This window comes from Ixodes scapularis, unplaced genomic scaffold (genome assembly GCF_016920785.2).
Source record: "Ixodes scapularis isolate PalLabHiFi unplaced genomic scaffold, ASM1692078v2 PGA_scaffold6__148_contigs__length_123643588, whole genome shotgun sequence".
Classification (NCBI taxonomy): domain Eukaryota; kingdom Metazoa; phylum Arthropoda; class Arachnida; order Ixodida; family Ixodidae; genus Ixodes; species Ixodes scapularis.
In genome coordinates, this window is record NW_024609881.1 from 69,835,821 (window position 1) to 69,907,489 (window position 71,669).

Below are 71,669 nucleotides of genomic sequence, written 5' to 3' on the forward strand. Positions count from 1 at the left end.
TGGCTTCGCATATATTAGGCCACCACGAAAAAGGCATAAAAACAGAGTGGTTTATTCTATACGGAACGAGATCATAGATTGTCCCCTTTCCTCTGGGTGAGGAGAATTCACTCTCGCTTCTCACAAAGAAAACTCGGCGGTCGTATACGGTCTAGGCACTGCTGAACTGTAGCGGCAAAGAGCACGATGGACCGTGATTCTCTTCTGCTTTGCATCGTTTTAACATACTGGACATCAAAATGTGGGAGCCAGTCACTCGTTGCTTTAAAGCCTGACATTAACGTGGCCATCGTCCGCTTGAGGGGAACACACGGCACTGACTGGATCGTTTCCTACTTCCCTAGAAACTTCACGAGTCGAAACTGGCGCGGAAACTGGCCCCAGTACTTCGACCTACTAAACGCAAGTGCGGTCTACGATCACGAAACGTTGGTCGTCTTACCGAGTCACATTCTGAGGCGAGGCTTTCTTCGTCCGATCACTTCGAAGATTTATAACTTTCCTCTGACAACCTGGATCATTTTTCCCAGTCACTAGAATCCTCTCGAGAACGCGGCATCATCGCATGAGCTTTTCTGCGGAGCAGTCGTCGTCCGGCAGCACACCGCCTCCATCGCTAAAGATCGCTTTTGGAACTGCAAGTCACGGAGCACAATTAAGAAGAGGGGAACTTCTGCGGCACCTTTTGCTTAAGAAGAAGCGAACATCCGGATGGACTACATTATCTCCAAGGCCACTGAAAGTAAGATGCACGTCTGACGGTGTTCCGAACGCCACATGTCGATATAATATCCGGACTCTGTTCAGGAAGGGATCCGGTCAAAATGGTCCCAGTCAAAATGGTCCCAGTCAAAATGGTCCCCGACAAAATGGTCCCGGACAAAATGGTCCCGGACAAAATGGTCCCGGACAAAATGGTCCCGGACAAAATGGTCCCGGACAAAATGGTCCCGGACAGAATCGTCCAAAGTGCCAACCCGGACAAAATGGTCCCAGCGTGGCATTATTTATTTGCCTTTTGCAGGTTTTTTTTTTCTATTTTCTACTGTTGATGGATATTAGCGGCGGCTTGTAACTCTCTGCACACAGTACATGCAAGGGCTCCGTCCCTTGAACGACGTTTTCAGGGGTGTGGGTCATATGAATACATTTTCGTATTAGGCCTTCGCTTCAGCAGCGTCGACTTCTTGTCACTTAAGTGGTCTATGTAATAAATTCACTTATAATTGCGAAATCAAGCTTTGATTTCTTTAATATACAATGTTCAGACAAAGCGATGCTGTTTCTGAAGAATAGAACACGCGGTAGTGTGACATATTCATTGAAAAAAACCACGTCAAGAACCTGTAGTACGTGTATGGTAATGATTTTCATTTCAAGTATCGTTTTGAAGCTCGATGGCGCTACTTTGAAAACAGGTTCTAACGATGGAAAGATATTCATTACACTCGTGGAACATATCTGTAGAAATCAAGGACCTTTGAGAAATAGGGCTACATGGTATAGATAGAAGGGATTTAAAATTTGTTTCAAATGAATGTTATGAAAATGTTGATGTTACCCTTGATCGTGTGTCAAAATAGAAGTACCAAACCATTTTGTCCTATTAAGAGCGCTCAAAGTATTAATAAATTAACCTGGCACCCTTTTGCCCGGGAGGGCACTTCGGACCTTTTTGTCCGGGACCGTTGTGTCCGGGACCATTTTGTCCTACACCCGTTCAGGAATCGTCTGGAAGACTTGAACGTCAGCTACGAGATGGTCAAAGTCGGAGATCACAATTGGATGCGTAACCTTTTGCTGAAGCGTATCGACGTCTTCGTGGGCGCTTGCCCCCCCCCCCCCCCCAGTTCTTGGAGTGGGGGGGGGGGGGGGGAAGCACGTATTTTGGCCCCCCCCCCCCCTCCCTGAAACAGCCGCGACTGGGCAGAACAAACATATGCTAGTGGCGCCCAAGGGATGCCAAGGGAACCGCCCCCCCCCCCAATCCTGGGGGAGGGGGGTCTGGGTTGCCCCCCCCCCCCCCTCAAATACAAATTGGTACGCCGCTGGACGTTTTGGACGCGAACATTATCTTCTCGGAGTACCGCGGATCTCACATCTTCTATACTGGCTTCCTGTTCGACGATCATGTGGCGTACTACGTCGGAGGAAAAACCACCTGGCAGAACGACATCCACCTTAATTCCTCTCATGCCGAGTTTCTAGCGTTACTCTCGGCCGCCGCGGTTGTTTGCCTCGTGTGCTTTTGCTTAATCAACTACCGCGACCGCAGGCCCCTTGGATCTGACATCGGAGCTTTCGGTATGGCTTTCGTGACTTCAGTGCTCTCTTTCCCTTACCCCGTTCCAAGTTCATTTGAGAGATCAAATTTTGGTCGCACTGTCCTCTTTTCCTGGATATTGGGTGGCACGTCCTCAGCGATATTCTTCCAGAGACTCTCGGCATCGAGCGCTTGTCACGGTGTGTCTTGGGAAGCAGACGACACGCAAGAAAAGTTGGTCCCGAATCTTGTGGCTGGAACTGTGTCGGTGTGCGTGCAACGGCCCTTCATCCATGGTACCTGCTCGAGCAGAGAGTGAACGACTCGGACTCCTTGTGACACATGGCAAGGGCCTTCAGGCGCAACTCGACCATTGGGGCGACTGTCGAAGAATGCCTTGACGGCGCGGTAGGAAGCACTCACGTGTTTTTCACGCATGTCTGCTGGACCTGTGAGCTACCGAAGTACCGGAGGAAGATCGTTCGTGGAAAAGAGACCATGGTGACTTCTTTCGGCAACACTTCCGTCGGGAAGGACTTCTCGCTGAGACACCAGTTCGCAGCGGTGTATCGTAGGCTCATCGAGCCTTCGGTACACCGCTGCGTCCCAATCAAGGTTTGAGGGATGGAAGCGGACGACAGCCGAAGAGTAATCGGCTCCTTTTGATGTACGACGATTTATCATCTTGTATCTTTCAGGGTGCGTCGCTGTGGCAATGATTCTCGGACTTAAGTGGTTGTCGTTGCTGACCTACTTTTGATGGGATGTTGTCGGATACCATTTATTTGTTTACTTGTTACGTAGACACAGCATCTTTTCGGCATTGCATTACTAAAGAATCTACAAAAAAAATATTGTGATATTCGAGTCGAAATATTGTGAACAAAACACCTCGGGAAGAACTTTCTGTTGCAATGGAAACAAAAGCAGACGCATGTGTGCCCTTTATTGTTGAGCACGTGCACTCTTCCTCTCTTCGGAAGTGTCACTGAAGGATGTGCCCGACATAAGCCACAATGATGGAAACGAAAGTTAACTTAAATTTTAATATTTGTTTTCGGATATAAACCAAGATCTGACTTTTTCACTTAAAAAGTGACGCCCAGATAAACGAGGCTAAAATCATTTGAGAACAAAAAGTAAATATTATAAATCACAAAGAAACATCTCGTGCTAGGTATGCGTTGCTTCGAGCTACTATCACGTGATTTCGTCAGTTGGTGTCACGGCGCTTGTCACGTTCATGCACACCAAAAAACAAAACAAAAACAAATTGTTCAACCAGTAGCAATTTGCTCAGCAAATAGTGCTGGGCAAATTGGTTTCGTAAAACATAAACTGCTAATAGCTAGTCTTGCATATTAGCCCGTGCACGTTGTGAAGTGGTCAACACGCACAGATACATCATTCGGTAACAAAAACGTACAGGTTGCGCGGGGAATACAAGTTTTTGAATGCCGTTGTCTGTGGTATAACATCAAACGAGACTTTTCTCAGCGGGGCTGGGGTGGGTCCGACTTTAAGAGTTGTTTGGAAAGCGTCAACTTTATTTACCTCTTCTTGAAAGGCTTTGCTAAGGCATAAGAAATCTATACACTTTCTCCAGTTGTCAGTTGTCAAGGTTAGTCGAAGGATCCCACATGATGCGTGTAGTATATTTTCAACGGGGCACTCATTTGATCTGCACGACAGTTTCCGGTGACCAGGCTCTTTCATTGTTTGTTGACCGGTTCTCTTGAACGTTTATCTGGTGTGCATGCAAATAAACAAAACATTTTTTCTGTGCAGAGAGAGGTGGAGTGCGTGAAGGAAAGGGGGGGGGGGGGGGGGGAGTGAACGAATTCGAGAAATGTGTCTCTTTATTCATCGTAATAATTGTTGTATTTAAGTTAATTTTACTAATTGATAAAAACATACACATTTGGCGGTAGCCTTTTTGTGAAAGTCAAATGAAGTCAAAATAAATATTCTTATTGATTCTGAGTATTGTTAAACTTGTACTCACTATCACTGTTCATGCTTAAGGAGGCTTCTCGTCACAGAAAGGCGGGGCCTGCAAAGAGTGGCTTTAGCAGTGCAATTGCTCCCAACCCCTATTTTTAGCTATCCTTTTGCGTACTCTATACAAAGTGCACACGTAAATACACTAAAAGGAATGGCGTGAGTCGGTGTATATCACTATAGTATGTTCATGTGTCTTTTGCCAAATATTGCAATAAACAATTTTAGAAAACAAAGGAGAATTTTTTTTTTCATCATAGATTAACAGTTACTACAGCAAAACCTACAAGCACTAGCGAATATGATTGGTAAGTAATCCTCCTTAGCCCCGGTGTGGCACTTGGGTGCTTTGTTATATTACCTCAATGATTATATTTTCTAATCTTCGGCAAAGTGCAATCGCCACGATTCGGCGATGTATTTGTACGTCATCGTGCTATCATGACACGGATTACGCAGAAGTCGTTCAGAATAAACCCCCTAGGTCTGTGAATGTTTAAAATCTAGAATTAGAGTCGAAACGTATATTTATATGTAGTTATGAAACATACAGGAAATAGGCGCATATTGCTCAATAATCTGATAATATTCTAGACATGTCAGGAAAAAAGGTCATATGGTAGCGAAGAAAGTAATGGAAATCAAACGAATGCTACAAGTGTGAATCGCATCGTGTGTTCCCCTCTTTTGTAAAACATTTTAGATCTCGAGGAAAATGCGATGGGCAAAATTGTGTGTAATGCAGCGAACCTTTAGATAGCAAGGCTGCAGCGCTGTACACTGTCCTCCAAAACATGTTTACAGGATTTCTTCACCGAAAAAATAAGCTACGAATCCTCGAACGCCCATTCTAGCCCAAACGTAGCGTTAACGGTCCGAACCAGATCCAGAAGTTTAAGAAATAACCGTTATCCTATTCAGAAGTTATACCCTAAGTGATCATCTGAATATTTCTATGGGAAAATAAAAGCCGACGGAGCTCTCGAATGCATGAAGTTGAATTGCTCCAGTTACAGAACACGTATAAAACGGGCCCCATTTTACCATTAAAATTTCCAGAAAATATCCCATAACTTCTGAATGAGGCAACTGTTAGCTCTGAAACATTTGGAATCTGGTTCGGACCGATATCGCTTCATTTGACCGGAGAATGAGGGTTCGACAATTCATAGCTTATTTTTGCGGTGAATAAAAAAAAATGAATATTTTCGGGGGAAGAACTTGTATACTTTACGTTATTATCCGGAAGCCAGCCCAGGAGGCACAAATACCTTTCAATAACGAATCACCTCTTGCGCGCCAGAACAACGAATATACTATAAAAAGTGTTATGCCGTACGTAAATGACTATATCCCGAAGCCTGTGCCATCATTTTCCTAACAGTGAAAGGCAGAAACATTTTAACATTGTATAGTAAGCACGAAACACTTCTTAACATTTTTTACAAATACGTGAGGGGTGTACACCAAGATAAATCACTGTCGAAGTATATTCCGAGGTATATTACAGATTTGACACATTCAATAATTTCGCAATCACGAGATCTGCAGCTGGAAGTACGTAGCGCTACAGGAAGTGGGAGTTCAACCTGTTTAAGTGGATTTTTAAAACAAACCAGTTTTGTCTTTGACGCATTCACCTTAATCAGGTTCGAAGTAAACCAATCCATTGTACAAGTAATATCATTTTGAAGATGTTGATTGGCGATAAGGTAATCTGCATGACATGACAGTAACACCGTGTCGTCCGCGTACTGAAATACTTTACATTGTGAAACAGCACTAGGGAGATCATTCATATATAAATTAAAAAGTAAAGGACACAGCACTGAACCCTACGGTACTCCAGCCGTTAAAAAAGTTCTACTACTCTTTTGGTTTTTAAAAACCACAACCTGGGACCTCCTGAAATGTAATCTTTAAAGAGTGAAAAAATCGGACCTCGAAAACCCAGCTTGTATAGCTTGGAGCAAAGAACTTTGTGATTTATGCTGTCGAACGCTTTCGACACATCCAAGAACATAGCTCATGAAAACGTATTATTATCAAAACTTGTATGTAAGCAATCTCCAAAACTATCTAAAAGCGCTTGGGTTCCTGGTTCCGGAACAAACTCGCACTGATGATCAGACAATGAGCAAAACCTTTCTACGAAACCATTCATTGCCCTCAAAAGGTGTTTTTCTTGTAAATTCGCCAGGCACGATAAAACTGATATAGGACGATAGTTGGCAAAATCATCCGCTGCCCCTCCCTTGTAAAGTGGCTTAACGATAGCAGTTTTCATTCCCGTCGGCCGTATTCCGGTCTCTATGATATCATTCATTATTCCTAAGCGTACATATTGAGGTTTTTCATAATTTTTACGGAGATCCCGTATACGCACCTTATCGAAGGCTAGTGACTTAGTTGGTTTAAAAGAAAATGAATAACCTCGGAGCTCACTTTCAGCGAGGGAAGGTAAAAAGGCTGAAGCTAGATTGTAATTTTGCAACGTGTCTGTTCCGACGTTATTATTATCTTGAGCTGCACCAGAAGTGCGAGCAAAAAAAGCCCTGAAGTTCTCAATCGTTTTTTGCGTCACAGGTGCGAAAAACTTCTCTATCATCTCATCGATTGAACGTCTTTTTTGCCACCACGCAGACGATTAGCTATCTCCCAGGTTTTTGCCATGTCAAAGCGATTTTTCAAACTCTCCTTTGAAGTACCTGCGCTTCGAAGAACGAACCAGTGCGCACGCTTGGTTTCTTGCTATTTTAAACTCTTCCTTCAGGGCTCAATTGCTTGGCGACCGTTTGCAGCGTTTTCAAAGGAAATCCTTATTACGTACGTCTGACGTAATCCATTCCTGATATGACTTACGTCTTTTAAATATTACTTTCTTTTTGCACGTAGATGTAAAATTAGAAAACAGATAAACAAACGTATCGTATTACATTGATGGCTCAACCGAAGTTAAAAGGTTATTCCAGTCGTAGTTGTTAATTTTGCTATCTAACTGCGCTTGCTCAGTTATGGTCATTTCTTTATTGTTGTAGCGGCACTCCGTATTGTTTTTTAGAGATTATCTGGCACGCTATAAAATAATGGTGCGATAACTTCTCTGCAATAACTGCAGCATTTACGGTACCTTGAAAAATATGGAGGTTTATGTGATCCATACACGAAGATACTAATTTTTGACTTAAGAGTTCTTCCCGAGTGGGTGCCTGTATCACAAGGTTATTCTGCCATCGCTGCTTTCCTTCATTGCGACGTGAAGGGGCGACCGTATCGCATCCACGACTTTCGCCAAGAACTGCAAAGGCTCGGGGTGATGAAGCACTTCGGGTCCGCTGGTGCTCCTAAAATGAATAATGTTTGAATGCTGCGGCTGCAGTCGCCAGTGGCCAAGCAGAAGTTGGTGGAAGCAAAGGAGCTGAGTATCAAAGAGGGACGCTGTCTTGTCATCGACCCGGCGCATTTAGGCTCAAGCTTCTTTAAGCCCCGTACGACGTTCCCAGGTTCCAGGGGAAGAAAGTGCTGGAGCGCTACGGCAAGGTGATCGAGGTCACCAGGGAGCTTTTCGTGGAGAAGGGGTTCGAAACTGTCGAGCTTAACACCCGCATCGCACGTCTGACGCTCAAAGAAGGCTACTCCGGGAAAGGCTTCCCCCATGAGATCCACCTGGAAGGGTGCAGGGTGCTCGTCGGGTGACCTGAAACAATCCGCTTTGCCTTCGCTGCCGTCGTACTGTCCACGTTCGCCGGGACTGTCGCGTCCCCCGTTGCTCCGACCGCCACCTGTACGGTCACGAAGCAGAAGACTGCATCAAGACCTACACCGCGATGTCCAGCCGCCGCAAGTTGGATGACAACACCGACTACTTGAGGGATGACGTGGAGGCGGAGGAAGCTGTAGGAGGGTCGCCTCCGAATCTGCTGCCACCAACGGGACAGAGAGGGGCGCCCGAGCCCAAGGATGACGGCAACCATGTCGCACCGTCCTCAGAGTGTCGAGGCCCGTGTACACACCTTCGACTTCTTACGACCGAGTGCCTTAAAATTTTTTAAAATCCCTTACGACGAGAGGACACACTGGCACAACCTATCGAATTGGAGTGGAAACTTGGCGGTCTCGCATATTTTCTATTTCTCTCGCTCATCATCCTTTTTTTCTTGGCTCGAAAAACGTTAGCCGACGTTATAAACGACCATTTCTCATAGGTATTACGCGCATTTGACCTCGGAAATACCTAAAAACCTTCGCTCTAGCTAAATGCAGTTCCAGGGTTACCACATAGGTGGCAACAGCGTGCGAGTGTTCTCTCGTCCTATGAAGGTTTAAGAGGTTTCAACGGGTCTTGTCTCTCTCGGTCGTACTCGGTTGCAAGTGTGTCAACGGGCCTTCATTCTGGGGCGACGACACGAGGGCAAGACATGCCCCGGGACGGAGTCAAGGAGCGCCTGCCCGAGGATCCAGCGCATTCCGAAGGCGGATCGTTCAAAGCTGCGAACCGCCAGTCCGGTGGTGAGGTCGGCGACGCAGCAGCGGCGGGCGGACAGGACTCCGACATGGACGCCACTCAGGCAGTGAAGCGAGCGAGGGAGCCAGCGTCCGCGCCGGCTGGAACTATCCTAGCGACCAACCAATCGTGGCCTCCGCTGGGACACAAGGAGAGTCGGGTTGAAGTCACGCTGAGTTTCCTGCAAGACGATTGGCAGAGGAAGGACTCTTTGTGAGTGTTCTCGGTCTTCCCGCCTCTACTTGTCTCCAACGCCACTCTCTTTCTCAGTTCTTTTTTTTATTATTATTTTTTGTGCTTACCGCGCTAGTTTTTTTTAATCGTTCAGGAACTTGAATTCTTCATTTCGGAACGTTGAACGTGCACGGCTTATGTACCAGGCGACGCCAATACTAGGTAGACCGATTGTTTATTGAGAAATACCTGGACATAATCGCGGTTCAAGAGGCGAAGATGAAAAGCGAGGCCCAGGCGGGGAACATGGTGCGGTTTTTTGAAATGAGGAATGACGTGTGCGTGAGCCAGTGTTCTACGCGTTCCTCAAAAAGAGGAACGAAAGGTTGTTTCCTCGTTCCTTCAAATTTTTGGAACACGTTTCTGTTACAAGTTCCATCTGAGAGAAAGGAACTCGTTCCCGTTATTGTTTAAAAAATGTAACGTATCGTTCCTTATACGTTACATTTGTATTTCTGCTAATTACCATATATAATTAGATCAAACAAAGTTTTTTTTTATCTATCCGATCAAATGGCAACATACAAATTTGAATGCCTTGAGGGAAGGACGCGAGACAAAAAAAGCGAAGCAAAGCTGAAGCAAGGTTCTATTTGTTGATTTATTCATCTTTAAAAATCCCAGCGTTTTACCATATTGATGTTTCTGGTGGGCGATTCAGACGAGCCAAATGTACTGTTAGCCGAGAAATAGTCCCGGGGTCAATTTTATGATTCTCTATTAGAGGGTTACCCAACGTTGCACGAGCGTTTTACAACCTTCCACGTTTCAATCTAACAAAGTCCCTTGCTGGAACTTAATAAGAGTTGCTTTTCGATGTTGCTGTCCGCAAGACGAGCCCGCTTTTTTGTCAGCACTTCGTTGACAACGCTAAACAACCTTTCCACCGAAGCACTTCAAAGCACTGCCGTGTTGTACTTGAGGAAAAGGCGGTGCGATCCCTCGAAGATCTTCATCTGCGAAAGCGGGTAATCGACTGGCACCAGCAGGAACCGCGACAGTTCGTCTTGTGCTCCGGGCTAAAGGGTCTGTTGCCCGAACGAGAAAAAATTTTCTGGTGCTGATGAGACGGCAACATCTGCCATGGCACCAGAGATCACCGGAGCTAGCTCTGTCTTGAGGTAGTTGGACGCTTGATCACGCATAGAACCATATTCAATCCACGAGACCTTGAACCTTGGGATTAAGCAACTGGAGATCACCATTTCTCTCTTCCCTTTATAGTGTCCAAACCTGTGATTCCGGACAATTAATTAGACGGGCAAAATTTTGAAACACATATTCTGTTTCGCTTACCTCTTCTCAATGCCGGTGAGAACCGAATTTGCGAGGGGACCACAATATGCAAGTCCTTTCATGGCCTCGTACTTTATTCGTTTTTCAAGGATGGCCAGGGTAGGAAGCAGATAACCAATGAACATGTGCTCCTGTCGGTGAAGGACGTCCAGCGCACAGCAGAGTGGCTTCATGACCTTTTGCGTGATGAAAAGTGGAGGATGCATTATTTCAAAACTCAAGGAAAACATACAAAATACTAACAAAATACCAATATTAGCAAAGATGCAATATATCGGGACCAACTACTTAAAAAATACACTTTTGGCTCGAAAACGGGCTTTTTCGGCCCCAAAACCGCAAGCTCACGATCGAGTATTCCGGGGTGCTCCCACTTTCTTTTCAATGATCCCATGCAGTGACGACATGGTGCACGAAGTATTTACGAAGTTCTAGGACATATAAGGCACATATTTATAAACAAATTTTACATTTTATGAAACGCAATGCTTTATGACTACTGTGGGCTTAATGTTGGCGCCGTAATCTAAAAAAAAAAATGCCTCGCACCTACAAAAAAAAAATATAGCAAGACATGTGCACTGGAGTTTCCACGTCATCTAGCTTGGTCGCGCGCGGGGCTCAATTTATAAACTAGCGGTGTATCAGCGTTCGGATAGAAAATCGAGTTGGAAGATGCAAATAATGAAGATGCCTTGATATATAGGTGAAGTTTCTCAGCGTCTACTTTCAGAGGTACTAAAGTCCAGGCAAGTAGATGCTCCTATCCAAATATAGCTGCATATGTAGGTGAGCCTGTGTACTTTTTAATAAGTGATCAAGATAAGAGTAAATTGTTATACCAGCGATATGTTTTACCTATCACAAACGTTCCTCTGAAATCGGTGATCAATGAAAGATGCGTCATTTACATTGCAGTATTCTTCCATAAACTTGTACTCCGTTGGCCGATTGAAAACCTGCAGTTTCAGGTTGCAGAGAAGCCGGTCCAGGTCCTTCCCTTCCTCGTGCAGCTTGAGGAGATGTTCCATGGCGTCGTGGAGGGAGTTCCATCTTGTTGTGCTCGGTCGTTGGAGATAGACACCACAATGACTCTTGATTAAGTCAGCTGCGACGTTCGATTGCCCCTGCTTGCACCACAGCGCTGCACACTTTCGAAACACGGATTTGGCGATTCGAAAGTACTGGGCGTCAAACTCAGCAGCAGCGGCATCTACAGTCGCCACCAAGTTCAATGCGTGCATGCGCTGCACACCTAACGTGCGGAGGTACTACACTGTCGAATTCGTCAGATGCGTCGAGAATGTCTGTGAGTTCTGATGGTCGCGCCTCACATTCGTCATGTGTTTCGTTGGTCTCATTTTCGACGAAAACCCTGAAATGTAAAGAAAAAAAATAAGTTCAAGTCCGTATACTAGTACAAAGTAAAGAGTAGCATAACCTTTTATTATCAGGCGATCAGTTTTTAAAGATTTACCTTAATGGCCTTTACGAAGTTCGACCCATTGTCTGTAACCACACTGGTTACTTTGCCCTGGATGTTGTACTCTTCAAACACCGAAGACAATACCTCCGTAAGCTGTTTTCTCTCAAGAGTGCTGTTTCGAGCGCAGCTGTTTTTCTCTCAAGAGTGCATGGATTCAACAACAAGGCAACAGCGCCAATGAAGCTCCTGTAAGAATAGATCAATAGGCATACAGGTTATATACGCCATACACTCACTCCAATAATGATAATACACTATGAAATAAAACACACCTATGAAAGCTTGACCAAGGGTCGGCAGAAACAGCAACGTGATCCACGCTGATCAATTCTAGCGAAAGCTTCAGCTTCGCGTCTTCAAAGCGTGCGTCAATCCGATCGGTCAACATTCGCCGAGAGAGTGTTTTTCTGCCTGGAGCGAGACTTTCCACAAGATCTTTAAACGCATTTTCTTCGACAATGGAGAATGCATGCAGGCCGTCCACAACAAACGTCACGACGAGTTGGTCCAGTTTTTGTTGAGAGACAGGTTGCTTTGCGGAGAACTCCAAGCGAGACTGTTTTTTTAGGCTCTAGCCGAGAATGTCTCCGCCGAGACGTTTCCCCCCCCCCCCCCCCCCTCTTTTCATTAGGCTCTCATATTCCTCGAGCTTGTGAAGATGAGCTCGCTGAAAAAACAGCAACAAATGATGCTACAAGATGGCTGCTCTACTTATACAGGCTATTATTGAACACCGGCCAATATAACGCACCGCACAAAACACACAAAAAAGGTTAATGATGCATTGGTTCTTGCGAAATGAACTATTCATAAGCTTAAATAGCGCTCGTGATCAGCAAGTTTAAATCAGACACATCAGGGTTACCACAAAAAAAAAAAAGAAAAAGAAAAACGGACTTATTTTATTTTAGTAAAATGTTAATCTCGCCATTTCGTGCAAACTTTCCGGTGCACAGATGTTCTGTTCCATGCTTCAGATCCCCCATATTTGAGTAGATCTGGTGGTAAATGCATGAATTGGTAACAACTGACGTTATCCAGGAGAACTTGCTGCTTTAAAAGGAAAAGGAAAGCCTGCTCAGTCCAGGCAACACCCCTTTCGCAAGAGCAACGTTTAAAACATACTTACGCGTTTGAAAATCTAGAACTGGCGAAAACGATACGTAACATGAATGCAAAATAACAAAACCTAGTCACGGAATGCAGAACTCCCTAGAGGTGCCGAGCATGAAAGAAAAACAAATGAACCTTACCTGGACATGCTTCTTGAAGTTGGCAGCAGATGTCTTAGATGCTCCGATCGTCTTGCTTGACGGTGCACAAGTCAAGCAATGGTATGTTATGTTGCCATTGCCCTTGTCTTGGACAGGTTTTGAACATTGTTGACAGCCATGGCCAGGGACAGTCGACTTGGACGTCGGCACTCGTTGTGGCAGTTTTCACTTACCCACAGGAAACAGGAAGTACGTTGATGCACTCCCAAGAATGCGCGTCCTCGCCACAACTCCCGGGCGCGTATGGTTGCGTCCTCATGGAGTAAAGCCATGGGGCGAATCCGGGATCCCTGATTGGCCTTTCTTGAGGCACGTCACAAATGCGCGCTTGCCGACAGCTACCGCTGACTAACACGCGTTCCCCCTATACTTCGTTTCACCTTAGGTCCGAGCGTGGTCGATGTTATGAGCAGAAGTGCCAATCTAACGCCGAAAAAGGCGCACCGTCATGGCGTGATCGCCGCAGTTGATAGGACCAACGGTGTTCGCCGTCTTTCAGAGCATGGTCCTCCGCCGGCTCGTCCTATCAAGAGCAGAGAACGCCATTACGTTGCGCTTTTGCGCTCTTTGATTGAACCTTCGGCTCATAACAACGGCCACGCTCGGACCCAAGCTGAAACGAAGTATAGTTTACGCGGTAGAGAGGGAGGGTGGTGGGGGGTTCGGGCCATGGGTAAACTCGCGCCCGTGTTTCGCGCGTACATAGATGCTGCCTGCTACATAGAAATGCCGCCTCGAGAGATTTGCTTGCCGGCTTTACGCGGCCCAACGCTTGGCACTCCACCACCAGTGTTGGGGTTTGTATTGGACGCCAAATTTAACTGTTGTTTTCCGCCAAATATCCTCAGCCGCACCGCTCGTGTCACTTTGTAAAGTGCCGCCAGAGAGTTCCGCCGCATAGCGGCGTGAACGCGATGGCCTTTTTTGAGGCATTTCAGAAATACGCGCCTTGCCCGCAGCTAGACATGCCACGGCGGGGTCTTCTTTTCTGGATAACACACGATCCAGAGATGCCGCCTCGAGACATTTGTTTGTTGGCATGGCCCGGCGCTTTTAGCGCTCCACCACGCGGTGCTGGGTTTGTATTCGCCGCCAAACCTAACTGTTGTTAACCGCCAAATGTCGTCAGCCGCACCGCTCGTTTCACCTTGCAATGTGCCGCCGCAGATTTTCGCCGCGGAGCGGCGTGAACGCGATTGGCCTTTTTTGAGGCACATAAGCCGCGTTTACATGAATGCGACTTGGTCGCATTGAATCCAGTTGTCGCATTCAATGCGGTCATGTAAACGGCATAATGCGCAAGGAAAGCGCATCGCATTCATGCCGCCAGACAGAGGTGGATCGAGATGGCGAGTGCACATTCATTCAGCCCATGTAAACGGAGGTCGCATCGCATTTCGGAATGGGTAGGATTATGGGAAGGCGTTCGCTGCGGGAGCGAGTGAACAGCTGAGAGCATGGCGGCGGCCAACCTCGTCGGCGGCGCGGAGAGCGGGCCCGTATGGTTGCCGGCAATTTTTTCCCAAAAACAAACGCGAGCTTTTATTGCCATCATAAATAACCGGAATATAGCGGAGCTGCTCGGTGAGGGCGGCCCCCGTCCAAGTCTTGCAAAGTACGACTTGCGCGTCCGGAGGAGTCCCAAAGGCTTCGGCGCAAGCACGAACGACACCGTGAGCTCCGAGCACTGTAGAGCACTGCATGGTAGCGCAGAACGAGCAGCTCCTACCTCGGTGCCGTTCCTGGCTGCGCAGGAGCCTTTCGGACTCGGGGTCCGGTTGGTCCGGTCGCGATCGGCGAGATCTGGCGCGGCGAAGCGCGGAGGCTTCCTCAAAGCGTGCGCACACACGTCGCCTCTGGTCCAGAATGACCCGGTGGCCCGGCCTGGAGCCCTAAACGCTTGGGTTTTGATTTTTCTTCTGTCTCGTAACTTCTTCCGCAGCACCGAAGACAGCGGGCACGATCTTTACGTTCACTGAATGCGTCGAAAGGCCTCCGCGCGCGATGCACCGGAAAACGTGGTGCGGCCAGTGCGGCTGGTTCCGGAAGTGCATAACTTCGAGCTTTGACACGGCGTGGCGCCACCTTCGTGTAGGGCTTGGTGCACATTCATGTAAACGTTGTCGCGTCGGCTTCGTTCGGAGAACGAGTGGAGTCGATGCGCTGAAGTCGCTTTCATGTAAACAAGGCTATTGCGCGCCCCGCCGACAGCTACACATGCTATGGCGGCGGCTTCTTTTCTGACTAAAACACGCTGCCCCTGGTTTAGGCGGTAGAGATAGGAGAGGGGGCTCGCGGGGCATGGGTCAACGCGCGCCTGTGCTTCGAGCGCACAAGATACCGCCCTTAAGAAGACCCATTCGCGCTCGTCCTAGCTCGCCTGCACCCGACTGCTACCAAGCGAGGACGCCGCAACATAGAACCGAAGCTGCCGAAGCGCCCAACTAGATGGCGTACCGAAAGTGCGACGGTGGCACCGTTTATGGAGGAGAAAACGAAAATGGATCACGTTAGTCCCTTCAGTCAGCATCGGTAAACAGAGGAGTAGTGCGGAGTTATCACGTATCGGTTGCTGTGCGGTCTTGGAAAAATAGAAAACCTAGGTGAATTCTTTCGGGGGTCAAATCAAAAGAAGGGTGAGAAGCTACGGCAGCACGTGTTCTCCGTTGAAGAGATAGTCGACGGCTCTACCAACGAAGTGAAGGCCAAATGTGTGTCCCAATTGCGACAGAACGTCGTTTACGACATCACTTTGCAGGTGAGCGGTGTTTGTTTACATTTTGCGTAAGCGTAACATTTTATTTTCTACTCGTTACGAGGGCGATTTGTAGTCACAGTGGTCCATTTTTCGTTTTGTCAGGTAATAGGTGAGCCTCGAGTGCAAAAAACGTGCTGCGGACAGTACGGTCCCTGCTTGAGCTCTAGTTCGGCTATCTTAGTGTTTACACGTTGCGGATGACATTTGCGTGCTAAGATTGGTTGCTGAATAAAGCTACACGGACCTTCCGTTGTTCTCCTCTAGCTTTCAACGTCCCCGCGGGCTATTTCGACCGCCACCTGCACTTGCCGGGCTGGTGTTGTTGAAACCATAAAGTGCAAAAGGGACAATATTACCAAGCACCCATATAGGGAGAAGAAAAAAAAGTATGCACGCCGAGATCAGGAGAAAAGAGGAAGAAGGCGCTCGGCTGAAACGTGCACGAAGAGACAGAACGATGGCGTCGTCACCTTGTGAGCGCATTCCTTTTCTTTGAGTGCAATTTACCTTTACTTTAGTGATTAAATGTTTAACTATCCGTTGTACGGTGTCGGCTCCCCTCTGTGAACGCAACATTTTATTGGTGCCGAAACCCGGGAGAAAACCCCTGAACGAGTCTCCCAAGAACGCGACATCTGCAGCGAGACAGTCAAACGATGGATCGGTACACCAAGAAACGTAAGGTACTTCGCACTCAAGTGACACGCCTCACGAATGAGTGCAACGAACGACTCAATCAACAGCTGACGCCAGAAGATGCGAACATTTTACACGACCGACTGACGGGACTTAAGGTAGAGCTAAATGACGTGAACAACGAGCTCGAACCTTTAGTCCCTGATCAAGACAGCGAGACTGAGTTTACTCAAGTCTTCGAATACAACGATAGAATCACAGCCTGTCTTTCAAGACTAGTACATCGAGGTAGGACTGGCTTTCCGAATCAGCAAAGCCCACCGATAACCGATAGAAACGACAACCCCACTGGTGCGACAACGAGAATTCGAGTGAGGCTACCAAAGCTCGAGCTGATGAAGTTCAACGGCTCCGTCAGCCAGTGGCAAGAATTTTGGGAACAATTCAACCAAGTTGTACATTATAACAACGAACTAACAGAGGTTGACAAGTTCAACTATCTGAAGACAGCAGTGACTGGAGATGCTGCAGCAGCGATTGCCGGACTTCCGTCGACCGCACGATGCTACGAAGACGCGGTCACATTGTTGAAGAGTCGCTTCGGAAACCAAGACCTGCTCGTCCAGACCCACCTAAAAAGACTGATCGATGTCAAGCCAGTGCGTTCTGCCTTGGACGTTCGTGGCCTTCGTTGTCTTTACGACACAGTGATCTCAAACATCAGAGGTCTGGAAACGTTGGGAAGACAGCAGGAAACCTTCAGTTCTATGTTATTTCCCATCGTTCAACGTGCCCTCCCAAAAGAACTACTCCTAGACTTCAACAGGAAATTAGTGAAGGAGCAGCCGGAGGACTTAATAGTTCTACGAAACACACTAACGGCGACGACAACGCAACCAAGAGAGTCTTCGCATCCCAGCGATCAAGAAAGAACATCTCCACAACGGAGGACGGAAGATTCGTTTTCCAAGTTGGTTCACTTTTTAAGACTTGAAGTACTAAGTCGAGAAAACCTCGCTGCTTTGCAAGCTATGGATACTTATGGCGAGCCGCGGAAAAAAGAAGCAGATCACAAGAAAAATGAAGACAACGAGAAAGCACGGAAGAGTCAAACTTCGGCGGCTCTACTGAATCCGTCCTCAAGGGGCGATCGATGTTTGATTTGTAAGTCGACTCGACATACCGCTGACAACTGCGACGCCGGTACATCTTTACGAGAGAAAAAAGACCTGCTCCGAAAAGAGAGGCGATGCTTCAGATGTACCAAGAAGAACCATCAAGCAAAAGAGTGTCGGAGCAACATAAGATGCCAGAAGTGCGGAGGAAGAGACGCAACATCAATGTGTGATCCACATTACTTTCCAGGAAAACGGACAAATAATGATACCGTCACAACAAGTGTCCCCGTCAACTTGGAAGCGACGACGAACAACCAGGAAAAACCGATAGTCTTCACGCAAACCGCCACAATTTGGTGTACTGGCGACAAAGAAAAGTTTCAACTCCGAGCACTTTTTGACGGGGGAAGTCAACGCACTTTCATTACAGAAAAAGCATCCAGAAAACTTGGTTGTAAGCTATTAGGTCATGAGCGTTTGACAGTCGGTGTCTTCGGTGGCAGCGTCACAGAGAAGGAATTCCAGCGTGTATTGGTGTTTTTGACAACACAGACCGGAAAGATACATCAACTCGAGGTGTTGGAGACCGAACTGATATGCAACCAACGAATTCTAGTTCCGTCGAAACACCTTAACGACAAACTCAAAGAGCTAAACTGCTCCATCGGGGACCTCTCCAACGATGAGGGTCCGACAACCATCGATCTTCTGATCGGATCTGAACATTTCTGGGAGCTGACCACTGGACGGTCGCGTAAGCTGGAAGGAAGGCTCAGGGCAGTTGAATCTGTCTTTGGATGGAGCGTTCAAGGACCAGTCGAGGGAGCCACAGAAGAGCTTCCTTGTTATCAGATCACAGCTCTCAATGCTGAAGTGACCGAGTCTACGACAGACATTCTGAAGAAATTCTGGACACTGGAGACCATCAGTGTCAATGATTTCGAAAAGAACGACAAGGGGAACGATCCCGTGATGAATAATTTTGAAGAAACTGTGACACAAGTAAATGGACGGTACAAAGTTGCCCTTCCCTGGAAGAACATGGTGGACCTTGGGGACAACAAGGGGGTCGCTATAAAACGCCTGCACCAGCTAATCAGTAAGCTACGAAAGACACCTGGGAACCTACAGGCGTACGATAACGTCATAAAAGAGTACACGGTGAAGGACATGGCAGAACGCATAGTTCCGAGTGACAACGAGAACGAACTACTGACCTATTACATGCCACACCAAGCTGTGGTTCGGGAATCAAGCAACACTACAAAGCTCCGGGTGGTTTTTGATGCTTCGTCACATGCATACGAAGCAAAATCACTGAATCAAAACCTCGAGAGTGGACCTAATTTAACCGCGGACCTCGTGAGCTTGCTGCTTAACTTCAGAACACACAAAATAGCCCTAGTGGCGGATATAGAGAAAGCGTTTTTACAAATTGAAATTGTCGAAACAGACAGAGATGCGCTTCGTTTCTTATGGTTTGAAACGACTCCGCCGGTTTCTGGATCTTTACCACCCATGGAATGCTGGCGCATGAAACGAGTTCCATTTGGAACCACGTCAAGCCCTTTCCTGCTTTCTGCAACTATTCAACATCATTTGAAAAGTGTGGAACATAAGTATCCCGAGAGTGTGAAAACTCTTAAGGAATCGTTTTATGTTGATGACTTGCTAACTGGAGTAGATGAAGAAGCAGCAGCCGTGAAGATTTACACGGAAGCCAAGACCATATTTAACTCTGCTTCCATGACGCTGCACAAGTGGGTCTCAAACAACAAGCGTTTGAAGGAGCTTTTTGAGCAAGACTATCCAAACCACACGACACACCTCGGGTACCTTCCAGGGGTACTGAAGGTACTGGGACTCACCTGGGATCCAGACTCCGATAGGTTGACGTTTACGACGAGCTTCAGATTAGAGCAACAAGAGAAAGAAACTAAACGAAGCGTCGTGAGAACGACTGCAAGGCTCTACGACCCCCTAGGATGGATATCCCCCTTCACTGTCAGAGCGAAATCGCTGTTTCAGCAACTGTGGAAAAGGAAGGTCGATTGGGATGATAGCATTCCCGATGATATGAAAGAAGAATGGTTCCAGTGGTGTGCCGAACTAGACGAACTTAACAAGATTGAAGTGCCACGTTTTTACGGGTTTCTATCGAAGGACCGTTCAGAGAACGTTGCGTTGCATATCTTTGCTGATGCAAGCACCGTAGCCTACGGTGCGGTTGCGTACGTCTGCAGTGCCGACGTTGAAGGTAACAGCGTATCGACTATTGTGATGAGTAAATCAAGAATAGCACCGGTGAAACCACTAGCTTTGGCAAGACTGGAACTGATGGCTTGCCTTCTCGCTGCCAGATTATACATATACCTGACGGAAAGTTTGCATGACGTACCAACGGAAACATACTTGTGGACTGACTCCACTATAGCGTGTCACTGGATAAACAGTGACGCCACCCGCTGGAAACCGTTTGTCCAGAACCGCGTCACAGAAATACAGAGTCATACCAGCAGAATACGTTGGAGACATTGTCCTGGGAAGGAGAATCCAGCAGACCTAATGACACGCGGCATAAAAGCCAGTCGACTAGTAAATGAGCAACTCTGGTGGTCCGGACCCGAGTGGATCAATAGCCCTGAAGACCACTGGCCTAAGTTGGCTACATCTGCGGACTTAACAAAACAAGACGCGAAGGAAAGACGGACAACTGGAGTTACATAAACAACTACACTTCCAGCAACAGCACTTCCAGTAGTAGACATAAACCACTTCAGTTCTGCCGACAGAGCATTCAGAGTGACAGCTTGGATTCTTCGCTACGAAAATAACTTGCGACGGACGGAAAAGACAAGTGGCCCACTCAGAACACCAGAAATTAATGAGGCGGAACTTTACTGGCTTCGTCAAGAACAACGAGAACACCTCTCAAGAGAGATTAGATCTATCCAGGAAAACACGAGACTTCCACGAGATTCTTTTCTTCGAGAACTATCGCTCTTTATCGATAGTGACGGCCTTCTACGAGTGAAGGGACGGCTACAACACAGCTTGAAACCCTACGGGGAACGTCATCCGATAGTCCTCCCAAAAGCACAACTTTCCAGTTTGTTAGCAATACAATCACACCTTCGTGTGCTTCATGGTGGACTGAGAGACACGTTAGTCCAACTAAAGGAAAGGTACTGGGTGATCGGGGGACGGCAGTTGGTAAAACAAACGATCCGAAAGTGTTTAACTTGCCAGCGCTTCAACACACGTCCAGCCCAACAAGTGACAGCGCCCCTTCCACCTGATCGGGTGACACGAGCTCCACCCTTTGCCATCACCGGAGTGGACTTCGCCGGCCCCCTCTTCGTGAAGAGTTTAGGACCAGACAAGAAATCCTACATTGCACTATTTACTTGTGCTGTCACAAGAGGTGTACATCTAGAGATGGTTAGCGACATGTCCACGAAAACCTTCTTACTAGCCTTTCGTCAATTCATATAGCGAAGAGGCATACCACAAGTTATCTATAGTGACAACGCACTTTCATTTAAGAAAGCTAATCGAGATCTGACATGCATCTGGGCTGTCATTAGAACGGAAGAAGTGCGGAACTTTTTTGCAAATGCAAGAATCGAATGGAAGTTTATTGTAGAACGAGCTCCTTGGTGGGGAGGATTTTACGAAAGATTAGTTGGTTCGACAAAACAAGCATTGAAAAAGACCCTTGGCTCCAGCCGTCTCAATGCCGAAGAATTTACAACAACGCTAACTGAAATCGAAGCAGTCTTGAACTCTCGACCCTTGACCCACGTCTACGTCGAGTCTGGAGAGCCGGGAGCACTTTGTCCTGCTTTCTTCTTGACCGGAAAGCGAATGACTTCTCTGCCAAGCTTGCGACAGCAAGGAATAAGAGACATCTCTTGTGAAAATCTAAGAATTCTTTGGAAGGACAGGCAACGGGCACTGGACATGTTCTGGCGCAGATGGACAAAGGAATATCTCAACGATCTTCGCTCGACCTCGAGCACCAGAGCGTCTGAGTGCAAAACGATTAAAGAAGGAGACATCGTGCTCTTGCGCGAAACCATGATTCCACGCCAACTATGGAAGATGGGAAGAGTTATGCAAGTGTTCCCAGGACGTGACGGCAATGTAAGATCCTGCAAGTTAAAGCTTTTTGTAGGAAACATTGTCAAACGACCAATTCAACTTCTATACCCCTTGGAAATAACGCAATGAAATGGCACTGCCATTCAGGGGGGCAGTGTGTTGAAACCATAAAGTGCAAAAGGGACAATATTACCAAGCACCCATATAGGGAGAAGAAAAAAAAGTATGCACGCCGAGATCAGGAGAAAAGAGGAAGAAGGCGCTCGGCTGAAACGTGCACGAAGAGACAGAACGATGGCGTGGTCATCTTGTGAGCGTATTCCTTTTCTTTGAGTGTAATTTACCTTTACTTTAGCGATTAAATGTTTAACTATCCGTTGTACGGTGTCGGCTCCCCTCTGTGAACGCAACAGGTGTCGAGGGCCGGTGCAAGCACTGCGCTGCAGTATGTTTTTTTTATTAATACTACCGAAGACTCCTCATGCACCAGTCGGCCTCAACAGTGGGGCAGACCAAACCACAAACCAGTGTATGCCACGAACAAACCCCTCGTGGATTTTTTTCCCAGGTTATTTTTCTCGTACTTCACTCAGTAGCTTACTAGGTGGTGCATTACTTCTAAATTTCAAAAAGGCAGCCTCTCGTTTCGTGAGAAATAGTAATCTCCAGTGATGTTTGAGCATGAGCAGGTAGTAAACTTGGTATGGTGGTAACAGATCAGCCTAGGTAAATTCTCCACAATTGGTTCACAATTGCCTAGGCCGTGCATTATTCACGTGGAATATCATTTTATTTGTTGATACAATTAAATACAGCAACCATTTTAGGGCACTATTGTGTGATGTTCAGCTTGATGCCAATATGAAGCCTTTATTTTTGTTTTAGGTACAAGAAGCAGATGTCCAGATGTTCAACCTGCTTCACCTTCAATTATTTGGAGCATTTCCCAGAGGTGGAAGGCCCCCTAGTCAAAATTCTAAAACTTTCTGCCAGGAGTGTTGATGACACCATATGCAGAGATGTCCACAACTCCATGGTTACCCAGGTCTCCCGGGCTGTGGACAAAGAAAGGCTTGTGGGGCTCCTTGCAGCCATGAAGGAACCTCGCCAGGTGTTCCACCACATGGCAGCTTCCTTTGTGGGCCTGAGGATCTCTGAAAGCGTTTGACTTTTTAGCTGCACTTAGTGACAGGCTCCAAGAGCAGTACGTCGCACATGCCCTGCTTTTGTGCGACGTGGAGGATATGGCCCTGGACACCAAAGGCCAATCCCAGAACCCACGGCATGTTGTCGACTATCTGCCTTTCAAGCATGTTACAGCCAAATCCAATCTCTACTGCAATGGGTTCTTCAACCCCATTTGGAAGTTGGTTCCTTGCAGTGTTTCTGATTGTACTCTATTGCTCTTCAACGTTTAGTCTCACCATTGCATGCAAAGTATTTATGTGGCATGAATATGTTCAAAGCTTTCGTGCTCTTGCCTGCCGACTTGCATGCCTGCAAACGGAGCCTTCAGAGTTCCACTTTGATGCATGCCATGCAGTGAATGACGTTTGTGGCAACTAAAGTTTCATAGATCATGCCAATAGAAACGAAGAATGATATATTGATCATTCAAATATACTGGTGCTTATGGCACAATAGAACTATTGCTATATTACCCAAGCAACAAGGAGAATGCAAGGATTGGTGTTCCACGCCCCGTACGTGCTGGCGTCAGCAGTAGTAGCTTTTCTAAAACAAATACCTAAAACAAATGGCATCTTGCACGCTCGTTCGTCAATGGTTTATTCTGGTTATTTACTTCGAATCTTTTATACGGGGAAGGCTTGCGCGTGTGGCGCATGAAACACCAATTCCTGCATTCTCCTTAATGCGTGGGTAATATAGCAAATGGTCTATTCGCCATCAAATGCAAAATTTCTGGTTGAAAATATCTGTTATTAAAGTTGCAATTTGGAAAATTCATGATGCATGTTTGCTGCAAATGACATTATTTACAGTGCATTAAGAAAGCTTGAATGTGATGCTCTCTGCTTGGCTGTTTGTTTCCTGCCTGATTAACACCTCCAGGTGGCATGAAGAGCGCCGCATGCGCATTAGTAGCACCACGGCCAACCCCATCCGCACCAGAGGAGGCGATCATGAAGCCTTAGCCAGAAGCATGGGCCTGCCAAAACGCTTCTCAAACAAAGCTGTGCAGTATGGTAATATGCACATATATTCACGTTTTGGCCCCAGCCACGCATGACATGACCAGGTTGCAACAAATGCATAGACCATTGTCCGAAACCCTCGCTCCCAGCGATCTCATCTATGTTTCTGCCCATCTTTTTTGTTATATTGATAGTGCACAAACTCTCGAGGTTCTCGGTACGAGCATATAGCCTCAGGTAATGCTTTTATCGCCAAGGTTAATTTTTCTTTACATCAGCTCGTGCTGGTAGCAGGCGAATGATGAAAGGGGGACTGCGGTTACAATGGTTCTTGCATTTTGCGGCAACATTGGCATCGGTGCTCTTGGTGTTTCATGCTTATGCGTTTCTGTCGTTCCTGCACTCCAATCTGCAAAAAGCTTTAAAAAGCTCATCCTGAATACCTGCCCAGCCTTGCTATCGTCGGTGGTGCCAGCATCGACAAAAATGGCAGCACGAATGGAACATAACAATTTCTGGTCTATAGAAGCAAAGTTCTCTGCGTAACTTTTCTGACATGGATATTGTTCTGGTTGATGTTGTTAAGCAAGGTAGTACACTGTAATGGCATGTTACCTTTGGAGTAACCTATGCAGGCATGATTTTGCATTTTGTTGCCTTTCTCTTTGTAATATTCGTGCAGGTATCCAGAAAGAAGGTACCGCAAGAGAAGAGCTGCAAGAGAAGCCAGGCACGCCAATTTTCCAGGTAGATGTTTTTTTCTGGTATTCATCATCCTGGGTCAATAGTGCGATAAGGTATTCACCGTGTGCAATATCAGGCAGGTCTCGTTGTGATGCCCCAGCAGCCCTGGCTCTGCTGCAGCCCAGGCGGCCTCATGATGGTAGACGGTGAGACGGTGCTGGTAGAAATTAAATGCCCAGAAACCTGCCAGGACTGCCCGGTTCTGGATCGTGCCGAAAGTCAGTGCAATGTTCCCTACCTTCTACGAGGGCGGTCTGATAAGTACTTAGCCTCACCGCCCAAAGGCGCCACTATCGCAAGAAAAATGTACTATCGTGTAGTACATTCTCGTAGACAGTTGCTATCGAAATTTCAACCAAATCGGACTCAGAGTTTTGTTTTGACCGCATCTGGAAGCGGGTGTGTCCGCGAATTTTAGAAAAATGTAAAAAGAGCAATATCAGCCGGTGATTCGATTCTTGTTTTTGGAAGGGAAATCATGCAGTGAAATCAAAGAGCGCTTGGATGCTGTGTAGGGTGACTCTTCTCCTTCGATGGCGACCGTCAAAAATTGGTTCAACAAGTTTCAATGTGGTTGCACGTCGGTTTTTGGTGAGTCACGCCCAGGTGCCCCGAAAACGGCTACTATGGAGGATAATGTGACAACAATCCACGATCTCGTATTGACAGACCGCCGATTGAAGGTGCGTGAGATAGCTGAGACAGTAGGCATCACAAAAAACCGCGTGGGTCCTATCCTGCATGAAATTTTGGGCATGAGAAAGCTGTCGGCGCGATGGGTGCCGCGTTTGCTCACTGCGGACATCAAGCTCCACCGTGAGACCACTTCAGAGCAGTGTTTTACGCTGTTTAAGCGTAATCCGAAGAAGTTTCTGCGTCGTTTCGTGACCGTCGACGAAACATGGATTCACTGGTACACACCAGAGACCAAAGAACAGTCGCAACAGTGGACTTCACCCGGCGAACGTGCTCCGAAGAAGGCGAAGAATGTCCTATCGGCTGGAAAGGTGATGGCCACCGTTTTCTGGGATTCACAAGGTGTGATCTACATCAACTACCTGGAGAAGGGCAAAACGGTCACAGGGCTGTACTATGCCGAATTATTGGGCCGATTCGACTCAGAATTGCAGAATAAACGGCCCCATTTGGCGAAGAAAGAAGTGCTCTTCCACCATGACAACGCACCGGCTCACACCTCCGTCCTCGCCACGGCCAAATTGTTTGAATTGGGCTACGAACTGCTGCCCCATCCACCGTACGACTTCTTTTTGTTTCCAAACTTGAAAAAGTCACTTGCCGGGAAGAAATTTGAGTCGAATGAGGAGGTCATCGCCGCCACGGAAGAATACTTTGCAGACCTCGAGAAAACCTATTTTTCAGATGGGTTAAAAAAGTTGGAGCATCGCTGGGTCAAGATGTATCGAACTAAAAGGAGACTACATTAAAAAAATAAATCGCCGCTTTTCGAAAAACATTTTTTCCTTTTGTAGGCTAAGTACTTATCGGACCACCCTCGTATACAGAGAAGGGGATCTGTCACTTGAGCCACCTCACCCGTACTACACCTAAGTGCAGGTTCAGCTGTATGTGCTGAACATGAAGAAGGCAGTATTTCATGTCTAGCCCAAAAGGCTCAGAGTCCATCCTGGTGAAAAGAGAGGATAAATTTCTTGCGGAGACCATGCCAAAACTAGAACATTTTTACTTCACCTATTTTTCCCAATTATTTCCAAATGAGGTTTTCAATGGTTATGAAACACAACATGCCGCATTTATTGCACAGATAAAAGTGTAACAGCAGAAAACATTTTAAAAGGAAAATTGAAATGCCACATGTACTAGTCTAATTTTTATGTTCTGGAAAAGGATTTTCGGACCACTGTATTGCTTTTACAAATAAAGCTTTTTGTACACAGAACTGCTTTCAGTCTACACTTCCGGTGACAGTGACTTCCACTGCGTTCAGAATTTACGTTAAACTCACTAGGTTCCAGACTGGAGTGCTTTTTTTTTTTCTCTTTACCATTCATATTCGATTTGTCATCCATGCATGACTAGCCGTCGTAACCTTCACCAAGAAAAAATAGTGGTGGTTTTAACATTGGCACATTATATGACGTAAAAAAAGGAGCTTATCAGACTGGTTACACTTTATAAAACAAAAAAGTCTAAGCACTACACATAGCGATGTTCGTTTAAATTGCAAGCAAATTCGTATTGAGCGTTTAGGCAGTGCAAGGTCTGTCTACCTTTAGGAGGTGGTGGTTAGTTGCAAGTGCCAAACATATCTTGAACACGAAACCAGGTACAAATGAGTGATTCGGGCACAAAGTTACAAACCAATTTCAGTACTCGAATGGGGCAACACTCCCACTAACTAGATCACCACTGAGCAAGTGAATATTATTTTTGACTCGGATTTTCAAAAAACAAAGTGTTTTGCATATAATTCATACACTTCATGAAGTTTTAAAGTGAAAATATTAACTGTCCCATGGAGCAAGCCGATATCAACAGCTTTGAAGTCGTGCCAAACGGCACCTAAACGTGCGCTCCGCCGTCGACGCAAGTATGTTGCAGACTAAATAGGGAAGCGAAATAATGACATGCATGCTTTTGCATTCACAACTCATAAGAAGTGCTTAGGTGTACCTCCAGCCTTTTTTCTTACAAAATTTGGTTGAGAGTAAAAGAAAAAAAATGTCTTACATTTGAAAGCTGTGTGCCATCGTAAGCTATGAAACAAATCGCACCTTGTATGCCCATAAAAGTGCACAAACTGCCACATAAATGATGAAAAAGTTATGCTAGGTATAGATAACTTTCTTTTACTACGGTTTTTGAGGTGAAAGCGAGTACACACTGTCTGACGATCCCTCACATGGTACTTTCATTGCAATTAGCTTCTGTCAAATAGACTGATTTCACCAAATGTTTGGCGCATGGGTGATTCTGCCATAACTTTAGTTCTCAGGAGGCAACCAGCAGTGCACGATACCGCTCATGCTATCTCGTGCTCTGCACATGCAGAGCTTAGGCGAGGTTGTCTGATATGCAAAGAAACTAAAGTTCCCACTACGTACCGCAGCAGCGTAGCCGAACTGGTTGGTGAGATCGGTCTCTTGGAGGCAACCTGGCTACTTTTACTTCACATAAAAACACATACTGCAAGACGTTTCCACCTAAACTATGATCTGTGGGGCCTACTGTAAACGACTTTAAAGGTTGTCCATGAGAGGTTAACGCGTTTTGAGAAATATCCTGCATCCTGCTTGCTTAAAGAAAATAAAGCTGAATGTCATAATTTTGGCATGGAAAAGGAAAAATGTAGCTTAGGAATGGGGAACAATAAAGGACAGACACGGTACAACTTCCAACTAGAGACAATGTTTATTTCCACTGAAGTTTGTCTGTTACTATACAAACTTCGGTGCAAATAAATACTGTATCTAGTTGGGAAGTTGTACTGTGTCCGTCTTTTATTTTCCTTCCTTCCTGAGCTATGTGTACTTTACCAACATGCTCAATCTGTCTTGGAAGGAGACATCTTACTTTTTTATAATGGGTGCCTGCATGTTGTCAAGAGCTGAGCAAACTTGAACAACCTGGTTCATGTGTGGGATAAACGTGAGTGGAACTCGGTGCTTCAGAATGTGAAAAGTTTTGAGCCTTTGTATTACCCTTTCTACATGAATGCGAACTTGTGCGATGTGGTAAGTATAGTCCATGTCCTCCTGAGAAAACTGCTGACCAGCACTTGAGAATGGCGGCATGATGAGGACAGCACACTTTTCAGCCACGTAAGTTCGGATGCTTGGAAAGCCCTTGTCGCTTAGAACAACATCACCGGGCTGAACCAGGGACAGAAATCCAGAGTTAACAGTCATGTGGCAGTCACTTTGTCGACCCTCATAGATCTTGGATATAAATGAAATTATGCCGTTCAGAATTATGCCAATCAGCAATTTGATGGTGTAACCACTTTTGTAGCTGGAGTATAGGTAATGCTGTTGCTCAGGGTCAGATGGAGATTCAGTTCTAATTTCTGTACAATCAATAATGAATGTGCAATCTGGGTAGTGCGTTTTAAAGGCTGGTGGTAGCGACTCCTTGCTAATTTCACGGGCTGGCACAAATACCCATCGTTCAAGACTCACATTAAGAGTGTCCAGTAGGGTCCTAAAGATCCGAGAAGCTGTGGTCTTGTGGACGGAAAAGAGAGCGTCCAGTGCGGTGTAACTGATCCCCAACTTAAGTTTCATTAAGAAGAGAACGAGTTTGTCTTCGGCCGGAATGTCACTACTTCCGTACCTGGTTGCTGGTGTCAGACACAGTAGGAGGCTGAAAACGGTCATTGTGACACCACATAGGTCCTGCAGTGCCTGCTCTGAATCTCTGAGAGACTGGAACCCAAGGAAACCGCACCGCCGTCGCCAATCTCTTTCCTTGTTTGGGGCCGTGCTTGGGGCCGTGCTTGGGGCCGTGCTTGGGGCCGTGCTTGGGGCCGTGCTTGAGGCCGTGCTTGAAGCCGTGCTTGAGGCCGTGCTTGAGGCCGTGCTTGGGACCTAATGGTTGGAAGGAAAATTAGAATAAAATATTCCCATTAAACACAACTGCATAGGATAGAAACTGAGCTATGACATCCTCCCATAGAGAATATTAAAGTTAAATGTATTATTCCTCTGTTAAAATTACCTCACCCACCTGCTCTGTGTGAGTGACCTGCGTTGATCCGTTGTGTCCATCTGTAGAAGACAGCAGGAGCCAAAGCGGCCCAACATCCAGTGCCTCGTCATCAGTCTGCGTCGCCTAAGAAACAGTAACACGGAAATTAAATTAGCACTCAACATCCTGTGCCACAAACAAATTTATGAATACTCTGCACTTTTGATGGTGGGCACTGAAAAGTAAGAAACAAAGGTCCAGAGCATTATACTCTATGCTGAGGCAGAACTTGCATTTACAGTCCTAGAAGTGGGGCCTTTAAATGATATTACTTGGAGTCACAGGGTGCCCCCCACCCCTTCATAAATTGTCGTTAATTACAATTGTAGACGTGCACTTCGTAGGAATAGCTTGGGCTGCCGTGTGGACAAGCGTCGCAAAGGAATACCAGTTGGAACTCTCGGCCTCTGTTGTCGCCTCTGGATCAGAAACCGTGTGAGGGTCAGGAGGCGTCCCCACTGGAGGTGGCATGGATTGGCAGCGGCTGGATCGTTTCAGCATCCTGAAAGGTTGAACGTGTCACCTCTTGCACTATATGCTAGACCACATTACTATTACCTCCTTGCCCTCTCTACATTGCGCGCCGTTTTCTTGTAGATAGGCGGGAAGATGGTGGGGATGTACGAGGGGTGTGCCTCAGCGTCGTTCTTACAGTTGTCCACAAAATGGCAAATTCTCGTCGCCGGGGATGGCAACCACTTGAAGCCATCCTCGCTGGAAAATAAAATAACATGAGACCGAGCTCTGGCCTGACCAGCCGAAAATCAGGCCCACCTTTTATTAGCTTTCAAGTTGACATCACATTTTTAGATATCTTAGGTGAAATATGTTTACCAGAGTATAGCGTAGCGTCACTGTGTAAATGCTACGACACGAGCACGTAAATCGCAAACTCTCATGACGCCGGCATTGCCAAAGTGCTTTACCACACTTGGCATATCCACATTTTTTATGCTGACCGTCATACTACCGTATTTTCCGGACTATAGTCCGCAAAAGAAAATTTGGGGTCAAAAATAAAAGTTTTTGCTCAGATAGTCCGCACGCGACGCATATTCCGCACTTAGTGCCCAATCCGAACGTGCAAATTATCATACACAGCACACCTTAAAAAATGCCTGCTCTATTAGCTCACAAAGAAGCTTGTATCATACACATATCACTATTAATATACTCTATTACTCATAAAATCATTCGCGTCTTGCCACAGGAAACGATCCACCTTTAGATAGTCCGCACCGGGTAAAATTTCAACTTTTAAAGATGAATAGTCCGCGGCCTATAGTCCGAAAAAAAAGAAAACGGTAATTCCGTCCCATTTCATTATCGGCACATTAAGCGAAATCCATGCACTACTAATAAAGCACTTACTTCTGTCGGCGCACTGCCGTGATCCAAGCTTGCCGTCGTTGGGTCTCGTACGCTTTGCCAAGGAAACTGTAGAAGTGCAGACTTGCTAGTCCGTTCCCTGAGGTTGTTGCTACAACCAACCACGCAACAGTATCGTGTGCCAGGCTTACGTTTCTTTTTCTCCATTCCTCCTACGTAAATAACTCATGAAGCGACGAAGATGGAAGCGAAACGCGTAGCAAAAAGCCGCCAGACGCGCCAAACCACGCGATCCGATAGTACCAAAGCGTCTCACTAGGGCCCGGGATAGCGCTGCAGTCAGCGGCGAAACTTGAGCACTCCTCGCGTATAAAGCCAAGAATAAGTAACAAAAACATTATCGCGATCCTGCTGTTAGTAAATATATTGTTGTAATACTTTTTAGAGTTTCGTCCTTAGGAACGAAATAAAAAATACTCCACTGGACGAAAAAAAAAAAGGAACGCCGTTCCCTTTTCCGTTCCCGTAAAAATGTAACAAGTTCCCGTTCCAGTTCCACCAATGAAAAATGCAACGCCGGCGTTCCTTCGTTCCTCCTAATAGGAACGCGTTCCAGGAACGCCGTTCCTTGGAACGCCGTTCCGTACAACACTGGCTGAGGCGTATGCCCACGGTTTTCAGACTGGCGCCCAAATGAAGCGTTTTCCATCCCAAGTGGCCAGACTATAGCTTTCAAAGCGCGGCTGCTTGCGGGTGTCTATGAACTTGTATACTTTGTATCACCATTACGTCAGAGTGCATTCAAAGCTTCCAGCCAATGAAGCTAATCAAGCAGCACCAAAACCACGACATCGCGGCCTTCTTCGCCTTTTTTTATTTTTGTTGTTGTTATTTTTATTCTTATTTTTTTGGTTAAAGTACCGAAGCGAGTGGATCCATCGGGACCTTGCTAAAGCGCTGGATGGATTTCATAGACAAGTACCGTCAAGCTGGTGCGTTCTGGGAAACACTTAAGCCAAAAATGGCGGTGCGTCGCCGTCAATCTAGTGTGTCGCGGCGGCGCGGCGCCGGCATCTACAATAGATCAATCGGTGCGCACTCGCAAACGGCGGCGCGTCACCGGCAGCCAGAGCAGACCAACAGGAGCGGGCGCGTCTGGATGCGGGGTGTGCCATGAGCCATAAATGACTAAGCGTCACCGGTTTACAAAAGGAGCGCCCGCGGCACTTTCAAACGATGGCGGTACTTGGATAAGTCAGGATATCCATCGCTTTAGACCTTGCACGTTACAGCGGCAGCCATTAGACGGCGAAAAGTGAGACAGCACCAATGAGCACCTGCTGTCTCTGCTGTCAATAAGAAATATATACCGCGCAGTATTTCTGGCAGCCTGGGGTCTTCAACGGACATTACGGAGTCGTGATACACGACCCCACGCCGGTATACCCTGTACATCCAGATCAAAATGGGCATGAGTGGGGCATTGATCCAATTACCCCCTGGAAGACAGAGCCGGCGCATCACGTCATCCTTAGTGGATTCTCAATCCGCCCCAACTGGGCAACCGCGCTGAAGCTAGACAAGGTCCACTGCACCGTAAGCAATGATTTGCTCCGTCCTACCGCTATTCCACACGAAGGCGTTGTGAGAAAAGATTCCAGTCATATCTTGCCGTTATCCTCGTCCACAAGAGGGAGAAAATCTTTTTACTATCTTCTCCATGTCGTACGACGTAACGCAGGAACCCATGCCGCCTCTCGATGATCTCGTCCCGTCCTATCGGCAGCTAGCTTCTCTCCCCCAATAGCACCGAAAACTGACGTCGATGCTTTCGCTGTGTCGCGGACTACATGACGCAAAATTTTAACGAAATAGCGTTAAGGAGCTTGTGTGGCAGAAAAGTCGGCCTCGGTGGCGTGGCAGAAAAGACGGCGTCAGTGACGTGACGCGAAAATCCTGATTGGTCGATAGGGTCCTGACCTCACAGCCACATGACCTCGCGCGGGAATTTCAAACAAACCAGAACGCTCACGGGAAATATGACGTCACTCGTGGAATGAAAATGATCAAAAACATGACATGTGATGCGCATTAAAGGTGGCCGCATGTCTCAAACGATTTCACTTTATAAAGTAATTAATTTTCCTTAAAGAAAAATGTGAAGAATTGTAGGTGAAATGCGAACCAACCACCCTTCGGTTGCGAGCCAGACACGCTACTAACTAGACCATGTCCGCTTTTTTTATTAATTGCGTGGTATTGCACAATGACACGTAGCATCATACACTTGTTATATCAAGAAACTAAAAGACATCAGCTGACTGGCTGAGACCGGTGTCTCTAAACGTCCCTGGGGTTGGCAAGCTCCCCAAGCAGTGCCAACCACTCAGATTGAGGTTGCTGTGCCTTGTACAACTCTTTTCAAAAACATGCATGCTCAACAAAATAATTGTGCGCCGGAGGTAAATCAACATTCGCGTGACGCATGGCCATGCGACACCGCCATAAACTCTGTAATCCTAGAAGCATGAGTATATCGTAGGGTACACTATCTCTTTTTCAACAAGTAAAGAACGAATTCCGTAAAGGGTTAAAGGCAGGTTGTTTTTTTTTTTGTTTTTTTTTTGTTTTTTTTAGGGTCGTTTGAAGATCATCTGAAAACACCACTGCATCCCAGCAGTCTAAAAACAGGTCTTCAATTGTTTCTTGTTTTTTAGACAATAAGCAGTTTTCAGTCTACACAACGGGTAATTCATTTTCCGCCAGCCAAGCTTTAACAAAAAGCGTTTCCTTATGCAGTTAAATAAAAGGTTTTAGTGCCTGCTGAAACAACCGTTTTTTTGCCCGTTGTGGCACATCCTGCCCTAGGACATAACTATAGAAGGCACGGTAGAAGGGAGTTGGAACACGTAAATCACTAAGCTATCTCGTTAGACGCTTTCGCAACACCTGAGTCAAATATTCACGCGAGAATCAAGTGAGTAAAAATTTCTAAGCACGAATAACTTCTCTTAAATACCCGCGGACACAAGCGCCGATGTCTTCACTCGTTGACACTAATAATTCAGGCAAAGCAATGCTCAGCCTAATTTGGACTACAGTGCGCAAAAAAGAATATTTCTGGTCTCGGAGAAAAAGAAACCTTTTTACCAACTGTCTTACGAGCAGATGAGACAGACTGAGACCACCATCCCTTACTCTAAAATAAAATATTTTTTTCTGTTCATTCGCTCCGTTACAGAGCTCCAAATAAATACGGCGAAAACGCGGTGTATACGTTGAATGTTGACACGCGAACAGTGTAAGACCTGCATCACACACCAAAGCCTGGCAGCGAGGAACCCGTTAAAAAGGAATCCGCCAGCAAATATTTACGATCCATTGCCTCCCCACTTGGTCGCTCTTTCACGCAAAGCCTCAATTTCATTGTCGCGGTTGTGATTCAGCGAATCATAGAACCCGTTCATACACGGCCGGCTTTGAAGGCCAATTCTCGTACAAAAAACGAACACACTTTTCCCAGTTGACTGCGCTACTCGTGCTTTCAAAAAGCACCGGCATTAGCTAAAAAAAAATCCTTTCTAACAATGTCTTTATCCACACGAAAAATCTCGGCATCATCCGCGTAAGACAGAATACGAAGCCCGGAGAGAACTGCAACATGTAGTACTTAAACAAAAGGATTCCATGGGGACATCCTAGTCGCACGGAAGAGAAAAGACTAATACGTTCGGTCACACACTTGTTCACTACAAGAGAGCGGCGCAATTCCTGTAGGCCATGCGTAAACCATCGCACCAAACATGCGTAAACAACGTGCTCTGAAACAAAAACAAAAAAAAATTCGTAGGACACACGGTTGAAAGCTTTTTCTAAATCGACCTGCAACATTCCCACTCTAATAGCGAATTCCACAAATCGGTTTGGAGCGCGCCGGGGTCGACATTTCTGGAGTGAGCCTATTTCACTGGGCGATCGGGATCGAGACCAGCGTGTTTCATTGGTCGTTTGGATTAGCTCCCGCTCCAGATCTCGATCTGGATCCGAGAAAAGTCGCTCCCACCATTTCGGCGGATTCAAACGGAAGCCAGCCGGGCCAGCCCTCGGCGCACACACGTGACTTCCTTTCTCGTGGGGCATCTCGCCTGTTCTCGCCCATCTCACCTCAGAAGAAGAAGAAGCACGTCGCGGGCTAGGCTCCTAGATTGTCTCGACATCAGAAGAATTCGTAATGGCCGCTTGCTTACCCCTTGGTTCGACAGCCGGTTCGTTTCCCAGGAAGGAGAAGAGAAGGTATTTGCCGCGCTACGGGCATTCCGGTAATCTTTGCTAGAAGCGTCTGAGCCATTCCTGCCGCTTGTGCGTCGAACACGCGTTAGCGCCACGATTGCGAAAATGTCTTCGAAACGACCGCGGCGGCCACGGAAAGGGTATTCCCGGGCAGTTGAATGACGGGAAGGTATCCGCCGATCCAGGAGCAGTGGTCATGTTCCATCGGGGATCCATAGGCGGCGCGACCCCGGTCGGATCGTGTGCTCCAGTCCAGATGTGGTCAACTGATCCCGGCGCGCTCCAAGACGCCCATGAAATTTGCCCATTAGTTCCGTATACTTTTAGAAATAGGGGGTGTATAGGGGTACACCCCTTGTCTCATATGTAACTCGCTAAAACTACATTTGGACGTTCAGTCCACTGATGTCGCGCTAGCGATAGCAACTTTCACGAGTGGCTTGATAGTTGTTGGATATAACTTATCAAATAGCTAATCTGCGTATCAAAGACTAGAAAAAAAAAACACTGAGGTTTTACAGAAGGGCCAAGAAAACCTTGATTGTCTTACTGTAGCCTTTAATAGAGTTTTAGTAGATCGTTCCCATGACTCCGATAACGATATCCCGATACTCCGCCACCGCCTCCCTTGTGCATCCATAATATCGTTATCGGGGCTATAGGAAATATCGGAACGATCTACTAAAACTCTCTAATATGTACATTAGCTATTTTAAGTTGTATCGGTCGACTATCAAGCAGCTCTTGAAAGTTGGTTTCGTCGGTTCGACAACTGGGGACCGAACGTCGAATTGTTGTTTTGGGGACTTACATATGGGACAAGGGGTGTACTATCACAATCAATATGAGTGCGAACACCACTCCGCGTGTCCCGCGGTACTATCAGTGCCCCCTGGCGGTTGCTCTTTGAAGCATCAGTGCACCTTGCGGTCGAGACATATCGTCTCTAGCGACCGCCGCACTACACTGCACTTCTGGGTCGTCTGCTAGCGAAAAAAAGCATCGCAAAAAAAACGACGAGGACGTCCAATGTGTGTCTTCGTCCTCGTCGTTTTTATCGTGCTGTTTTCTATGATGAAAGGTATGACCCACGCTCGCACCGCGCTAACTTCTTGCTTATTCGCATAGGTGGTCCTTTGCTCTCGCAAAACTTACGGGAAGTAAATAATAGGCAGTCTTAGTTGATTGTTTTGCATGCTTAAACGAGTCGGCGAAGTATCGGGTATTGTTATCGAAGTCATGAGAATAATTTACTAAAACTTGATAATAAAAAAAGATGACGCTAAAAATATTTATAGAAGTAATTATCTCTGATTTCTTTTCTCTACATCAAATAAAAAAAAATAAAAAAATAGAAGTAATTTTTCCTGGCGCACATTGCTAGAGAAAACTTCGCTTTCTCATTGGTGAACAGTTTCGCAGTTTCGCCGACTGTTTTTCGCTAGCAGACCCGGAAGTGCAGAGTGGTGCGGCGATCGCTAGAATTGATTTGTCTTGACCACAAGATGCACTGATGCTTCATAGGTCTTTCATGGCGTCTTCATGACGCCATGAAAGACCCTCTTGAAGCCATTAATTTGCTTCAAGGCATGGCCCTGCTACTGGGTTGTTTCTGTCCATAGTGCTAACCTGCGGTGACGTTGCAAGTCCGCGCTATATCTGCGGATGGCTACTCGTGGAGGTTCGGTGTGTGGGTGACTCGTGATATAACCAAGAGGAATCCGGTCAAGGTTCAGTGCCGGGGCGAGGTCTCAGTACGGCACGGCTCCTTTTTCGGGGGATCGCACTTGACACTTTTCAAACTGCTGAAAGTCATCTACCTCTGGTGCCAGAACCCACCGTTCGCCGCCATCCAACGGGAAACTGATGTCGCAAGTAAGACAATAACTGATTAGACGAGACTTTGTCGGGAGGTTGTGGTAAATGCCGTCTTTACGCATTCAGAGATGATTGGCGGCGAAAGCGTGACTGTAGAACTAGACTAGAGTATGTTCGGGCAGCGAAAGTACAATCGCGGGAATTTAAAGCATGGCCAGTGTGTTTTCGGCGGTGTGGAGCGTGGCAGCGGGTGCTACTTTCTTGTACCCGTGGAGACTCGTGAAGCTAGTACTCTCCTAGAACTAATAGCCGAATGGGTCCGCCTTGGAACAAGAATAATCACTGACGGTTGGGTTGGCTATCGCAAGCTTGCAGGTGACGCTCGCTTCACGCAACTCACCGTCAACCACAAGCTGCACTTTGTCGACCCGAAAACTGGTGCGCACATCAAGACGGTGAAGGACACCTGGGCCCACGTCAAAAACTTTCTTCCATCTGGTCGGCGTCTGGACGGCGCGAGAGCCACCATTTCACTGGTCACATTGCAAAGTTAATGTTTTGGAGGAGAAAGAAGGCGCGCAGAAACATGAATAAATTCCAATCGTTCCCCGCCGCGGCCGCCAAAGTCTAGAACCCCGACGCAGACCCTATAGTGCTGAGGACGAGGATTCTGACAACCCCGGTAACTTCACTATAGTGCGGAGAACGAGGATTCTGACGGCCCCGGTGACTTGGAGTGATCCGCTGCGCTGAGACCGTCGTCAGCCTGCGTGCATAAACACGACTTATGCACCAACCGCTTGTCAAGTGCTTGTTACGTCAGTTAGGTTCTGGTAGCGGTATAAGCGGCTCTTTTTAGGGACCCCATATTTTGCCAACGGAGCTGCTTTCTGAATGCAGCACCCCGCGTCTTCGTAAAACGTTCACAGGAAAGGCCCCGCCACGGTATGTGGTTCCCAACGAGGATTAGGCGCGTTATGATTCAAATAAAAATTATCTTGCTGATTTCGCGCCTTTCATCCCAATAAATTCCCTCGTTGCAGTCGTCCCGCTGTGCTCTTGCTTGCTTAATCGCCGCCGGCGTGTCTTAGCTTCGTCGTCTTTGCCAGCGGCGCACCGGCGAATGCCACCAATTTCACGCACCGCGTTCGTCTTTGGCGAGCAACAGCGTTCATAAAATGTCGTCAGATGTTGCTGCAGCTTCACGCGGCGGTACCGTACGCGCTTCCATTCATTTGACGTTCGTTGGCAGGGGGACGGCGATGAAAGCAGACGGACTTTATGTTGCGGAAGAACGAGGCACCGCACAGATACGAGCTGCCTGTAGAGACCGTTCCCGCGTGCTTTTCTATGGACAAGAACATGAAGAGTTCGAAATAAGGATTTAACGCAGAAGTCGGCTTTTTTTCCAGCGAATCGTAATTTGACGAGCCTTGCATGAAAAGCATGTTTTTAAACCGGAGTTTAAAGATATTTTTTTTTTACGACATGGGTCTAAAGTATCATGTGCCGGAAAGACATGGTATTTCGGAATCAGGAAGCCATCCGCATTCAGATGATGCCTCTGGACTGGGTAGCCCAAAAAAATCGGCGTAGCGTAGTAGAAGACCTTCGCGCTCTTATTTTCTGCTCAATACGTCTTCTTCCATACCCTGTTTACCTTTCATTGCCTTAGTCGTATTATCCCCTTTCGCCGTTTATGAGGCCACTGGACGAGGGGAGGGGGGGGGGAGGTCTATTATGATTATCTTTTCTGTAGAAAACCAAGGCCGTACGTCAGTGGTGAAGTTTAGAGCTACAAACAGACAACTGCTAAAAAGAAGAACGACAGATTCACAAACGAAATTAATAACAGGCTTTGTTTTCCGCCAGCTCTGCAAGCTGGTCAATTTACCTCGTTTCTTCACACTGGCTACTGCAGGTCGGGAACACCGGCGGTTTTGAAAAACCGAGCTGGATACACATCTCGGAATTCTAACTTTTTAGTTGATACCCTGAAGGACACGCACTTGTATTACAAGATGCTCTATTCGCTGACGGTAACTTTCTGAAATGGCCACGACATTTCAAGATCTCTCCTCGGGGTCAATTTTGAGAAGGTCTAATATTCTTAATCTTCGGTTAATATCGGCTAACGGCAAATAATTTACGGTTACGTTTACGGTCACAGTTTTAACAAATTTCAAATAACGGTTTCGTTCCGGTTACGGTTACTGAAAAAGGTCGTTCCTAAACGGTTTTCAGCTCCGGTTGCGGTTACGGCTTGAGTCCCTGCCCGGAAGGGCTCCCTGGTGACCTCGGACACCTTGCCGTAGCGCTCCAGCACCTTCTTCACCTAGCCGTTGGGAACGTTGTACAGGACCCAATGAATCTTGAGCCCAGACTTGTGCCTATCTCAAATAGTCCACTCAGGATACTGTATTTGAAACACTTTTTGAAGTATCTTGGTATCTTGCAAACAATTTTGATCGATAGTATTTGATACTCTATTTTAATTACATTTCTGAGTATCGTCTACTCATTATCTCAAATGCATTCTTGACATTCCGCTATTTTCCGAGTTTTTCGGTATGAAGTGGCGTGGGCGAGGCACAAGCAAGCGTGAACATTCTTTCGAGTAACCAAATCATGTTGCTAGCTCCGATTAGCTACGGTGACTTCGACTGAGCCCGTGCAAACATCGCTTTTTTGCTGATTGTGACTCATATTTCAGCCCAAAGTTTGTACAATTAAGGTTTTCCCCTCGCCTAGCCAAAGGCGCCTTTTTTAGAGCGCAGCTCTTAGGCGCCCGTTTCCGGATTGAGCGGCGTCGCCGTCGCCGTCGGCGTAGCCAAGGTCGCCCCAAGGTCACGTGACCCCTCCCAAGGTCACCCAAGGTCACGTAATCCCTCCCAAGGTCACGTGGCCTCCCTCCCCGAGGTCACGTGACCCCCCTCCCCCCCCCCCCGAAGTCACGCGACACCCCCCCACCCCGAGGTCACGTGACCCCCTCCCCCCGAGGTCAGGTGACCCCCCGGGGCATATTAAAGAATGAGGGGAGGAGAAGGAGGAGGAGGAGGGGTCTACCCTCCCCTCAGTACCCTTCCCTCCTCCCCCTCAAGAGCTGCGCTCCAAGTCGGCGTTACTGGGAGTTGCAAACGGCTTTCACTTTTTTTTAGTCTTTCCCCAAAAAATCCTCAAACAAAAGGGGTGGTTTTACGGAAGTAAAGATTGCCACCCTGAGGCGCAACGCAGACTGGGAAACGACCTACGACAACAACGCAGGCTTTATTGTCAAGAAAATAACAAATAGAAAATAATAAAAATTGGACACACACACGAAAAAAATTGCTTTGTTTTCTGTATATTTGACCCCGCTACGGCAAAACGTCAAGGTACTCTTCTGCTTTTTTTTTTCTTTTTGTCGACAGTACGTCACCTATTGTTCTCCCGTACACTGTGTATAAGAGAACATTAATAATCAGAGAACAGGAAAGGCAACGAACAACGTCGTTTCCTGTCCTGTTCTCTGCCAACAAAGCGTCCCCCAACGTTGACTGCCTTTCTGAATGCAGCCTACTTAAAGGAGGTGCGACCACTACCGTGGCTATTATGTGGGTCCTCTTTGTCAGCCAGTCAATCATATCCGTATCCCAAGTTTGTTTATAGTGAACTCCCCATGTAGGGAATGTGGATTGTAGTTAAACGATGCGTCTAAGGTGCGCCACACACTCTTAGAAAAAAGGGTACGGATAGTCCTCCCTTACGGGAGGAACGGTCTTGTAACCTATGTTCCTTTAGAAAGGGAGAAACCTTCGTCCTTGAAGCAGGGGAGCAAAGTTCCACCGTCGCTTGCATCTCAATATGGCGGCCCCGAATCGAGAAAATCGAGCCCAATAAGGCTTAACGAGGTCGCTACGTCTCTTGTACGGGACGAGAGCAGCAGCAAATAAAAGCGTAACACGAGCCTTCCGCAAACTGTGTTTATTTGCGAAGCGAGACTCCCCCCACAGGTACAGACACCTGCGTTTCGAAAGCAGTTACTCAGTCTTCTCGTCGACAGCTCTGCGATGTTAAACGGAGACAACCGATACCTAGTTACTTCGCGCACTTTGCGTCTTACCTTTGGTGTTCCTTGAGTCACAATTCCTTCGTCAACCGCACATCACGGAGAAGGGCAAACTCACTCCGCGAAACCAAAAGCCGCTCTCGAAAGAACGAACTCGAAGCCGCTGTTTATCGCGTAGCGTGATAGAAGGTTAAATCGCTAGCCACAAGATGGCGGGGTCAAGCAGAGTAACTGCTAGTAGGTCACGTGCCGTGCGGAGAGCTGTGGCAACAATGACTGTCGCAGGGAGCATACGTCCGACGCCAACAGGGTGGAGAAGAGAAAGACCAATCCACGCCACAGGGGACCACCATGCAGGAGCGGCATGCCCACAGTGGTTGGCAACCGTCGATGAGGGGAGGAACATCGGCGTACCCAGAGCGGGGTTGGATCCACCCGGGGCTGATGCGGCATCCGACCGGAATCGGCCTTTCAATGGGAGACGCTTCCAGGAGGATCCAAGAAGACCCAACTCTTCAATATCACCGCGAGGACATCACTGCAGAACTGACGCCAGTCCAGGATGGACGAACCCCCGTGTACCCGCCGCCGCTTGTCCGACACCCTATGCACATGAGCCCTCCAGCAATGCCTCCTTTGTGGCTCAGCGGCCTGGTAGCGGAGACGGTGCGCCAGCAGCTGGGCATCGGGGTTCATGTACCCATGAAGTAGTAGAGCGGCAACGCGGCTCCAACAAAGGCGCACTGAAACGTGGAGCTGCGAGGAGGAAACGGAAGAAACATTACAGGAGCATGACAGTGACAGTAGGGTTTCTCAACCTGCAAGGAGCACGACGGGAGCAAAAGTGGGAGGAACTCTTTAACCAGTTGGAGTCTGAAGGAATGGCCATCTTTGGGGTGGCCGAAACGCACCTTAGAGACCTAGAGGAGCCCCCGGTGCGCCCGGGTTGGCACTGGGCTGGGTGCAACCGCCAAGAGGGTCAACGAAGAGGTGGTGGTGTTGGGGTTCTATGGCGGGACACGACAGTGTGGCTCAGGACGCTCGACAAGTGCAGAGATCACATCTGGGTGGAGGGAGAGTTGCTTCAAACCCAAGTGTCTGTGTGTATTGTCTATCTCTCGGTGGGGAGTGCGCGCGACGAGGAGAACGAAGCTACTATTGCGTGTGTCACCAAGGATATTAAGGCACTGGAGAAAGGCAGAAATGTCTTGATCATGGGGGACTTTAATGGCCATCTCCATGAACTTGACGGATGGGAAGATGCTAACGGGCGTCGGCTACTGAATCTAGCAGACGAGTTTCAACTTGAAGTTGTTAACTTACGGGCATCATGCAAGGGTCAATACACGTGGTGTGCCAGAGGAAGCAGAACCTGCATAGATTACGCGTTGGTGTCTTCGCGCCTTGGTAAGAGCCTAGTTGGTGTTTCCATCGACGAGGAAGGCGAGCACAGCGTCGGCAGCGACCACAATTGCCTGCGACTGGACTTCAGTAAAAACATATGGACAAAGGCGAAAACCCGTCCTCAGAACAAGAGGCGAGCACATCTGGCTCAGAAGGAGGTGGAAAGGGTCACGAAGAAATTTGAAAGAAGCAACATAAGGATACAAGCGTCTGGTTACAGACAGTACATCATAGAGCTCAAGCGTCTCATCAAGCAACATGCATCCAGGCAGCCCAGTGGACGGAGAGTGAGGAAGAGGTGGTGGGACACAGAGGTTAAAGAAGCTATACTGGCTAGACAGAAAGCCAACAGGGAACATCGACAATCGCTCCGAACTGAATCTGGGAGTGAGGTTGCTAGAAGATGGACCATGTACCTCGACTGCAAGTGCTATGCTAAACGACTAACCCAAGAGAAGATGAGAACAGCGGATCTGGAGACCGTCCGAGATATTAGATCTAGCGGAAGGGACGCAGCGAGAAAGTTCTGGAAGTACCTTGGATCGCTGGAGGGAAAGGACCAAGATGTTACCATAATTGACGAGAGCACGGGGAATCCGCCAGAAGACCTTGGAACCCACCTCACCAAGTACCTGACGGAGACGTTTGCTCCTGAGGAGGTGTCCACACCACAAGGCCGACTTGCCCCGGATCAATCGGACTCCAACCAAGAGGGGGACATCGGCCGAGTGATGGTTGTGCGTGGCACGCTTGAAAGGGGCTACTTCCCAGGGATTGGACGCGGTCCCGGCGAGCGTTCTCAAGTCCCTGGGAAAAGATGCAGTGGAGCAGCTGGCGGATATTTTTGGAGCAATCTTAAGGGGAGAGGAACCTGTGCCCCAAGACTGGAGGGTCGGCCGCGTGGTTCTGATCCCGAAGAGAGGGGGCGACAAACAGTTCCTCAAGGATTATCGGCCCCTGACCGTGACCTCTACAGTATACCGCACCTTCGCCCACATTATCAAGGAACATATGGCAGCATGGGCTGAAGAGAACGAACTGCTCACCGAACTTCAGGGCGGATTTCGGAGGGGTCGAAGGTTGGAAGACAACCTGTTCACCCTCACGCAGTGTATTGAAATTGCCCGAAAACAGGAAAGAAGACTGCTGTGCTGCTTTCTAGATGTGGCAAAAGCATATGACAGTGTGCCGCACGCTCAACTCGTGCGACGTTTGGAGGAGCTCCACCTTCCTCATCGGTGGCTATCTGTCATACGGCGCCTATACTCACGCAATACAGTAATGACGCAACTAAAGGGAGTCGACTCAGAGCAAGTCACAGTGACGAGGGGTCTCCGACAGGGGTGCCCACTCTCCCCGCTTCTTTATATCCTGTATGTGTCAGGGTTGGAGGAACGCCTGATCCAGTCGGAGGTGGGTTTTTCCCTGACACACATGGAAGGAGGCGCAGAGGTGAGGTGGATGCTGCCGGGCCTCACCTATGCGGACGATATTGTATTGATGGCGGAGACGGTGGAGGACCTGCAGCGTTTAATATGTATATGTGAGGCGGAGGCGGCTACGTTGGGCCTTCGTTTCAACGCCAAAAAGTCGGCAGTCCTTCAATTAGCCGGGTCCGATGAGGCTAAATTAAACAGTCTGGTGCTGAACGGCGAGCAAGCACAGGTACAGGAGTCGTACAAATACCTGGGAGTTGTACTGGCCAACAAGCCGGAGTACTTGTCCGATCATTACACCCACCTCCGACAGGCAGCCGTGCGAGGTACGAATGTACTCCGAAAACGTAATCTTTGGAGTTGCAATCGTTTTCTGGTGACTCGCGAACTCTGGAAGGCGGTTGTGGTGCCTGGACTAACCTTCGCCAACGCGGTTCTTTGTGTCCCTGGCACAGTGCGGGAAGTAATGGAACGTCGTCAACGAGAGGTCGGGAGGCAGGCTCTGGGCTGTCACGGAATGGTGGCCACCGAAGCGGTCCAGGGAGATCTTGGGTGGTCGTCGTTTCAGGCCAGGGAGGCGACCAGCAAGATAACCTACGACAGTCGTCTCCGTCTCATGGACCGCGGCCGGTGGGCCAAGAGACTCTTCGTCTACACATATCTCACGGGAATGCAGACTGGCTGGAGGAAGCGGCTGTATCAGTTAGAGAAGAAATACGGCTTCTTTTCAACCCCTGTAACTATTACATCAGACAGGAAGTGGGAAATGGAGATTCGAAACAGGGTGAGAGAGGAGGAGGCAGCTCGGTGGGCAGAAACGGCGAAGTCCAAGTCGACGCTATATATGTACAATCGATATAAGCACAACATTTCGGCAGAGACTAGGCTATAAGACAACAGCCTGGGCAGCCGGCTCCTCTTTGAGTCACGCGCAGGAGGGCTGCGAACGCAGATGTATCGCCGTCGCTTCGACCAGACGGTGGAATCTGCAGCATGCCGTGTGTGTGGTCAGGCGGATGAGACAATTGAACACATTGTGCTGTCGTGCACCGGTCTGCAACCAGTTCAACCGGCGGAGTGCGGACAGGCAACCCGGGAGCTCGCACTGGCAGAGGCACTCGGCTTTGGGTCTGCTTCCAGCTCAGTGGCAGACTCTGCGGGTGGGACTAACGGCAACAACAACACCGACGCTACACCAAGAACCAACGGAGGGTGGCGTGAGCAGGTGGAAGCCACGAAGCGAAGATTAGAGAACTGGTGGATGCTAGTTCACCAACGGGGATAACCGAATTCCCACTGGCTAGGTTCCAAACTCTACGGGACCGCCCGATTCAAAAGGGAACAGCCGCAAACCACCACCACCACCACCACCATTGCAAGTAGCTAGGCTAGGTGGCGCTAGGTACCGCCCAATTCATGTTCTACAAAAAATAATTTGCTTCTCTCAGGCCACTACTGTGCTTGAGGACCCTCTACTACACACACATGACACCCATACACTTATTACAAGCATCAGGTGAACATACATTAAGCACATGCACTGCACACACAAATATCAATACAAAGGAACACCACACTAACCCCAACACTACACCCGTGCTCTGCGTTTCCGTCTTTTATACTGGTCGTTTTGAACGTGCGGAACTTTTCGGTGACTCCCTAAGCAATAAAAAATATTCCCAACGTATTGATTTTTTCCCTGCAATGTCATACCCCTGAGAGTATTTTGAATGGCTCAGGGGTTGAATCTCTTATTAAAAAGTAAACGCTCAATCATGCCGTAATTATTTGAAAGCCAATAAATCAAGCCGCTCCAATGCGGTTCGAAGCCATGAGTTTGTTTCCCCACACGGCAAGTCGTAGCTTGTATTTCTATTTGTTTTTCTATTTGTGCTGTTCGCGCGAAGCTGCAATTGCCGTTTGAATTAATCTCTGTAGAGTGGATATTCAGTCAGCTGGAAGTGATGCTTCACGGACTGAGAAATTGCTTTTCGATCAACTTGAATGCAGTCAAAGCCGCGACTTGCGGCAGGTGTTAAGTGTACGGAACTACGCCGTGGCGAGCCCGAAAACTTCTAGCGCTCATCCCAGCGCGCCACGGAGGGCAGTTTCTCCAGCAACCGTAGTATAATTAAACAGCAAAATAAAGGGTAGCTTTTTTTTCGATTTTACCTACTATTGTTTTTAATGCCGAAATTCCATACTGTAAATATACGCACTTTACGTCACGCTTTCGTACTGTTCAGTCCTTGCCCCTGAGCGCAATCGCTGTCGGGGACGAGACAATTCCGACAGTCACATTGGCCACTGGTCGGTAAGAGCTTCTACTGTTCAGACCAGCGTTCCAACATGACTATCCGCACGTTGATCGATTGCACGTAATCCCTCAAGTTTTAATGTAAAGCGGAATGTCAACCTGCGACACCCCGCCACCTCCGATCACAACCCGACCTGCGGCACCAATGCCCAACAGTTTACGATCTCATCTTCTTGTTACACCACTGATACGCGAACACATGGTCACATCGGCGATAATTCCAGTCTTCTGTTCACAACCCAACACTGTCATCACGATGTTGCAGCTATGTTGCTGACACGCACAAACACAAAACCACGTTGAACGCCGGTTGCACTCGGCATCGGAAAACAGAACCTAACTCAGGGGGGAAGGCACCCAGGCAGCCGGCAGCAAAGCCTGCCTGTCTTGGACGCAGTTCCTGCAGTTTCCATAACGTCGAAAACGTCGACACAGTTCCGCGTGCTTTCGCTACTGTAGTCTGTAGTGCTGCAGCCTGCAGTGGCTGTAGTTCCGTCGTTCCGTGCCGCGCGAGTCACGCAATCCGGAGACGGCCATCCCCCAGTGTACGTGGCGCTGCTGGCACTGCTCCGAACTTCGCTGTTTCTAGCGGCTTCGTTTGCTCCTTTGACAAAATTAGTGATAAAAACGTCAATGCAACCGAAATGTTCTGGACGTTTAAACTAGAAGATGGAATTACAGGCGGCCTTCGCTGCTGCTGGAGCTCAATCAACTCAACAGCTATTTATTAAACAACGCGCGCGACCTGCTCGAAAAACGAAACCGAAAGACGATGAGTCGGGAGGGCGAAAGCTTTCTCCCGTCTGCCTGGAGAAGGAGAAAAACATTTCGTTCCTCCCCTTTTCTCGTGTCCGCCTGGGGGCGCGTCGGTAGAAGGGAGGAAGGCGCGCCGTTGCTACTTTTTTCCTCCATTTTTTCTTAGAGTGCAGGGTGTGATATTCAGCGATGTCACTGTTGGCAAGGCGCTGTGATCCGTTTGTTGCCTCCACACCTAAGTGTTTACCCAACACAAGGTTTGTGCACATGCCCAAAGGCCTTGTGAGCATGTTCATATCATCTTCTTTAACAGAGCGCAGGGCACACTGTAAGGTAAAAATACTAACAATTAGCGAAGTGACGTTAAGTGCCGGATCTCTCCTCGAAGCAGTCGTCAGAGGATGCGAGCTTGACCCACTTGGGCTCTTGTGCTGAGCTGGGCACCGTGCATGCTGCATTGTTCATGCAGACCGGAGTGGAAACAAAAGAGCCCCTCCTCCCCCTCACCGAAAAACACGAACTCCCGCCGAACGCTGACACCGCGTTAGGGTCAGTCAGCCGAGCGCTGATTGTATTTGTTATCCCCATCCATGTAGTTCTAAAGTTAACTGCTTGGGGTGCCACGGTCTGATCTCCTCCCCAATACCTAAAGCGACCTCTTCCTTGTTGTCCCCGAAAGGTTTTGTAACATGTATCAGTAATATTGCCACGCGGGTTGCCGCGCTTGGCTCTCGCGCGAAGGCTCCGGGTTAGATACCAGGGAGTGCACTCCTCTTCTATTTATTGTTTCAACTTGACATCCTTGGAAGTTCGAAAACCTTGTCGTTTGATCGATTTACGAATGTTCTACGCGCCGAACGTTCTACGTCTAATGTTCCAGAAACCCACGCGGGTAAAAAGGGTGCTCCGAGTAGCGGTCCGCAGTCACTCTCGCCGCAGAGCTCGATCTTGGTGTTTCACCAACATCGACGCCTGCGACGCTAGTTTTTCTCTATCTTATTTTGGGCACAAGTTCGCCCATTAAACGTTTAGTGTTTTTTTTTTTCAGTTCTTCACCACCTCATCTTTTTTCATTCGTGAAAATATTTTGACTGCTTAAAATGGCCCTACTATACTTTTTTCTCTTTTTCCGTTTTGTGTTGTTGCGTGCTTATAAAGCATTCTGGTAACCCAGATTTGCGCAGCTGTATAATTGTCGTTGTCATTCACGTCGATACATATTACGCAACGCGGAAGTATCTTCAAGAGTAATTGAATTACATTTCTAAGTATTCTACTCTACTCAAGATACTTTACAGTGAAAGTAACTTGAGTAGTATTTTAAATATTTTATGAAGCAGGTATTTAGTAACTTAACTTAAATACTCTTATCGAGTATTTTGTCCAAGACTGCTTGAGCCTAACTGTGTGTTCGCCGGATCGATGAAGGCAGCGTCCCCCTTTGATAATCAGCTCCTTTGCTTCCACCAACTTCTGCTTGGCCACTGGCGACTGCATCCCCAGCATCCAAACATGCTTCATTTGAAGAGGACCGGCGGACGCCAAGCCCTTCATCACCCACAGCCATTACAGTTCTTGGCGAAAGTCGTGGATGCGATACGGTCGCCCCTTCACGTCGCAATGAAGGAAAACAGTGAATGAGAACATAACCAGTAGGCAGCGATGGCAGAATAACCTTATAATATTCAGACAAAGCAAAAGCAGACGTAGCACGGCCTGACGCGGCCGTTGCCACCGCTCCGTTGGAGCTCATGATAGCACAATCGTTACGTTGGAGCATCGGAAGTGGGCTAGGCCATGTCCGCCGCACTTCCTGCTCACTGGCAGAAATAGCATGAGAACGCGATGCGAACGGGGCCGGATAACGCTATCGCGTTCCACTCTACTCGTTAGCGTGTGCACTACTTCCGTGGGCTGAGCACGTGCTGAATTCTAGGCCAGTCGGTGGCTACAGGTGGCAGGTCTAGAGCGTTGTACTTTCTGCGTTACTTGCTTTAGGCCGGCGGCGGACACAGATATCTCGCTAGGGCTGCAGGAGCGTTCGACTGGGACGCGTGTTCGATCAGCGAGGACACCAGCTCCAGCCAAAAGGGATGTCCATTCTGTAAATTCTGGGCTCGCCTTCGGATGGTGATGTAAAAATAAAAGGTCTTCCCCAAAAATACTTACATGTTTGTTTGTTGTTAATTTTTCAACGCAAAAATCAACTCTAAACTGTCGAACCCTCATTCTCCGTTTAATGTAGCGCTATCGGTCAGAACCAGGTGCCAAGAGATTTAGAGCTAACCGTTATCTCATGCAGAAGTTATAGGGGATTTGGTGGAAATTTTAATGGTAAAACGGGGCCCGTTGTCGTACGTTGTCCGTAACTGGAGAAATTCAACTTCATGCATTCGAGAACTCCGTCGGTTTTCATTTTACCATAAAAATTTTCATTTTTCAGACGATTACTTAGGGTATAACTTCTCAATCAGATAGCGTTTATTTCTTAAACTTTTACATCAGGTTTCCACCGCTATAGCTACCTTTGAGCTAGAATGGGCATTCGGCGAATCGTAGTTGATTTATTCGGTGAAGAAATCCTATACATTTTTTCGGACGACACCCTGTACAACACTGCAGCCTTGCAATCTAAAAGTTGGCTGAATTACAAATCGTTTTGCCCATGGTACTTCCCTCAAGCTCTAAGATATTTACTAGAGAAGAAAACACGCGATGCGATTTCAACTTGTGACCTTAGTTTGATTTTCTTCATTCCTCTCCTACCTTTTGACCTTTTTTTTTTTCAGACATGTCTGAATATTATAAGATTATTAAAAATATGCATATATTTTTGTATGTATTATAACGACAAATAAATATATATGTCTGTTGCAATTCTTGTTTTATACATTCAGAGAGACAGCGCGTTATTTTGGAGCTGCTTGCGCGTAATGCAGTCCGGATAGCAAGATTACTGACAAATGCACCGCCGCATTGTGGCGTATGCAATTTGCCGAAGATTTGAAAATATAATCATTGAGATAATATAATAAAGCAGCCAAGTGCCACACTGTGGCTAAGGAGGAATACTTACCAAAGATATTCGATTGTGCTTGTAGGTTCTTTTGTAGTTTCTGTTAATCAACTATGAAAACACTGCTCCTTCGCTTCCATAACTTATCTGTTGCGTTATTCAGCAAATTACACAAGAACTGTACTACAGAGTTGTAAACCAACTCACGCCATTGCTTTTAGTGTATTTCGGTGTGCACTTTGTATAGAATACCCAAAAGGACGGCCAACAACAGGGGCTGAAAGCGATTGCACTGCTAAAGCCACTCTTTGCAGTTTCCACCTTTCTGTGACGGGAAGCCTCCATACGCATGAACAATGATGGTGACTACAAGTTTAACAATGCTTAAAATCAATTACAATATTTATTTCGACATCATTGGACTCCCATAAGAAGACTACCGCCAGTTTTCTATGTGTTTGGGAATTAGTAAAATTAACTATACAACAAGTATTACGATAAAAAGAGAAAATTACAGATTTCTCGAATTCATCGCCCTCCCTTCCCCCACTCAACCCTCTCCACAAAAAAAGAAATGTTTTTTTTTTTTTTTTGCATGTACACCAGGTAAACGTTCAAGAGAACCAGTCAACAATCATTGAAAGAGCCTGGTGACCGGGAACTGTCGTGCAGTTCAAATGAGTGCCCTATTAAAAATATACCACACAGATCGTTCAGAGATTTATTATCCTTTAGCAAAGCCTTTAAAAACGTCCCTGCCCCGAAGCTAAAGTCGGATGCACCCGAGCACCACCGAGAAAAGTTTTGTTTGATGCTGTACCACAGAAAACATCATGCACAAACTTGTATTCCCCGCGCAACCTCTATGTCTCTTTTCCATATGATGTACCCGTGCGTGTTGACCACTCCACAAAGCGCGTGTGCAAATATGCAAGACTAGCCATTGGCAGTTTATGTTTTACAAACCCAATTCGCAAAGCATTCTTTGATAGAACTGACGGGGAAGTCCATCTCTATCAACAAATTTTGCCTAGGAAATAATCACTTGTTTAACTAGTAAGGTGTTATGAAAGTAAAATTGCAAACCCAAACCTGTGATATCGGTTGAATGTGTTTTTGTTTTTTTGCGTGTATGAATGCGACAAGCGCCGTGACATCAACTGACGCCGCAATTTAGTGATAGTATAGACCGAAGCAACGCATATGCACCGCGAGATGTTTTATCTGGTTGATAATATTTAGTTGTGGTTGGCGAATGTTTGTATGCCTATTTTATCTGGCCATTCAGTTTCGGTTTATATCCTGACACAAATATTCAAATTTTGGTTAACTTTGGTTTGCAACATTGTGGCCTATGTTCGGGCACAACATTTAGTGGCACTTCCAAAGATAGAAAAAGAACGCACGTGCTCAAATTGAAGGGGCATAAGGGACGCATGCGTCTACTTTTTCTTTCCTTTGCCACAAAAAGTTGTTCCCAAGGATAGTTTTTTTTTCTCACACTATCTTTCGACTGGAGTGTCACAAGATATGTTCCCTCTTTTTTTTTGTAAATTCTTTAGTAATGTAATGCCGAAAAGATGTTGTGTCTACATAAAAAGTAAACAAATAAATGGCATTCGAAAACAACCTTTCAAAAGTGGGTCAGCAACGTCAACCACTCAAGTGCGAGAACCACTGCCGCAGCGACGCACCCGGCAAGGTACAAGATGATGAATGGTCGCACATCCAAAGGAACCGCCGACTCTTCAGCTGTCGACCGCTTCCATCCCTCAAATTGGGGTCGGTACGACCTGACACCGGTCTCATCGAACCTTCGATACACAGCTGCGAACTCGTGCCTCAGCGGGAAGTCCTTCCTGACGGGAGTGCTGCCGAACGAGGGCACCATGGCCTCTTTTCCACGAACGATCTTCCTCCCGTACTTATGTAGCTCAGTGGCCCCGCGGACAGCCGTGAAAAACACGTGGGTCCTTCTTACGGCGCGGTCGAGGCATTCTTCGACAGTCGCCACAATGGTCGGGTTGCGCCTGAAGGCCCTTGCCATGTGTCCCAAGAAGTCCGAGTCGTTCACTCTCTGTTCGAGCAGGAACCCGTGGATGTGGAACCGTTGCACGCACACCGACACAGTTCCAGCCACAAGATTCGGGACCAACTTTTCTTGCGTGTCGTCGGCTTCCCAGGAGACGCCGTGAGTAGCGCTCGACGTCAAGAGGCTCTGGAAGGATATCGCTAAGGACGTCCCTCCCAGTATCCAGTAAAAGAGGACAGTGCGACCGAAATTCGATCTCTCAAATGAACTTGGAACGGGGTAAGAGAAAGAAAGCACTGAAGCCACGAAAACCATAGCGATGTCTCCGATGTCAAATCCAAGAGGTCTGCGGTCGCGATAGTTGATGAAGCAAAAGCACACGAGGCAAACACCCGCTGCGGCCAATAGTAGAACTAGAAACTCGGCAAGCGTGAAATTCAGGTGCATGCCGTTCTGCCATGTGGCCTTTGCTCCGACGTAGTACACCGCCTGATCGTCGAACAGGAAGGCAGGATAGAAGATGCGAGATCGGCGGTACTCCAAGAGGACAATGTTCGCGTCCAAGACGTCGATCCGCTTCAACAAAAGCTTACGCATCCAATTGTGATCTCCGACTACGACCATCTCGTAGCTGACGTTCCAGTGTTCCAGAAGATCCGTGATCGCACTTACGTTACCATACCTACATGAGGCGTTGGGCCCACCGTCAGGCGTGCATCCTACCTTCAGTGGCCTCGAACGCAATCTAGTCCAATCGAATAATCGCTTCTTCTCCAGCAAAAGGTCGCACAGCAGTTCTCTCTTGTTGATCGTGCGCCGTGACTTGCAGTTCCAAAAGCGATCTTTAGCGATAGAGGCGGAGTACTGCCGGACAGCGACGGCTCTGCAGAAAAGTTCATGCGATGATGCCACATCAACGAGAGGATTCCAGTGATTGTCCATAATGATCCACGTGGTCAGAGGAAAGTTATATATCTTTGAAGTGATCAGATGCAGAATGCCTCGCCTCAAAATGTGACTCGGCAAGACGACCAATGTTTCTTGATCGTAGACCGCACTTGCGTTCAGGAGGTCGAAGTGCTGGAGCCAGTTGCCACACCAGTTCCGAGTCTTGAAGTTTCTACGGAAGTAGGAAATGATCCAGTCGGTGCCGCGTGTTTCCCTCAGGCAGACGATGTCTACGTTAATGTTAGTTTTTAAAGCAACGAGTGGGGAGTGGCTCCCACATTTTGATGTCCAGTATGTTAAAATGATGCAAAGCAGAAGAGAATTACGGTCCATCACGCTCTTTCCCGGTACAGTTCAGCAGTGCTTAGACCGTATAAGACAGCCGAGTTTTCTTTGTCGGAAGCGAGAGCGAACTCTTCTCACCCAGAGGAAAGGGAACAATCTATGAACTCGTTCCGTATAGGATAAACCACTCGGTTTTTATGACTTTTTCGTGGTAGTCGAATATTCACGAAGCCAATATTTTCTTACAGCGAATGAAAAGATTTGCTTTCGGCCGTTTTGAACAGACCTCATTGTGTGGATGCCGTTTGTATAAGGGAGCTATTTAATCATGGAGGGAAACAGCAGTAGTCCTGTTGATAATCTTTCACGCTCGCTGTAATATCCAAACCGACTAAGATCGATATCCACTCAGTTGACTCGGTGCTTTTAATATAAACCGCAACATAAAAAAAAACCGTATCTTTGACGCCCATCCCCAACTTTCTTCGACATCAACGCCTCGGCGCATGATGGCATTGCAGCGCTGCGATTTACAGGGGATGACGTATGGGAGGGGGGGGGGGGGGGGGGGGGGCGCATACCTTGTTTTCGGGGTTGTATTGGTTCAACCAAGTTTAGGCTAGTAAAGTGCCTCTAGTAACGCGTTACTGCAACTTTGTTACTTATTGATGACCTTTAACGGTAACGAGTAAATTTGTTTTTAATTGTAACTCGTAACTGTAGTTCTATTACATTTTCTAGAGTAACGATGAAAGTATAGACGTTACTGTTGTTGCTACTTCCCAGTTTTTATTTATTTTTCTTTAAGAAAAAGTTTATATTGGACGACTACACTCCAACAATTACTTGCGCTTTCTCAGTTATGTGTTCCCGACATTTCGAGTGGGGAATTGACCTTGCACAAACTTGTGAATGCGTTCTTGCTTGCGAGGCACGACCCGAATGTAGATTTGGTGAACAAATTTTATTTTTCGCCCACAGTATGCGAAGAAACGAAACCGACAGCTGTTGCATGGTCACGTAATGTGGCTGGAACGATGCCGCCGCGTACCTGAGGACGGATGTGCAACGTGGGTATTAATTCTCATAGCCGTCGTGGTTGGCGTCGTGGTTGGCGGGATGCCACTGACGACTGCCACCAGCGATCCGTAAAGTGGGTAAGCGCGGTGGAAGTTTCTAAAACCATCCAACATTACGCGTAGCAACCCGATACTGCCAAAGTGGGATTTCGCATAAGACAAGTATTGTTAAAAAAGAATTGAAGCTGACGCCATGATGAATCTCCCTTCGTTGCGCAATTCTTGGAAGCACATCTTCGCTGCCCTCTTCGCCCTCTGCGTGCGGCATGGCGTACGGGAAGCCCCGACCACAGTGAAATCATGTCCAGTGGTCCCACTAAAAGCCACTTTCGGTAATTGCGCATGCACAGAGCCCCTCAAGCCGGATGGCGACAGCAGAAGGTGCAAAAGATAAACAAACAAAAAACAAGGTAAAAATGATGGCGATGAAATAAATTGAGTGCATTAATGTTAATGCATTTAGGAAACATAATAAGCTGGGTTATAATCATAAACCAATACGAAAAAAAAAATCGAGCAGTGACCGTTAGCACCGTTAGCTTTAGAAGTGACGCTCCAACCGAAGCCATGTTTTTAAACTTCGCCGGTCGCGTTGTCGGCGTTGTCGGTGTTGACGTTCTGTGAACGATTCCTCAGAAGTATATTCTTCTTTCGGTTGGATCCTCACTTGGCGTCTCCTTGTCACATGAGTTACCGAATCATGCTGTGAATGCGTTCTAAATGGTCCTCCTCAGGCAAAAAGACGGGGACTCGCTGTGCCGTTCTAGATTCCGCGCATTCACAAAGCGGATCCGCGTTCGCAAAGCAGTTGCGAAGGCGGCTGTAAAAAGATCCAGTACAATTGCACGCGCACTCGATGATATCAAGTACGCGTGCAATTGCACTGGATCTTTACTCAACCGCGTTCGCAACCGCTTTGCGAACGGGAATCCGCTGCCGGAGTGAATGAGCGGTTGAAGGGTTCGTGCTGTCCTTCGCGTCAAGCATTGCACGATGGTCTTTTCTTTGCGCTTTCTTGAATAGCTGGTGTTTACGTTTAATTGGGGCTGCAATCTCCTTTTTCATTATGGAAGGCTGCCACCGCGCCTGTTGGTCCCTTCGGTGAACACATTCGTGCTGAATTGCTGGCATCATGTCGAGCCAGAGGCCGTAGGCCCCATCAGCCGATGAGTGATCAAACACGATGGACAAGGGGGCAAGGTGGATCAGCTAATTCAGTTGAGGGAAATCGTTTTTTTTTTTTTTTTTTGAACTGCTGGAAGTTTTTGGCTTGATAAACTCGCTTAGGGGCTGAGCAGTGGATATTGATGAGGACAGAACTATGATCACTGCCTGGTAGGCTGGAGGAGACTGTGCAGCGGTGGGATAGGGTGGGATTATTGGTGAAGGCGAGGTCGAAGAATGTAGCATTGCCGTTTCGAGAAACGTAGGATGGTTGTCAGAAAGTTGGATGAGGGCAGCAGTTTCCAGTACGTATGTACTGGAAACTGCTGCCCTCAGTAGTACGTCACAGAGTTGATCTGATGGGATGGGAGTGCCAGGGTCGAACTAGTTAATATGACTGTTGAAGTCACCAAAGATGAACAGTGCAGGGAACCATAGGTGCCGGCTGTCTCCGTTTAACATCACAGTGCTGACGATGAGAAGACTGAGTGACTGCATGCTTCCGAAACGTAAGTTTCTTTACCTGCGGGAGAAACCGGCTTCGGAAATAAATACAGTTCGTGGAAAGCTCGTGTTACGTTTTTATTTGCTGCTCCTCTCGTCCCGTAGAATAGACTTAGTGTTCTCGAGAAGCGTTATTGAGCTCGATTTGCTCGATTCGTGGCCGCCATAATGAGATGCGGGCAACGGAGGAACTCTGCTACCCTTCTTTCAGGGACGAAAATTTCTGCCCTTCTAAAGGAACATATGTGTCAAGAGGGTTCCTCCCCTTTAGGGAGGACTATACTGACACTCTTTTTTTAAAGGGAAGATGGGGCACTTCTACATTTGAGAAAAAACGCTTGAATTGCGTTCATTTGGCCTTTAGAATAACAGATATCAAAATTATATTTCAATGCGACGCGCCGGAGAGCCACAAGAGCAACTTCAAAATAGGGCTGAAGCCACGCCTCCCTAGCCTTGGGCAGCCAAAAGAGCCGTCGATGACGTCACGGACAGCGACTGTCTTTCGCGTTTTTCTCGCGTTTAACAATAGTTACGCAGCAATTGGTTTGGGTATTCGGGTTCAGGGGGTAAAAATACACAAGAATTCACATCTAACTCATTTTTTCCAAGAAGCTCCGTAGCTTCCCTTTAAGAGTGCAGTTGATAACAAGGAAAGGCGTCTATACAAAGCGAGAAATTCGTCTTTGGATTTCCAGAGGAGCCATAAAACACAACCGTCAAATCGGAGAGCGGCGACGTTGTCGAACGCAGACCGGGAACAGCGGAGGGTCGTGGGACGTGGGCCGGGGTTTCAAGGTAACCCCCAGCGATCAACAATAGCAGGATTAGGTGAGGCTTAAGACGAAGTTATCGAGCGGAAAACACTCCGTCCCTAGGCTTAGTGCTGGGCCACCACAGAGGCCGCTTCCGCGGTCGGCGATGTTTGATGGCGATACTGCAGTCGGAAATTGGCTTTCTAGGTGCTTACGGTTTATCGATGATAGGTGATATTCGTCTCGAAGGGCCAGTAGCCCTGTTGGCAGGGATTGGTAGTATTTCAAAAACAAGTATTTGAAATACGTATTTTAAATACAAGTATTTGAAATACGTATTTCAAATACGTTGTGTATTTTGCATTTGTATTTAATTACAAATTGGGTAATGCATTCGATGTGTGTATTTAAACACTAAAACGTGGGTATTTCAAATACACTTGAAATCAAATACAAATTTGTGCTCGAAAATACATCCCTCATAACTACGTTCTGCACCGAATGAAGTTTCTTTCAATCAAGCACATGCGTTTAGTGACTTTGTGATTACGGTGATAGTCCAGGGCAAGAATAGTGACGAAATTGACGTTCACAGGCAGACTGGCTAAATAAGTGCCTGTGACAACTTGTGATGCTTTCCAGCCTGATTTCCATCCATATTTTTGCCTGGAACATTCTAAATGCGCGGGTCGTCCAGATTTTCGTAACTGGTGCGAGTTGCAACAATAAAAAATTCCCTAGCTAGTGCTGCGCGTCTTGGTCGTCTCGGTTGTTTGTTGGTCTATACCAAAATGTAATCGACAAAAAAGCTGCTTGAAGCTCTGTACTTTTTTCACCTATTACATCCAAGCTGATTAAATTTCGTGTGATTATATTTCTATTACGTTACTAGAGCCTTGCACACTAACTCCCGAGTGTGTGATGCAAGATTAAAATGAGATACCCAGAAACACGTTGCAGGTGCCCTGAAGTCGCTGACGCAAATTTTGAGGAATGTATTTCGAAAAGTATTTGGAGGGAGACCAAATACATTTGGTTGTATTTGTATCTTGTACTTAAATGCTTTTTTTAAATGTAATTAGATTTGTAATTAAATATATTTTTGACGAAGTATTTTGTATTTTTATTTCGACACATATTTGCATGTATTTTGCCCATCCCTGCCTGTTGGGCAGATCAATAGACGGAGAGTTGTAAAGGCGCACCTTCATCCAACCTAACCTCTAATCCAGGGGTCTGAAACACGCGGCCCGCGGGCCGCATGCGGCCCGCGAATCACAGGGAGGAGGCCCGATGACCCAAGCGGCTACGAGTACCGTATCCCATGTCTCGAGCGCTAGAAATGGCAAGCGCCATAGTGATCTTATCACGTCGCTTGCTTTTCGCTCTAAAAGTAACTCCTGCTCTTTTAACGTATTCACATTGTTTATACCTATCTATATTCATTTGCCTTTATAGATATAGATTTTGCTTTCCGGCTTTTTTGTAATGTGCGACGATTCCGCTACTAGGTTGCAAGCGCAAGCTATTCGTTGAACGATGATCACAGCTGTAAAGCTACGAGCTCGGGATTATCGATTTCAAAAATATATCACCATTAAAACAGCAGTATTCGTTCGAGTGTTGTCGTTAAAATCATCAGGATAGCAACAACGGTCATATTAACTGATTGTTTTTTGTTAGTGACGTGTTGAGCTTGGTAATTCCTGGGTAAATTCATCAGCTGGAACGGCAGTGTATTTTTTCTATTCAAATGCTCTATTTGTTCTATGAAACATGTTAAAAATGGCAGCACGTTTGGCGGAGCGGTGTAATTTTAATTCGTATCGCATCAGGTCTTATAAACAAGTCAAATCTAAAGATATCATTGGCAAGGCTGTGAGTTTACAAAAACCATAAAGCACGAAGCCTCTCTCTGCCCCCCCCCCCCTCTCCCCATCTTACGTTGGCCCTCCACATCTCGGATGTGGGATATCTGGCCCCCACACGCAAATGAGTTTGAGACCACTGCTCTAAACAGTGCGCTGAAGAAATTGACTGGCTAGATCCAATATACCTCCTAGAAATCTGGCTTGGCATGTCGACCATTCATCTCAGGAAAAAAAGGACGTGTAGGTCTAAGGCACCTCCAAACACAGCTTTCTTCTTAACCACATTCGCCTTTGCTTACTGTTAATGTAACTGGTTTGTAATCACCCTCGTTATGTGAAGGAATGTTGCGTGTGTGTATTTTTTTTTTTTTGCGCGCTACTACCAGTTTGCACTTCTATGAAGCATTGTAAAATAAGAAATGGTTGTATGAATAGCTGTCTTGAAATGCCTTTACCAAGACTTTACCTTTACCTGTTTAGACTCTCTTTATTGATCGTCGGCTTATAATCTTTTATGCACATAGCTTGGGGGCTACCATTCAAACTGTTTGTACTATCGTGTCTTTTCACTGATACCGGTCAAGAAACGCATCATTGCATGTGCTGTTAGTAACATTTTCGTGTCAAATGTACTAGGTAGAGCAAAAATAAACAATTGCCTGCTTGAAATAACTCGTGTGAATAAATTACCTGGGATTGTCGTCCAGTGATCCACACGTCACAATAAAGCGAAGGCGCAGAGCAAGCAGACGCGAGAAGCCAGTAAAGAAAATACAATGGGGGCCGCCTTCTTGGAAAACAAAACAACAATACCGAAACTTAAAAAGTCGTTAGTTACCCCATCCGTGGTGAGAGGGCGCTCTTAGGTGTTTAAATAATTATTTTATAAACTTTCGCTCTTTTCAAGCTATTTAATTGTCAATATTATTTAGGTTGTGTGAATAATATATTTAGGGTTCATTTCTTCAAGCCACCCGATTACGTGGTTTGCGGTTACCACTGGCTTCTTCTACAGTGGGCACAATGTGGTCCCTACTACCCTCTCCTCGTTGCGAGAGGGGACGAAGACGAAATCTCTCGAAAGTGTCTCCCATAAAGCTATCGCCTGAAAGCATGATTATCTTAACGCACGCGCTTGTACATTGGGACTGAACACTTGAACCTTTGTATCTTAAAACTTTACCTACGTTGCCTTTTCTTTTTTTTTTCTGCGCCTTGTCCAAATAATTATATAATACATAATATCCGTTGTTTTCTGCATCATTTGCATCTTTGCAATGCAAGATATATAATGTAACCTTTACGCCTGGCGCACGTTTAAAAAATGAGTTTCTTGGGCCAAAAGGCTGGCGAAGGCAAATTTGGTGAGGGGAAGTGTTGCCGCGAGATTCAATCTGACAAGTGAAACCCCACTTTCGCCTTCTATGTTATGCGCTTGATCAGAACATGGTACGGTTTTAATAACTTCTTTGTGGATTTTTATAACTCTCATTCTAAAACAAAATATGTAACACAAGCTAGAGTTCTCAAACTCGAAAACATGATACACGGCATATAGTAGCAGCCAACTTGGCGAAATATTATTAGCCAGGGTAAGTCTGTATCTTCGGTATGGTGTATGTATCTCCAGACATCGCAGTACTTCTTGTTATACTCAAGCTTTCTTTTCCGAGAAGGCACAGCGGCGTTCTAGGAAGCTTCGAGTTGACAGGTCCCTTCCTCCATAGTTTTCACGCCGCCGACAAAAACTGATTTTGCTCAAAAACGTTGACCGAGTGCTTCTCACTGCAGCCCGATGGTCGCACAACAAACCACCATTCGGATGAAGAGAGTAACCCAAATGTAGGCAAAGACACTGAAATTCGATGTTATCTCGAAAGCAAAAACATGATTGACCTATAACTTTCCAGATATATACGGTGCCTAAACTTTGTCTGAAACTAGAAAGATTTTCCTTTTTCCCACATAGACCTCAATATTACATTTAACTAAAAAATTTCCCTCGGGTTGAGAATGTGGATGCTTGGGTGATGGGTAATTCATGCTTGGATGGAACAGCGCGGATATACAGTCACACTTACAGGCAAACAAGAAAGAAACAGACTAGCAGCCCTGTTGTCCCCTGGGTTGGCAGCCCTGGTGTAACGTTTGGCTGTAACGAAAAACCAACACCGAAAGTGTTACACCTACATAGGGGGCTATATAAAATGACTTCAGTACCCAGGGAGAATTAGCAGCCACGACCTTGAGACCGTGACCCTATTGCTTTGCCGACAAGACCAGCGAGGCACGGCCTCTGCTCTCGACCCGAATAGAGTCACTTCGCGCGGAGTTCGAAGGCCGCGCGCTCGTGCTCAGTTGCGCGCCTCGCAGCCCCAAACGCGTGTGGGCATCTCTCAGCGTTTGTCAGCAATTCGAGTGAATCTTCGGCCCACTTGCTTTGTAGCGAGGCGGTGCCGTTCAGACGCCTTTCCCTTCCGCCGTGGCCACGGTGGAAGAAAAGACAGGCGAGCTTATCGAGAACGTTAGAAATGGCAAAAGCAGCAGGAAGAGGCTTCGCGGCGATGCCGCAGAAGAACGCCGATAACAGGAAAGCGTGTCGCACGTTCTGTGCTTACCAGTCTTTGTCGGGGTGCTGAAGCTTCTATGGTTCATTTTTGTCGAACAGAGTACGCGCGGCAGCATTGCCTTAAACGTCGCGAACTCTGCGCCGGAGAAATAAAATCTTCCATTTCACTAAGTCCGACTTCAAGCGACACTCCTCTCCAATGGAGCCAATCGGGGAGCGGCCAAAACTATGGTGCCTGGAACGGGTCTCCGACCGCGATCCTGGCGGTGTCACAACAGGGGTGGCGAATGTGGCAGACGCCTGTTCTGCTGCAGGTCGCTTTCTAGCTTGACAGTTTATGGAAGCTGCGGCAGCCAGAAGTTGGGACACCGCGATGACAGCGATACTCGCGTTCCCTCGTGCTTTTTTGCAAGCATTTCTACGACCAACCGCCAGGATCGCGATACCCGACAGCTTGACACTCCGGCTTCTGTGACGTCATTTATTGCCACTTCGGAACCACTTTTGATGTATGGACAGCGTAGGAAGCTAAACACACCAGTCGGAGACGCGCTCCAGGTACCATAGCGCTGTAGCTCTCAAGGTTTGAACAACGCCCCTCTCGAGCAACATCGGATAATTTTAGGTCGCGTTTCCGCTGTGCGTGGAGTGGCATCCTTTCAAAGGCTTTGTTAGTGCGCGTGAACCGTGAGCAGACGCTGACGGACGCTGACAGATGCCAGCTTACTCAGGTGGAAAGTGCATCGCGGGACGGTAGGACGCCGCTTCACGTTAGCATTAAATGGACGCCCTCTTTCGTGGTAGCGTCTCGTGAAGGCTACAGCGCCCTCTTGCCAAGAGAAACAGGCCAATAGCAAAACTGCGTCGTCACTGCACTCCTCGTTTATGCGCCTTTCCTTTCACCGACTAAACCAACCACGCACAGAAAAAAAAACAAAAAAAAAACAACGAAGAATTAGGTCAGCGAAGCATTTGCTGAGCACCAGGGGGCTCGAAACGTAACCGCTAAGGTACCGAATAAAACTTGTCGACGTCCGAGGGCTGGAAAAAAATTAAATATAAGTGAGGAGAAGTTAAATGAACACACCTAAATAATCCAAAAATAAATTCTCAATTTAATACTAGAGTAAAAATTAAAAAAGTAAGTAGAATGTAAGGTGGGTGAATACATTTGCTTATTTTTTTTTTAATCAAGTATTTAGGTTGTGGGGACTCTGGCGGCTCCCCATCCCAGTTGCCCGACTGCGGGGCACAGGTGGCTAACTTTTCCCGCGTGGCGGCAACGTCACGCCGGCCACGCGCACATCAGACGCGCCGCCTTGATAAGGCGGATGAGAGGCGCCAAGCGAGTAGTCGCTGGCTGGACTCGGGCGCCGCCGGTGCTCCCCGGTTTTCTATTATTAATCTTCATCGTCTCGTCCGTGTCTAATTAAATGGAGTTTCTTTTTGTACCTCTGGGTCGGGTTTGCAGCAAAGCAAACCGACCACAAACTAAAAATTAGGATATTACACAATATTGGGGACGCAGAAAACTCACCAAGAATGAATAAAAGCACATAGAAACATTGACATGTTCCTAAAGGAAAAAAAGACCCATGGTAGTTATAAACCTGATACTTCTAACACAATAAAAAGTAAACACCCGAATGATCACTGATGGCACGAGATCAACGGAAGATGTTTTACAGGCTCTAATAAGTTCGGAGGGAAGTGTAAGCCCTGTATATCTGCGCGTCACTTGTTCCCTGGAAATGCGTGTACTGCAGACGCCTGCCACCTGACGCCCAGAGAGCTATATCTTCTTATTCACAAGGCTCGAGCATATTTTTTTTAAAACACTGTTCTTAAAGACGATTAACGACGACAGTACTTACTGGCGTCTTTAATATTAAGAGCACCCCACCGAGGTCGCCTGAGCGTGGCTGACGCAAACGTCATTCCTCATTTCAAGAAGCCGTACCATGTACTCCACCTGGGCCTCGCTTTTCATCTTCGCCTCCTGAACCGCGATTATCTCCAGGTTTTTCTCAATAAACAGTCGGTCTACCTGGTACTGGCGTCACCTGGTACATAAGCCGTGCACGTTCAACGTTCCAAAACGAAGAATTCAATCCAAGTTCCTGAATGACTAAAACAAAAACTAGCGTGGTAAGCACGAAAAGAAAAAACAATTGAGAAAGAGAGTGGGTTGGGGACAAGTCGGAAGCGGGAAGACCGAGAGCACTCACAAAGAGGCCACGCTTGGTTGGTCGCTAGGATAGTTCCAGCCGGCGCGGACGCTGGCTCCCTCGCTCGCTTCACTGTCCGAGTGGCGTCCATGTCGGAGTCCTGTCCAGGGTGTCGAACCGGAACCGAACCGAACCGAAAACCGGAACAGAACCGTTATTTTTAGCCGAACCGGAACTGAACCGAACCGATATCTTCGCCGCCATCTTGGAACTGAACCGGAAACGAACCGAAAAGAAATATAACGGTAACCGGTTCAAAACGGTTCAAGGTAATATTCCTTTTTTCTTTTTTTGTTAGTATCCCAAAATGAATATATAGGAATAAAAAATTGGCGGCTGTATTTCTATCTATTGATCAAATCGTCATATAGAGAATTGCAATGTATGATAAATTGTGGGTTTTCGTGGCACCTTTGTATTGGCACTAGGTGTAACCATATGCCACGTTGTCACGTGACGTTATGGTATCAATACATGTCAAGTAGTGTGACGTGACTCACTGCGTCAACTTTATTTAATTTCAGGAAGTCGTTAGATGTATTAACCTTGTTGACAGCATGACGTAACATGACATTACGAATTCGCTCCGAGAGTCACGTGACACCGTGACGTAAGCAATTTTCATAACCCTTAATTGAGTGCTCGGGTTCATGACAATCAGCATCTCCAAATATTCGGGTAACGGCTCATGTCAATTAAATATGATAATTAATAGCCCAACTCTAACAATATCTGAAGCTCAGCCCAAGCTTTTGCTTTCCAAACCCTTGCCGCCTAGCGCATGACTGTGATGAACACTGGCGGTATCAGATCACGTGGCCGCTTGTTGAAATTGCGGGTTGAGGAGATATCTACAGCTGCCCCTGCCCTTTATTTTTTCTGCATGTGTTATTACGGATGTTTCCGCAAGCTATCAACGTCAGGGGTTATTTTTTAACACTATTTATTGAAATACAAAAAAAAACTGTTGCAAGACCAATTTTAAAATATTGAGGCACTGAGACATTGTTTTCGTTGTTGCCGAACTGCATCAGAAAGATATCCCTGAGAATAGAAGTTCTGAAATGACTAAATGCGACTTAATAATGTGAACTACACGTGTGTACGGAAGGAATACCTAAAAAGAAGAACATATTTTAGTTACCTCAGAGGAACAGCCGAACGTTGGTAGTCGCTGTAAGTCTCACACGAGCGTCGCTCTAAAGTTATCAAGTTTCGACTCACTCTGTATTTTGCTTAAATGAGCTATAAAAATATTTCTATACATTACTAAATGCTACTCAGGATCACTCCCCAACGTTAATAACTGATTGAACTTGGCTTTGCTCTTTTTTCTGGGCAATGGCAGTCGCCCAAAAATGAGAGAAATATGAGCATCGTTCGTCCCCTCCACTCGGAGCCAGACCAAGCGGCGAGCCATGGTGTCTATCCTATGCCGCCAACGTTAATCATACCCCCGCACTGTGGTTTCAAAGGAGGAAAACGCGTGCTGAGCTCCAGGCATTGTTAGAGTTTGACTATTCTCATCACCGCAGTGGTTGGACAATGATCATGTGACGGGCTAGTTGGTTATACATTACGAAATTAAAAGTAGCGCTAAAGACGAGGACAAGTAGAAGACGCAGACACGGACAGCGCCTGTCCGTGTCTGTTTCTTCAACTTGTCCTCGTCTTTAGTGCTACTTTTAATTTCGCAGTGGTTGGACACGAGCCACTACCAAAGTGCCCACCGAGGCATTGATTGTTGCGAGCCGATGTACGGTGCTCACGCAGTTCTCCTGTCAAATGCATGAGCCGCGCTCGACTGTCGACAGGCGGGTGGTTTTTATCCTACAATTACGACTTCAATCATTGGGAAGGCAAGACTAAAAGAAATATTCTCGTTTACTCCTTGCCATTTCACCGCGACAAAGAAGCTTCTGAATTAGTGGTGGCCTGCGCAAGTACACTTGGGCCAGAGGACCAGTACGCCTCGAAAAAGTCATGAAGATTCCAGACCATATCGTTTTATGACCCCTTTAAACTTCACAGGGTGCAAAATAAAAGCAATGAAGAGTTGCGGTTAACAAGTGTCAAATAAAATTGTCGAATTAACAGACACCAACGGAGGAGGCAATTGTTCAGGAATACTTTCAGCCTTGCCACTCTGGTGAAGAAGGATGACCAGAAAAGCTGTACTATGGTGGGAATGAAGTAATGGCCGGCCGCAAGTGGACAAGCCAGAGTGGAAAGCCTGGAGAGGTTGCCGCCATCCATGCGCGGCGGCGGCAACGAGACAACCGGCAAGCCGGATGTCTGGTTGCCGTCGTCATTTATAGATGGCGGTAGCTCTCCAGAGTTTAGTGTCACCATTTGTTTGCTGGCGGACACAACACTGGGGAAACTAGCCCTTAACAGCACCGCTGTATAAAGAAGTGCGTCTGTGTGTTTGGGGGAGGGGGGGGGGGGGGGGAGAGGGGGAGTTTTAAGAACGTACTGTGTTCTAAAGGTTCCTCTTCCCTGCATCTTTGGCGCAGACCAAAAAGCGTGACCCCGGAAACTACTTTGTTTGCAAAAACGCTCTTGCCAAAAAGCACGTTTTTGTCGTGCCAGACGCTCGCGCCGTTCCTAACAAAGATGCACTAAGAATGATAATACGTGCCTTTCAAATACTTGGCTTTCACTGAGCTTGAACCTCCTGCAGCGTGCCTTTTGCACCGTCGAATTTGATTTTCTCAGCAAGAAGAAATCAGAATGACCACCAGCCTACAGTGTGATGACATCACGTGCATACCATGCTAAAAGTTCAGCTTTCTGGTGAAATGTGATATTCCCAACGCTAGTAATAGCCGTCCTAATCGGAAAGTTGTGCAGTACTTATAGCAGTCTCGCGATGAGATATGGCAGCCTAGAGAAATGTTAGAGCGCATGACTATTCTAGCCGAGTGTTGTAAAGTGAAGGCCCAAAACAAGTGCAGGTAAAACAGAACATAACATTAGCCTCCCCAGGCAGTATTTCGCGAAGTTTCGAGCTCATGCAAGCTGATGAAATGTAATTTATACGAAGATTTTAAGAATCCTTGTCTGTCCTTCACGCTATTTATGTAAAATCATGAATTCCATAGCGTGCATCTTTACGTATCTGTTTTTTTGGTAAGGGGTTCTGCAAGGGATTATTTGGAAAACTAACACTAATTATCTCTCTCTTTTTCAACATTTCGTGTATTTGACCTCCAATTCATCATGTGAGCACAGAGTCCTTTTTAGCGAGCCCTGCAACCCGATGTTTCACATTGCCAATCAGAAAACAGAAAAACACTTTTACGCATACTCCACAGCCTCGCGTAGTTTCGAGTATCGTCCTTCTGCGTCGTTCTCAGGCGGTGATGTGAACTTTATAAAGTAAAATTGATTGATCAATATGAATATATATTTAATTACTAACTTAATATTTGACAACATAAATAGAGGGCCGAACACCCTAAAGCAATGCCCCCAAATTGTTTGAAAGGTGTTCTGCCAATCATTTTCGGCGTTTTATCCTCGACAGGCACGTTATAAGTGATATGGGGCGGCCTTACATACATTTCTGATTTTGAAGCTAATTTAAATAACTATGTGTTTTCTGTTTCTCACACATATAACTTCTCAAACATATAGAAGTTTGTTATTGCCTCTTTTATGTGGTGAACATTACTTTTATGTGTCTGTGGACTGGACAAAAACAAAGTAAACAGGGGCGCACGGCGGAACTATGACGATTACGTGCGCAAACCGCCAGAAAGTGTATAATTAAGTAGCTGCCCTGTCGAGTAGAACGTGAAATACTACTTCGTTTTACTTAACAAAAAAAAAATTTTGAAGGACGCTTAAGCTTCGCCTTTAAAAGTGGAACGCGATAGCGTCAATGGGTCTCGTTTGCATCGCTTTCTCATTTGCCGCGCAAGTGTGCCTCGCCTGGCCTAGTGAAAAGCGTCTGACTCGCAACTAAAGGGTCGTGGGTTCGAATCCCGTCTAAAATTCTTAATTTTTTTTCTTTAAGGCAAAGGAATTACTTTCAAAAGTGAAATCATTTGAGAAATACGGCAAGCTTTAACTCGCATTACATGTCATGTTTTAGTCACTCTCATTTCACGCGTGATGTAACGTCTCACGTAAGCATTTTGGGTTGTTTGAAATTCTTGCGCGACGGTATGTAGCTCTGACGTCATGAACCTATCGACCAATCAGGATTTTCCAGTCACGCCACCAACATCGGCTTTTCTGCGACATGAGCTCCCTAACGCTATCGTGTTAAAATCATCAATTAGCTAGGATGGCACTCCTTTGCAAATTAAATTGTCTGGCATCTTGTCCAGAACAAACCTCAACAGTCAGGCTATGCCAGCTTCTCCTGTACTATAAGAAAATGTTCACTTGGACAAGCGCTACTTTGGGCCAGATTGGATCTGAGTGCGAAGGTGCGTATATATTAGAGTGAACAATTGCGATTACTTCTTGCTGCATGATTAGTCGCATGCGTGCGGTGCTGAATCTAAACAAGGTTTGGTTAGAACAACAGGCATTTGGATTGCCGCTCGGTGTTTCTATAAAAATAGACCGAAAGGAATTATCCTGAAACTTTTGTTACATTATGAAAATTCCATTGCTTTTAGCTCAGTTGGGTCGTCATCATACACATATATATTGTGAAGTGTATTTCGTGAACCTTATTTCATGATGTATATGGCCACGAGGAGCTCATTTCATAATTTTATGTAATTGATTCCTTAGTTCAAGAACACGATTACACTTTTTATACTGCGACACAAAGTTGTACCAATCACGGGTATTTTAGACGACCTACCACACTTCTCGACATTTTATACCGTGTAAATAGATCAGCTTGAACTTTAGACTTTTATTTAAACACGAAGACAGGACAAGAAAATACAGTATAGTTTTAAATTTGAAGCTGATTTATTTACAGGTATGTACCAATAAGCTCATCTCTTTACTCTTGTATTTAAACATTTTGATTCAGGTAAAATATGCTACTGGTAAACAAAGGGATGGTGAGTCGTATGAACACGACTCACCATCCCTTTGTTGCTTTTTTCTCTGTCTCTTTATTTCTCTCCAAACGAAGAGAAATAAAGATTTTGAGTTTGAGTTTGACGTTATGTACGTTAATATAGATTTTCTTCTACTCTTGCGTCGAAATTAAATAACTGAAATTAATATTTTTGGCACCTAAAAACAAAAGTAAATTGCACGGACGATCGAAGAAACTATATAGTGATTCGTTTCACGGCGTGAATAGTGTATATCGCCAGAACAACGCGGAAAATATATTCTCAATTTAGCGGTTCAAACCAGTTCAAACCGGTTCGAACCGGTTTGAACCGTTCTTTTTTGCTCCCCGGAACTGAACCGGAACCGAACCGGAACCGAACGGATAAAAATTTCGGTTCGACACCTTGGTCCTGTCCGCCCGACACTACTGCGTCGCCGTCCTCACCAACAGACTGGCAGTTCGCAGCTTCGAATGAATGTTGAAACCAAACGAGCTCATAGACTGGGAAAGTTTTCTGCTGGTAAGAATCGTCCGATTATTGCTACCTTCAAATCTTTTAAGGAAAAGCAAAACATCCTCTGAAATGCCCGAAGGCTGAAGAATACCCCGTATAGCATATCGGAAGATTTCTTAAAACCTGTCCAAGAAAAAAAATAAAGAAACGTTTGTGGGATTATGCAAAGGCGCATCGGCAGGGGGACACTAAAACAGTTTGAAAATGTGACACATTATTTTTGGGCGATGTGAAGTTTTTTGGGAATCTTACCACGAATCAAATTGTCCGGCACTGACTACGTGAAGTTCCGCGAACAACTTGCTCGATTACTCTTCTTATTACCAATTTTAGAAGCTTAAAAAATGAATGTGATGATTTCCAGAAGCCGCTCTTGATGACTAAGCCCCACGTGGTTATAGGCACAGAGTCGTGGTTAGACGATTCAGTACGTGACGCGGAAGTATTCCCTGACTGCTTCGAGTGTTACAGACGGGATCGAGGTTCCCGCGGTGGCGGGGTGTTTGTTCTGGTTGATAAGGCCTTTTCTTCTGCAGAGATAGTGTTAAACACCCAAAATGTTGAAACTGTGTTTTGTCAGATAAGATTGACTAATGGAATATGCTTAGCCGTTGGTCCTTTTTATCGGCCATCATATTCAACGCCTCATGCTATCAGGTGTCTTTGAAATGCAATTGAAACGATGTCGTGCGATCATATTATTGTTGGAGCTGATTTCAACTTGCCAGCTATATTGCATTAAATAATGCGAACTTCAGAAAGACAGTTGGTGGTGAATTGTATACGGAGCGTTTTAGCTTGTTGGACGTTTTTTCCCTAGAGCAATATATTACTGAACCGACACGAAATGATCATACGGGGCATATCTTCGATCTTCTGCTCTGTGACACTTTTGGCATTGTCGAGAATATTCATACCTTTCTAGGTATTAGCGACCATAGAGCTATAGTGTCTCAAGTCAACTTAAGTTGTTCGAGCAAAAGCAAATCATGTGAAAGAAGGGTGCTTTTCTATGACCGAGCGGATTATTTAAAAATGAATTCTGCGCTGTAATCTTATCTTCCGGTTACCGAAACTTTCTCCGAGTCTTTAATCTTCAATGAGTTATGGATTAAACTAAAACAAAAAATCTTCAGCTTACGCGACGAGTGTGTCCCATCGCGCATGCTAACACCAAAACGAGCACTGACAAGGCGTGGTTTACGAGAGAATTGCGTGGCTTACTCAACAAGAAAAGAAGAGCTTATGTCAAATACCGTAAAACCCGGCTCTCGACTGACCTCGCTAAACTGAAAGAATTGGCTGGAGTAGTACGGGACAGGTTGGAACAGGCTAAAGCGACATTTTTTCCTTAAATTAAAAGATAACTTTAGGCGTTCCTCAAAAGAATTTTGGAAATATGTCCGAGCAAACGAAAAACATAATTGTTCCGTCCCGCCCCTCAGACATAACGATGCTTTCGTCGACAGTGATAGCGAAAAAGACGAGCATTTTAATTTATATTTTCGGTCAGTTCTTACACCTTTGCAGACAAGGACTGTAGATTTTAACGTTCCAGCGGCAACCCATGTTATGCCTGAAGTTGAATTTGCTGTTTCTGGAATTCTTAATCAATTGCGTAACTTGCATACAACCAAATCGACTGGTCCGGATGATATTCCTAGGTGTATTTTCAAATCTTGTTGAAGTTAATTATGGCTATATTTCGTCGTACTGTTCCAACAATCGCTGTAACTTCGCTTCTTTTAGACTGGAAGCTTGCACGAGTAATGCCAGTGCATAAAAGTGGTCCTAGAGCCAGTGTCGAAAACTACCGACCGATATCTTTAACAAGTATTTCATGCAAGGTAATGGAACATATTCTTTATAGTAATCTCATGACTCATCTTAGCGCATCTAACCTTTTACATTCGTCACAACACGGATTCCGGCAGGGATATTCTTGTAGTACGCAATTAGTTGAATTTTTTCATGACCTTTCTTCGGCAATCAACAAGCGACGAAGTATTGAATGTACATTTCTTGACTTCAGTAAGGCTTTTGAAGTCGTTCCTCATGATCCTTTAACTTCTAAACTACACGCTTATAAACTTGATGACAAAGTGTGTAACTGGATTCGAGAGTATTTGTCGTTCAGAAAACAGTATATGGTTTTAAATGGCTTCCAATCGTACATGGCGGATGTCTCTTCAGGTGTGCCGCAAGGCTCGGTTCTAGGACCGCTTTTATTTCTTATTTACATAAATGATATTGCTGTTAATGTTTGTTCTACCATTTTAATGTTTGCGGATGATTACGTTGTCTACAGAGAGATTAAAAATGCGCAGGATAGTGTGATTTTGCGAAACGACCTGGACAGCATTGAATCATGGTGTCAGTCATGGCAAATGTCTTTGAACGTAAGAAAAACTGTACATGCCACTTTTACAAGGAAGTCTTTACCGCCAGCATTTCGTTATACGCTAAATGGAAAAGTTATAAAAACCCTAAATGAATTTAAATATCTCGGTGTATACTTTACATCCGATGTACGTTGGAATGCGCATGTTGACAATAGTTTCCCGAAGGCCTCGCGGATGCTAGGTTTAGTGCGATGAAATTTCAAAACGGTACCTCCGTCGCTCAGAGAAACCATTAACGTTTCACATGTTCGTTCTATTCTAGAATATGATCGCGTTGTCTGGGACCCTTATACCACCTTTTCTATACAAAAAATTGAAAAAATAGAAAATATGGCTTTGGGGTTTGTTTTGAGTAATTACGATTGGCGACTAAGTATGACTGAGTGGAAACATAAACTTAAGTGGCAATTATTTAAAGAACGCAGAAAGCACCTCCGCCTCAAATTTGTTCACGATATTTATTATGGTACAACCGGTGTAAAAAAGCATAAAAATATAAAACTGGCCTTTTTTCGCATCCAGTAGGAGCGACCATGTTTTAAAAATCAGAGAAATTCCTTTTAAGGGTGA

General features: G+C 46.5%; 3 protein-coding genes and 2 pseudogenes across 3 annotated transcripts; 3 read left to right on the top strand and 2 right to left on the bottom strand.

Moving 5' to 3' along the window:
• The first annotated feature begins 186 nt into the window (after positions 1 to 186).
• LOC121838511 lies at positions 187 to 3,023 on the top strand (annotated as a pseudogene).
• A 13,449-nt stretch (positions 3,024 to 16,472) lies between these two features.
• On the top strand, positions 16,473 to 23,092 carry LOC120843887. The gene is made up of 3 exons (XM_042294800.1): positions 16,473 to 18,724; positions 22,560 to 22,745; positions 22,867 to 23,092. Exons 1-3 carry the CDS (start codon positions 16,473 to 16,475, stop codon positions 23,090 to 23,092), a joined length of 2,664 nt encoding a protein of 887 aa, XP_042150734.1.
• Positions 23,093 to 24,386: 1,294 nt separating this feature from the next.
• LOC121838512 lies at positions 24,387 to 26,369 on the top strand (annotated as a pseudogene).
• A 1,753-nt stretch (positions 26,370 to 28,122) lies between these two features.
• Positions 28,123 to 30,245, bottom strand: LOC120848270. Its single transcript, XM_042294801.1, has 5 exons — positions 30,226 to 30,245; positions 29,858 to 30,013; positions 29,621 to 29,801; positions 29,254 to 29,383; positions 28,123 to 29,015 (listed from the first exon to the last, which is right to left on the bottom strand). Exons 1-5 carry the CDS (start codon positions 30,243 to 30,245, stop codon positions 28,123 to 28,125), a joined length of 1,380 nt encoding a protein of 459 aa, XP_042150735.1.
• Positions 30,246 to 51,346: 21,101 nt separating this feature from the next.
• On the bottom strand, positions 51,347 to 53,026 carry LOC120841792. The gene has a single exon (XM_040212780.1). It carries the CDS (start codon positions 53,024 to 53,026, stop codon positions 51,347 to 51,349), a length of 1,680 nt encoding a protein of 559 aa, XP_040068714.1.
• Between the last annotated feature and the right edge of the window lie 18,643 nt (positions 53,027 to 71,669).

Excerpts from the sequence above, each read along its gene's own strand:
- LOC120843887 (XM_042294800.1), top strand. The coding sequence starts at position 16,473 with ATGGATCGGTACACCAAGAAACGTAAGGTACTTCGCACTCAAGTGACA. Across the intron at positions 18,725-22,559 it reads TACGATAACGTCATAAAAGA|GTACAAGAAGCAGATGTCCA; the intron begins GTACACGGTGAA and ends TTTTTGTTTTAG. Across the intron at positions 22,746-22,866 it reads CGGGCTGTGGACAAAGAAAG|GCTCCAAGAGCAGTACGTCG; the intron begins GCTTGTGGGGCT and ends ACTTAGTGACAG.
- LOC120848270 (XM_042294801.1), bottom strand. The coding sequence starts at position 30,245 with ATGTGGATATGCCAAGTGTG. Across the intron at positions 30,014-30,225 it reads ATGTGGATATGCCAAGTGTG|CGAGGATGGCTTCAAGTGGT; the intron begins GTAAAGCACTTT and ends TTTATTTTCCAG. Across the intron at positions 29,384-29,620 it reads CGAAGTGCACGTCTACAATT|GCGACGCAGACTGATGACGA; the intron begins GTAATTAACGAC and ends ACTGTTTCTTAG.
- LOC120841792 (XM_040212780.1), bottom strand. The coding sequence starts at position 53,026 with ATGGACCGTAATTCTCTTCTGCTTTGCATCATTTTAACATACTGGACA.